This window comes from Alnus glutinosa, chromosome 9 (genome assembly GCF_958979055.1).
Source record: "Alnus glutinosa chromosome 9, dhAlnGlut1.1, whole genome shotgun sequence".
NCBI lineage: Eukaryota > Viridiplantae > Streptophyta > Magnoliopsida > Fagales > Betulaceae > Alnus > Alnus glutinosa.
In genome coordinates, this window is record NC_084894.1 from 18,799,028 (window position 1) to 18,871,116 (window position 72,089).

Below are 72,089 nucleotides of genomic sequence, written 5' to 3' on the forward strand. Positions count from 1 at the left end.
GCAAACTTAAAAGAAACTTAAGGTATTGATCTTGTCCAATCCTCAACCAATGAGATGCTTAAAGTCTATATGGATCTTCCTAACATGCATGATATGAGCGCGTAATGGGCGTCAACCATTGCGACGACCTCGACATGAAAATACTTTAGTTAAGACGTAATCATAAAGCACCTAATTTTACATTAAACAACTCCACGTAAAGATTTAAACTACAATTGAAAAACGTTTACTCTACCAAAGGTGTGGAGTGATTAATGCTCCCTAGCTTACTACTCTATAACACATCCTAATAAGCATACACAATATATGAAAACCCTAATTAGGCCACAATGATAAGGTATCTAGTTTCACACTGATCGCATCACGTAAAAGTTACACTATAATTGAAAAACGGTTTAAACTACCAAATGTGTGAAACGACTGGTATTCCCTAGTATACCCTATAAGGTGACTCTAATAGGTAAACATAAATCATGTCAAATTAGAACCATTGCAAAAGATATCGTTCTTGTTTCTAAGAACGTTGGTTTTACTCAAGAAATCTAAGAAAACTCATAGACAAGTTTATCTCTTTTTCATGAGTAATTAGATTGGAATCTTGAAAACAAAACCTTTTACCATGGATTTTGAGATCCTCTAGCCCTTAACAATCATCAAACATCTCAAGAAAATCTTAAGAACCTCAAGAACACTTCATGGTTTTTGGATAGGATTTTGATCAAACCCTAAGAAATAATTTAGCTAGACATAATTGAATTTAATCTAAGCATGAAAATTAATGAAAACAGTTAAGAAATGAAGAACAACAACTATATTTAACTTCTAAAATTCGGATACAAGAAAAGGAAGAAAAAGAAAAGCAAACTAAGCTAGAAAATTGAAGAGCAAGGAAGAAAATACAAAGGGAACAAGCTCTCTGGATTTCGGTCCAGAGAGTAGCATCAAAGAAACTAAAAAGCAAGAAAATTAAGTTTATAAACCTGAGCAAATCCGAAATCCCCAAAAGATGCATGTCTAAACCTAAATCCCTCTTCTCATATATATAGAGAATTGGATTTACAAAAGACCATCAAGAGTTAATTCTAGCCAAGTATTCAGAGCTGGTCGGCGTCCATTTATGTCCACAAAATCCAACTTATAATTTGAATTACATAAAGAATTCAAAAGATCTTGAAATATCTAAACTTCTGGAAGACGGAGAAATTGATCAATCGATTATAAAGTCGATCGATCGCTGTCGGGCTTGTCCTGGTTCGATCGATCGAGTTTCGCTCGATCGACTTTTCTTCGACTGATGAACTTCGACCGATCGATTATAAAGTCGATCGATCGAATTGCCTTGGTCAATTCTTCAACTAACAGGAACAATCTCGAACTCTGGAAATGACTAAAATACCTTTGATGTATTTTCAGGTCTAATTCATGTGTTTTGAATTAGATTTCAACTAAGACCTGAAAATAAGACATAAAACAAAACTATAACAGAATGTTATATATACAATACGAACTAGGTCTAACAAATATAAATTAAGGGGTCTTGAATCGAACAATTCAAGACTTATCACACCCCCAAACTTACATAATGCTAGTCCCTAGCATTACAACTAGAAATTAAAATACAAACAACTAATCTACATCCTCTTTTGTGGGAAACGTGATTGCATTTAGCACATGCAACAAGCCTTTTAAACCCCTAGGCTACCCTAGTGGACGAGTGAAGTCTCGTGAAGGTTTAGCAGAAATGCTACCTAAAAACATTATCTTTACAAAATATACATGTTACCTAATAAAAAGAAGTATCATTACAACAATGGTTCATAATTCATGAACAACTTTAAACTAATAAACTCCATCTTCACTTAGTTTAGAAAATCACAGTCTACTCACTTACAAATGGCCAACTAAAATCTGACATGTTAGAAATGATGCAGTTTGATATTAACATACGATTAGGGAGCTTTCAATATATAACCTACATACATGCTCCAATGTCTCAAAATTCTTTATATTTCTCACTAGATGGAATGACTAAGGTATAGACATACTTTAATATTATTTACATTATTTATTATAGTTGTGCAATGCTCAACTCCTTTAAGCTTCTAAATAACTTATGTACCAAGTGTTAGGCCAGTGACTCCCAAACCAGATGGCTTTAGAGCACTAGATGTAGAACATCCCTAAGGGCTTAATAACTCAAGTAAAAAAGAAATACGAAGTCAAACTAATCATTATTTATAACTTACATCTTTTGACACGAACACTCAATGCTTAATGAGGCAAGAGGTCCGGTTATTCAATGAAGTTTTTTTTTTTTTTTTTTTTTACTATGCCCACGTCATCCATCTAACAAGTAATCTTGGTTTTCCGAGACACTAAAAACAAACATGCAAGGTATTAACTTAAGTACATACCCCACAACAATATGCCAATGTATGTCATGATTTTTCAAATTTTTACATGTGAATCTCATAGCCAAAAGTAATTAAGAAGACTTAAACTCTCTAATTGTGTGATCATGTGTTCAAAATTTTAAAATTGTCAATGAAAAGAAAATCACAATTATAAATCAACTAATTTCTACAAAACAACATAGATATTCACAAAGAATTTTGAAAAATTTTGAAAATTTTTTGTACAAAATTCAGACTAAGTGTAAAAGTGTACTTCTATACCCCCAAATTTAAAATAACACATTGTCCCCAATGTGTATAAAATGAAAGCATGGTTAAGGGATAAAGAAAACCTGAATGGGGAGGTATGGCTAAAAGCATACCCCAAAACTTAGAGGTAGGAATACTTAACTTGAAAAATAAAACTAAAAAAGAAAGTGAAAGATTAAAAATAACAACAGAATGAAATATAAACAGTGGAACAGAGTTACTTGGGGTGCCTCCCAAGAGCGCTAAGTTTAACGTCTTCAGCCAGACCCATCAAAACTCACTACTAATGAATGGATTTGTGTCTGGCAGTGGTTGGGCAAAATTTATCGTTTCGTGCCAATTCCAATTAGGATCCTTGAGACTTAGTGGATATGGCACTTCAGGTTTAAAATGTGCCTCAAGGAATTTTGTGGTGGAGTGTGCTGCTTCGATAAACACTCCCTTACCCTTGGCAAGTTTTGTCTTTTCTAATTGCCCTATTGGTTCGGTCTTTGTCTCTCCCACCTTTGGATCAATGTCTACCCCTCCACTCCTAGGACTTGCAACAGGTGGACTAGGACACTTCCCTATCTCTCTCTCATTAAAGGACTTAGCTAGTTGTCCAAGTTGGACTTCTAGCTTTGCTATAGACTGAGAATGGGAATTCAGAATCTAAGTCTGAGACTCAAATTTACTGAGACTAGTCAACACCTTTTCCTCAAATGTAGAATTACTAGGAGGTGGAAGGGCTGATTGCTATTGTGGGTTGGGAGGACGACTATTAGGTGGCGGCTGATAAAATTGATTGTTGGACTGCTGATATGCTTGGTTTTGCAGTCCATTGTATTGTGGAATGTTATGCAGCCACATATTACTATTGTTTCTCAAGGCCGGGTTATAAGAATTATTCAAATGACCACTAACCGGTCTAGAGTAAACTGTGTTCATCAGCTCAATAGGAGGCTCAGAAGACTGTCCAACAATAGGACAATTTCTGGCCTGATGTGATGGGTCAAAGCAAAATGAACATGCATCGTGTGGTGTGTGTATATGAGATGCAGTCGCAGGAACAAAACCAAATGCTAACAATTGATTTAACTTTCTTGATAAGGCATCCACTTTGGCATTCAAGTCCAAAGGTTGGGATACCTCATAAAGTGTTTGGCTCTGAGCGTTTGTCCTACGACCGGATGATGAATGGTGTAAAGAATTTTCAGAAAGATTTTCAAAAAGTGTCCATGCATCATCCTCACTCTTCAACATAAAAGTACCCCCACATGAGGCATCTACCATCTGTCTATAAGGCTCAGTTAAGCCATCATAGAAGCATTGTACTAATTGCCACTTGGGAACAGCATGATGTGGACACTTTCGTAAAAGGTCCTTCATCCTCTCCCAAGTCTCATGAAATGGTTCTCCCTCTATTTGTGAAAAACAAGTTATGGCTTTCCGTAAATGATTGGTCTTCCCTATGGTAAAGTACTTCTTAAGGAACTCGTGTTGCATCTGAGCCCAAGAAGTAATGGAGTTAGTCTCTAAGGAAGTCAACCAATACTTAGCCTTTTCTTTTAGGGAGAATGAAAACAAACGCATCCTTAAAGCATCCTCTGTAAAATTCTGCAACCTTATGGTGGTGCAGATTTCAATGAATTCATCTAAATGCTTATAAGAATCCTCGGTACTAAGTCCGTAAAATAATGGAAGCATTTGAATGAATCCGGACTTAATTTCAAAATGAGCTGCTGTCATGTTCGGCAACTGAAGGCTTGAAGTAGGTGTGTATGTCGAGGGAACATAGTGATCCCTCAACAGCACAGGCTTTGTTTCTTCAGCCATTGGTGAATTAGAATGGGCTCTTAGACGTGAGTTCCGTTTGGATCTACTTCGTCTAGAAATCCGCTCTAAGTTTGGGTCCTATGGAAAAATAGGCAATGATAATGAATGACGACCAAACAAGCACAAACAAAATTTAATCTATATATACAAGGTACAGAAAAGAAATAAAATGAAAAAGGAAGAAAACTAACCAATTCTACAGTGAGACAATGCAGCAACAGGTGGAGTGCTACTGCAAGAAAAGTATTCGATCGATCGAAAATTCGATCGATCACTTTCAAAGTAGATCGATCGATTCTCTGCAGAAAAGTAAAATGCAAGAAAAATGTAGAAAATAAATCTAAAACAAAATTAAAGTCTAAATATGAACAGGATAGTAAGAAATTAAATGTAGGTTCGGTCCAGAGTCAGCAGAAAAACAGTGCTGCTCAAAACAAAAATCGATCGATCTAATTTTATGTCGATCAATCAAAAATTTAGGTCACAGAAAGTCGATCGATCTAATTTTCAGCAGAAACAAAATTCTGCAGAAAATAGACAGAACCGAATTAAAACACCAAAAAAACTAAAAACAGTTTTTATATAAAAACAAAAACAGCTTATGGATAGAATTTACAATATGTACTAAATCAAACTAAATACAATCCTAAATATCCCATAAACAACCGTTAATCCCCGGCAACGGCGCCAAAAATTGGTAGCTCACTCGGCTACGTGCATTTTAAATTTATATGTTTTACTACTCGTAATAGTACGAATCAATTGTACTATCGTAAGGGTAATCGAACCACAGAGATTATTGATTGTTTTGCGTAATGGAATACTAAAGAGCGTATTTAACTTAAAAAAACAAAAGTAAAGTTGTAGAATTGAAGCTACAACAATAAAATGAAGGAATGAAAGCGGAAATTGAAAGCAAACTTAAATGAAACTTAGGGTATTGATCTTGTCCAATCCTCAACCAATGAGATGCTTAAAGTCTATATGGATCTTCCTAACATGCATGATATAAGCGCGTTATGGGCGTCAACCATTACGATGACCTCGACATGAAAATACTTTAGTTAAGAGGTAATCATAAAGCACCTAGTTTTACATTAAACAACTCCACGTAAAGATTTAAACTACAATTGAAAAACGCTTACTCTACCAAAGGTGTGGAGTGATTAATGCTCCCTAGCTTACTACTCTATAACATATCCTAATAAGCATACACAATATATGAAAACCCTAATTAGGCCACAATGATAAGGTATCTAGTTTCACACCGATCGCATCACATAAAAGTTACACTATAATTGAAAAACGGTTTAAACTACCAAAGGTGTGAAACGACCGGTATTCCCTAGTATACCCTATAAGGTGACTTTAATAGGTAAACATAAATCATGTCAAATCAGAACCATTGCAAAAGACATCATTCTTGTTTCCAAGAACGTTGGTTTTACTCAAGAAATCTAAGAAAACTCATAGACAAGTTTATCTCTTTTTCATGAGTAATTAGATTGGAATCTTGAAAACAAAACCTTTTAGCATGGGTTTTTAGATCCTCTAGCCCTTAACAATCATCAAACATCTCAAGAAAATCCTAAGAACCTCAAGAACACTTCATGGTTTTTGGATAGGATTTTGATCAAACTCTAAGAACTAATTTAGCTAGACATAATTGAATTTAATCTAAGCATGAAAATTAATGAAAACAGTAAAGGAAATGAAGAACAACAACTATATTTAACTTCTAAAATTCGGATACAAGAAAAGGAAGAAAAAGAAAAGCAAACTAAGCTAGAAAATTGAAGAACAAGGAAGAAAATACAAAAGGGAACAAGCTCTCTGGATTTCGGTCCAGAGAGTAGCATCAAAGAAACTAAAAAGCAAGAAAATTAAGTTGATACACCTGAGCAAATCTGAAATCCCCAAAAGATGCATGTCTAAACCTAAATCCCTCATCTCATATATATAAAGAATTGGATTTACAAAAGACCATCAAGAGTTAATTCTAGCCAAGTATTTAGAGCTGGTTGGCGTCCATTTATGTCCACAAAATCCAACTTATGATTTGAATTACATAAAGAATTCAAAAGATCTTGAAATATCTGAACTTCTGGAAGACGGAGAAATCGATCGATCGATTATAAAGTCGATCGATCGAATTGCCTTGGTCAATTCTTCAACTAACAGGAACAACCTCGAACTCTGAAAATGACTAAAATACCCTTGATGTATTTTTAGGTCTAATTCATGTGTTTTGAATTAGATTTCAACTAGGACATGAAAATAAGACATAAAACAAAACTACAACAAAACATTATATATACAATACGAACTAGGTCTAACAAATGTAAATTAAGGGGTCTTGAATCAAACAATTCAAGACTTATCACCAACCCCTAAGATAGACTTCAGTTTTAGCACAACAATAGCACTTGCAACGACTTGAGAGAGACCAACTCAGCACAACAACTCTAAAATATAACTCTCTAAGCTCTACTGAATTCAATACTGAGTTCTTGCTGTTCTCAAGCCTAGGAACCTCTATTTATAGGCTGCAGGTTCAATTGAGCGTTTGGCTTGATAAAACCTAGGCGCCGTCCGGATGGTAGTCATAGGGCATCCGGAAGGACAACCGTGCGATCGGCTTTCCAAAATTTCGCTTAAATTCTTTCCTGATTTGAGCCTCGTCCAGACGGTGTTGCCCTGTCGTCTAGACAATCGCACTTCAGCTGCACGCAATTTCCATATTGAGGCTTCACGAGTCTGGACCAAGGGAATGGTCGTCCGGACAGTTGATTTGATGTACACAATTTCCATATAAATAGCTCGCGCGTCCGGACCATGAAGACTAGAGTCTAGACGTCTAGATTTTGAATACGAGACTTACCTTATGGATGAACGTGTCCGGACGGGAATCCACATCGTCCAGATGGTTGCAGCGATCTTCCCATATCTATGTTTTGGAAGCAAATCCCATAGCTGGTCGAACATTAAGTGTCGTCCGGACGTGCTGCTGAAACGTTCAAACGGATTCAAGCTGGAGCAGTTCGAAGCTTCTCGACACAGAAGATGGTCTGGACAGAAAGTTCTCATTGTCTAGACTGATGATGCTTTGGACAGTTGGGCGTCCGGACGGTATATCACGTTGTCTGGATGGATGTTACTTGACTGATGAGCGTCCGGACGGAATACCACGTCGTCCGGACGGATGCAAGGGATCTAACTGTACTGTCTTGAAATCCGCATAGAATCTTCTAGAAACATATCTCTGAAGAAGACTTATAAAAACTAACTGAACCCTGATTAAAAGCATCATTGTTTATGTTACTGACTGATAAGTGTCCAGGCGTTTCACTAGGCCGTTCGGACGATAAACTCGGGATCCAACTTTTGCTGAGCTGTAGACTTTGCAGAGTCTTCTTGGAGTCCAGGCATTCCTTCTTGATGCTTGTGACACTAATCTTGTCATAATGAGGCCCTTTCCATATCAGAGATATAAACTCTAAATATTTGAAGACTCTAAACTGATACGGCATCCCTATGAAATCAGCAACATTACATAGAAGTGATTTTGTCCACCAGAATACAGCCAACACAAAAACTAACACAATTTATAATACGTGTGGCAGTAAGAACACACTCACCCTAGAAAAATAAAAGGTATGTTGTAACACTCGGAGTAATTATTTAAGTATCAATTAACTTCTCAATACGCCTCCCCATCTAATTCCCCCAAAGAATAAGACCAAGGGATCTAAGACTCTCATCGATAGATTAAAACGGAAGACTTATCACTTACAACAATAAGACCAGAGTGTGCTAAAAGCACATAACATAGCATATCATAACTTAAACATAGTCATAAATGTTATGGTCTAAGACCGATCATCGAGTCAAATAGATAAATATTACAAAGCAAGTTTAAATCGATATCATTATCTTAAGTCATCAAAATAAATACAAGTTACTAAATCCATGTCTTGTAGCCTACTCAATAAAAGGTACAATACCATGCGTACACGAACCCGAGGAAAGTAAACATTTCCTCTTAATCATGGGTCTGCATGTACTTTACGAGGTCGATCGTTCAAGACTCGAGTCTCATCGATCGATCGTTCGACTAATCCCAAATTCTTGAAAAATTCTGAGTCCTATATTGAACCCATCTCCAGAGGCCTAAAGTTAATTAAAGTACACTCAATACTTAATTAAACAAATTTTTATTTTGAGGTGTTATAGGTGTTTAGAGTTTGATTTTTGGCCTTCAATTACCGCATAACCACTGGCTCTAGCAGGACGGTTGCAGTTACTTAAAAGTGATAACCTCCTAAAACGATTGTGGTTAAGAACAAATAGCTGCAACCGCTTGTACACCATTACATTATTAGGGCATTCATTTTGATTCCATCAGCTTCACATCACTAATTGATTTTTTTTTAATTACTATTTTATTATTTAAAGAAGAAACCAATATCGCTTCCTATCATATAATTGATAATACTAGCTGTAACGCCTTGCCCCAAATACAAGGGCAAATTGAGAAATTTTCTCAATTAATTATGAGATGCTACTTCTACATCCTTAAAATGATTAAAGCTGCGGAAATACCTGTAATAATTTTTGCCTTTAATTGATAATAAACATATCAATTATCAAATAAACTAATCGAAACTTCTATATCATTACTCAAAATCAATACATTTTAAAATGATATAACATTGTACAAATCACTACAACATAACAAGAGATTGACTTAGATTAAGACAATGCCTCCCCATATAGCAACTAGAAGGAATCCCTTCAACGACCTCTAAGCTTGCAAGAAATTTATAACACACGACGCACAAACCTACAACAAAAGCAACATATATGCGATCGTGGAACCCCATAATAACATAGGCAGATTAAGGAGTCCACGGTCTAACCAGATTTTCTTTCTTTCTACCATTCGTTTACAATAACAACTACCTTTGATATAATACTTCATTTTAAAACCTTTTGCAGATGATGAGGTAAACACTTGCATTTTATAAACACGAGAAATCATACTACATAGCTATGAGTATCTATATATACGTTCTAAATCTCCCGCTTGGAAGAATATACATATAGACCCATCTACATCATATATATATATATATATATCATATAACTCAGTTATACTCATATACAAGCACTCCACAACCTTTGGAGAACACAAGCATACATGCACATTCAAGCATAGAAACAAATGACATCTTAACTCAGCTATACTCGTTTACAAGCACTTTATAAATTCGGAGAATACAACCATACAGACCCATCTAAGCATGAGACCATATAAATCATCATATGCAAACCAGTTGTAACGGTATACATATACTCTGTCCCATTTAGACTCATATTCATACTAATAAATCTAGCATGAAATTCCACATAAAACATATCATAGCACATCATAATATAAAACTATGACATGCATGCTTGCTTATACATCAATCTTATACTTCTGTTCTTTCTTGGAACTTGTTCCCAACGGATTTTAGGATATCCTTTAACATACATACATATCATCATGAGGGAATTGTCCCTAGCCAATGAGAGCTTGCAACTCACTCCTTTCGAGGACTTATCCTTCATAACATCATTAAGTTAACAGTATTGAGGGCTTGCCCCAAGGACTTGTCCCTTAGTGCAATGCTTGGGACTTTTCCCAATACATTAATCTCTTATGTACTTTTCCACATTCATGTTCATGATCATGCTATTAAACTATCATACTTTTTCTTTCATGTTCATGCATTGTAATGTCTGAGGTGTTAATTAGGTGTTTAAAATGTAAATTAGATTAATTAAATGATTAACTAGGTAAAATGTGATGAAAACACCAAGAAAACACTTAGAAAAAAAATGCAAAAATGAGTTTCAGGAACTCGGGTCCGGATGGGCAAAGAACTGAGTCCAAACAGGTAGAGCAGGGAACAAAAATATGTTCCTTGGAAGTTGTGTCCAGACAGCAGCTCCAGGGAGCTCCAGTACGATTTCTTGCACGCGTGTCCGGACAGCCTCTTTACCTGTCCGGACAACTCACGATATAAACCGAAAATGAACTCTTGTTCAGTTCATTTTCGCACACCTCTCGCCCCTCCTCAACATTTTCTTTAGGGTTTTGCTACAAAACTCATATTTCTTGAAGATTCAAACCTCTAAACTCAAATCCAACTCCGAAAACGTGATCTATGCAAAGAGATCTACGATTTCACCTATTGATTTGAGGTAAAATTTGAAATCTCTAATTTCTCTAGTTTTGGGTTAAATCTTGAGAGATTGAGCTTGATCTTATATTTTTCTATAGGTTTTGCACATATAGGAGCATTGTGAACGATCCCCAAGCTCCGGGTTGCATTTTGGTGAATTTTAGGTAAAGTTTCCAAAACCCTAACTTTTTGGTTATTGTTTAAATTGTAATTTTAAGCATCTAACCCTAAGATTATCTTATGGGTTAGTGTTATTTGTTATTGAGTTGTTAAATAGAACCCTAGAAATTCTTTGGGTATTCCATGGGTCTATCCCTTAAGCGATTCAAGAGCTACTTTAGAATGTAGAGTTTGAAATGCTAATATGTTGTGCAATGTGTTGATACAGAGATACATTGCAAGTCGTTGACTAGGAATCGATAGTTAAACCCAATATCCGAGTAGCCAAAGTGAGTATCCTAATTACTGAGAAAAGTTACAATGCTTTATGTATTTTAAAGTAATGCAAAATGATATGTTGTTTTGATTCGAGCTGACAATATGTTGATAATTTGTGTTTGAGTGATTTTAATACTTTCAACTATATTGTGCTTAGATACTCATATTTTCCAAAGGTTTGGAAATGCCCGTATCTGAGTATAGTTGGGTTGTGATATACTTAGATGTGCTTAGATACTTGTATTTTCCCAAAGGTTGGAAATCCTCGTATCTCTGTATAGCTAGGTGATGCCATTGTTTTCCTACTTCGACGTACTTGTATGCTAGTATTTCCCAAAGGCTGGAAAGCTTGTATGCATGTATTACTGAGGCACCTAGTATGTATAAAAGATAATATGTGTAGATGGGCTTGTATATATGTACTTCTAAGCGGTAGATTGGAACGCGTAAATACATTCACAGCTACGTAGTATGATGTTTTCATGTTTATGAAATATCAGTATTTGCATTATCAACTACGAAATGTTTTAAAGGGAAGGATTTTCTTGTGACGATCATTTTTTTTTTTTTTTGTAACAAACAAAATGGATCATTATAGTGACATGACTATTTGTCACTATTAGTTTGTGATTTGCTACATTTTGTTAGACAAAATCACTTCTTTGTAATGATGCTTTTTATCAGGGATTCAGTTATTTTCAGTGTCTTCTTTTCAGAGTTATGTTTCTAAAAGATTCTGCACATATTCCAAGTCAGAATAATCGGATCCCTTGCATTCGTCTGAACGACGTGATATTCCGTCCGGACGCTCAACTATCAAAGCATCATCCGTCTGGATGATGCTTTGAACTTTCCGTCCGGACCTTCCTCTATGTTGAGAAGCTTCGAACTGTTCCAGGTTGCATCCATTCGAACGTCTCAGCAACACAGTCGGACGCCTTTCAGTGTTCGACAAGTTAAGGGTTTTCTCTTCAAAACACAGATATGGAAAGACTGCTGCAACCGTCCGGGCAGTGTAGTGTTCCCGTTCGGATGCCATCCTTGATAAGGCAAGTCGTATAGAAGAAGTTCAACCATCCGTACGTCAGACACCATAGTCCAGACGCTCAGGCCTTAATATGGAAATTGCGTATAGCTGAAGTGCAACCGTCCGGACGCGGCCCTATTCAGGAAAGAATATCAAGTTAATTTGGAAAGTCGGTTGCACAGTTGTCCGTTCAAACTCCCTCAGCTACTGTCCGAACGCAACCTAGGAAAATCGCATCACACGCGATTTAGGTTTTTGTAGCCTATAAATAGAGGTCCCTAGGCATGAATTTTGTAAGAATTCGGTATTCAATTCCGTAGAGCTTAGAGAAAATATTTTAGGAGTTATTGTGCTAATCCGCTCACTCTCAAGCCGTTGCCAAATGTTGTTGTTGTCCTTAAACTGAAGTCTATCTTAGGGGTTGGCCTTAAGGTAAAGGATTCCATTGAAGACCCCTTCAAGTAGGTGACTTGGTTGGGAAGCGTTCGTGTTGGGTAACACGTTAGAGTTCAAGGTACGACCACTGCATTAGGGTATGTAAATGCTACAGCTTTGTAACTAGCTTTGTCTTCTGAATAGTGGGTATCTTGGGTTTGACTACCCTAGAGTGGTTTTTCTCTTAATTGAGTTTCCACTTCGTCAACAAAATATTTGTCTCCTTAATTTCCGCATTTTGATATTTGTTGCATTCTATTGCACACACTTGGTAAATTAGAGTTCATCTTTAATTTTCAGTCACAAAGCCAACATATGGTACACATCCTATAATATGTACCTGATATTTAGAGTCAACATCTATGCAGCAGAAAACAAAATATGTGCATCAGAAATCAAATCTTATAAAACCATCAACTATTAAAAACAACAATCCATTACCATAGTCTATTTGCCTAAGGCTTATCAAAATATTAATTACATCACAAAATATTAATTACATCACAAGTAGAAAACATGTTTCATCTTGCCTAGCTATACAAGATACAAACATTTCAAAACATTTGGGAAATAGAAGTATCTAAGTACATCCATGCATATCACAACACTATACTCAAATGCGGGCATTTTCAAACCTTTGGGAAATACAAGTATCTAGGCACAATTAAGCTTAGTACCCTTAAAAAATCATATGCAGTCTAGCCATAAACAAATACATATGCTTTGTTCCATTCAAATTCATAGGCATATAAATACGTCTAGCATGAAAACTCATTCAAATCATCAATGCAATCTAGCTGTAACTGTAAACATATGTGTTGTTCCATTCAACCTCATAGGCATGCTGATATATCTAGCTATGAAAACATCTTAAAACATCACATAAAACATCATGCATGCTCATGTACATCATTCTTGTCACTTTGGTTTCACCTTGGTGCCAAAAGGGATGCAGCCCAGTGGTCTTTCACATCGTAGTGCCAAATGGGATGCAACCCCGTGGTCTTTCATATACTCATGCTATCATGCTCAAATCATCTTACGTTTACTTTCATGTTCATGCTTTCAACACATATCTCCTTCATAAATCATAAACATTTCATTGGGTCTTGTTCTCAACACAAATTATATAAATCATGTCTCATTCTCATCATACTTTAAAACTCATCAAAACATTCATCAATTCATACTTTCATACTCATAACTTTAAAAAATATAAACATTATCAAAACATACTTCAATCCATACTTCAAAACTCATCATGATATCTCAACATACTTGAAAGTATTAAATCACTCAGACACATATTATCAACATATTGTCAATTCGAATCAAAACAACATATCATTTAACATTACTATAAAATACATAAAACGTAGTATCATTTTCTCAGTGAGTAGAATACTCACTTTAGCTGTGCGGATATTAGGCTCAAACGACTTGCAATGTATTACTCTATCAACACATTGCATGACATATTAACTACAACACAATAATTCTAACTCTAAATTTCCAAATAGCTCTTAAATTGTTCAAGGGCTAAACCCATTGAATTTCTAAGGCTCCATTTGACAACCCAACAACAAATAACACTAACCCATAAGATAATCTTAGGGTTGGATGCTTAAAACTACAATTTAAACAATAACCCAAAAGTTAAGGTTTTGGAGATTTTACCCGAAATCTTCACCCAACGAAACCCAACACTTGAAGACCACTTAGGAGGGTCCAAAACACTGAAAACCTAAGGAATAATGAAAGATTAAACACAATCTCTCAAGAATCAACTCAAAACTACATAGATTATAAATTTCAGATTTACCTCAAATAGAACGGTGAAGTTCTAACGTTTCTGGAGTTGAATTTGAGTTTGGAGGCTTGGATCTTCAAAGATCTAATGTTTTGTGGTAAAAACCTTAAGTTGAATGGGAGGGGGCATGAGAGAGTGGGAGAGATCTGGAAAATGGACCCAAAAATTGTTATTCGGTGTATTTAATCGCAGGCTATCCGACATGTAAGTGCATGTCCAGAGACGCGACCTCTGATTCACATTTTGGGCTTTCTAGAACAGCTGTCCGGACAATTTAGTGTCCTGTCCGGACAGCACCCACAATTTAATGAATTTTCACTTCTTCATACACCCGTTCGGACCTGGAAGTGGCCCATCCGGACCCGACTACAAGAAACTCAATTTTCGTGTGTTTTCTAATTGTTTTCTTGGTGTTTTCTTCACACTTTACCTAATTAATCATTTGTTAAATCTGCCAAGCTCCAAATGTTGATTTCAAAATTTGAAGAAATTAAGATGTTGAAAGATGAGACATTCAATGAGTTTTACACCAGGATCAGCGACTTGAGAAACTCGATGGTGAGTCTTGGGAAGAAAGTCTCTGATGTAAAACTCATCAAAAAGATTCTAAGGTATTTTACTGAACGTTTCAGAATCAAGGTAACAACCATTGAAGAAAGCAAGGACCTGAAGTCGATGAAGATTGAAGAGTTGGTAGGATCTCTTCAAACTAATGAGTATTCCCAGCCCCCAGTCAGAAAGGCGAAGGCAATTGCCCTCAAGGCATCTAAGAAGAAAAGCAGAGTATCCCCTAATGAAGACTCCAACAATGAAGAAGAGGATGCAGTTGCTATGCTAGCCAAGAACTTCGGTAGACTAATGAAGAACGACCAATTCATTAGTATCCCTTAATGAAGAACAACCAATTCAAGAAGAAGTTTATCGAAAGACTAAGGAAAGTTCCCAAGGAAGCTGTGCAAGAGGAAGCTGAGAAGAAGGATCCTAGGGGTCCTCGATGCTTTGAGTGCTCCAGCTTTGGGCACATGCAGGCAGATTGCGGGAATCTCAAGCAGGCCAAGGGGAAGGCCTACAACGATACTCTCAGCGAATCTGAAGAAGAGGAGACCCCAAACAAGGATCAGAAGTTTCTGGCATTCGTAGCACCTCATGAAGAATTTGAGGGGTCACAGTTATACTACTCAGAGAGCAGTAATGAAGACGGGGAAGAACTAAAAAAAGGCTTACAAAGTCCTCTATGAAAAGTTCTTGAAGCTGAGGGAGACGCGCCAACAACATGTGGAGGAGCTGAACAGGCTAAAGACTGATAGAAGCACAATGCTCATCAAGATCACAGATCTAGAAGAAAAGCTGTTGGAGGCACAATTGCAGATAGAGAAGCTGACAGATGAGAAACTGACCCACATGCCATCAGTCCAGAAAAGCCCAACAGACAAGATCAGACTCAGGTATGTAGCCTCTACTTTATATCCCTTCTACTTCCAAGATTGTGTTTGTCAAGCCCACAGTCCCCGAGCCTCCACCTACCAGTATGGATAAGGGAAAGGATGTCATTGGTGGAGATGTTTCGGCTGTTGCAGTGCCCACTCAAAAGCCTCCTACCATGAGAGGGCCTCCCATATGCCACCACTATGGCTTGAGTGGTCACATCCGACCTACGTGTTCACTTCTCGAAGCTCAGAGATCGAAGGTCAAGAAGAAGCCGCCAAGACAAGCTACATCCAGCACTAGACCTCCGACGGGGCATCAGACTCCACAACATCAGCGGCAACAGTAGCGATTTGTTCCTGCCAACCGGAGTGGCAAACCAAAGAAGAACAAATCAAGGCATTACAAGAAGAAGCCGCAGAAGCTCGACAGTGACCAATCTTATGAGGGGTTGCCTATTTTGATGCGGAGCTTGTTGAGATGGATGGACAACCAGATAAAGGCCCGCCAACAACCACCACGGGTAAGGCAGGTATGGGTCAGAAAGAATGAGGACATTCACCCCTTGAAGGAGAGTGGACTCACCTAGTTGGTGAGGTCACACATACCTAGGATTTTGGTTCCTAATCCTAGAGCATATCAAGTTTGCTTGCATTGCATTTTTTTTTCTCCATGTCATATCTTTACATGTGTTTTGCATTCTAAGAACCATATTTGTTTTATTCCCATATTTTCTCTTGTTTGCCTTGAGAAAAATTTCTGCAGGTAGTTTATGGGGATGACAGAAAAAGCACTTCGGGCGGCTGTTTTCCTGTTTTGATAATTCAAAACCTCTCTCCCTGAGGACGGGTTTGATCTTACCTCACATGCTAGGACTAGATATTGTTTCTTTTCCTTATAGCATGTCTTTGTTGTTTTTCTTTTCTTTTCTTTTTTCTCAACAAAAAAAAAAAAAAAATTGAGGGAGAAGATGTAGAATTTTATATTTTATGTTTTTCTTTTGATAACTTTTCAGATATCATATGTATTTTTGCCTGGTATCTCAGTTCATTATACATTGATTAAATATGCTTATATATGATTGAAAGTTTATGCCTAATATCTACTAAGTTTTTCTGCTGCATCTAAATACTTGATAGTCTATTCATCTCATGCGATGGATTTGTCCACTATCCAAAGCTCCCCTAAGGTATATTTTTTTTTTCTCTCTGATTTTTAACTTCTGGAAACTCTTATGAGAGAGATTTTTTTTTGCGAAGATGGTCAAATTGACCAACTCGTTAGTTGAACATAGAACCTATAAATTATGGCATACTTTCTAGGTTGTAGCACCAAGTAAAGATCTACTGCTTATTGTACTGTTAAATCTGTTCTTAAACTTATCCATATAGAAATAGTCAGTGACCAAATCATTGTGGAAATAAATGGTCACTAATAGACTAAGTTAAAAAAAAAGTGATGCATTTTAAAGGAAGTGTATCAGATGAGGGTAGCTAGGCCCTAGTAAGATAAGGTTTGACTTTTGACTAATCTAACATAGAATATTTCTCTCATTTAGAAAATTCAGTTGTTTTAAATCATATCAACAAACATCATGAGTTGAGTAAGCTATTTAAAATTTCTATCTGCAGGGAAATTTACGCTCATTGTTTACTTGACTCTCAATTATATGTTTGCATATTTTTGATTTGCTATTTGACTATGTAATCATTTTTTGATACATGCGTGTTTGAAGCTAACATTAGGGAAAAATTATTTTTTTTTGCATTTTTCTCTAAATTCAACTTTTCTGTATAAAGCATCTGGACGGACTTGGCTTGAAGTCTGGACACGTGTGGCACTACCGATTGCTAATCTAGTAGTGTGTCGTCCAGAAAAGTTAGTATCACGTCCGGACACGAGCCCCACAGTTATAAAACCATCGCTTTCTTGCAAAGCCGCCGCACGGTTAGTTTTTCAAAAACGATGTTTTTGTCCTTTTTTTTCGTTTTTCTCTTGATTTCTTGTGAGATTTCGGCAACTTTTGTCATTTTTTGCATATTTCATCTCATACTAGGTATTTGTACTGTTCCCTTTGATTCTTTTAAAGTTTTGATGCTTTTTAGAATATAGGATTAATTGCTCTGGATTATTGTTGAGATATTGTGCATGAAAATTTATTCTGCTGCCTGCTGGGGTTGGATTTGAAATATCTATGATATTTGGACTATTATTTTACCTATGTTAAAAAATTTGGCATCCAAATTACAATTGTCATAATGCCAAAATTTTTGTAGAACTAACAAGATCTAATTGGTTTTTAGTATTATTTTTGAAAATATTTTTTTAATATTTTCAGGATCATGTCGGCTAGTAGCTCCCAGCTTTAAGTCCGCCAGAGGACTGAGGCAGTTCTTGAGGCTACCAGAGCCAGGGTGGAAAACAAGCAAGTGATTATTGAGAGAAACGTCGTTAGAGCCGACATTATGGTTGCTCCATTCGATTTCATCGATCAGTTGATCCGAGAGAACCACTGGGACTATCTTTACAACTGCTCCGACATCATATATCCCAGACTGGTCTGGGATTTTTATGGATTCATGGAGGTAGTCTAGGATGAGCAAAGTGGTCTCACGTTGCAGACCACAGTTAGAGGAGTGACCTGCAAGATCGATGCTGCTCTCATCGGCTCCTTCATTAGGATTGATCCAGTGCCACTTGAGGGTGTCCCATTCCCAGATTCCATGGATCCCCCTTCCATGGAAGAACTACTCGAGTTATTTGATCCTCACCACCGAGCTCAGGACAGAGTCCCTCAGTCGATTAGGATTGGCTTATTCTCCTCTTCGCATCGTCTTCTCGTAAAGATTGTGCAATACAATCTATGGCGTATAGCTCGACGAAGTGAGCTAGTCCTCAAGAGAGTGAGATTCTTGTATGCCCTGATCCGGCAGATACCATTCTGCCTCTGCAAGTACATTGTACTTACCACGCTCGAGATGCAAGACAAGCATTAGACAAGTCTTCCATTTGCGTCCTTAGTCACGAAGATCTACATGCATTTTGTACATGACATTACAGACATGGAGCCAAAGGAGAGAACCAAGGATACCCTTTGAAAGCATAGTGTGATGAAATCCAATGCACAGCTGCGCATTGACGATCAATAGGAAGTAGGGTCTCCTCTAGTTCAAGATGATTCTACTGCAACTTCCTCCTCCCAGATCGCTCCACTTTCTCTAGCGTCTAATGCTCTGTTATCCAGCATTCTAGACACTATGCTTTCTATTCAACAGAAGGTCAACACTATCAGTGTCCGAGTTGAGTAAAACTTGATAGGGGTATACAAATGGTCATAACCGGAGGTTATTGGCTAAAACTACTAACCGCCTAGCGGTTATTTCAATTTACCAATCGCAACTACTAATCGCCTAGGCAGAGGCGGTTATTTTTATAACCACCGGTTAGCGGTTATTGTCTTAATAACTGGTGGTTTTAAAACCACTTTTCAATTTAGGTTTTGGGCTTGTTTTGGACTGATTTTGGGCCTATTTTGGCCGGTTTTGACCCATTTTGGGCCGGTTTTGTGCATAATTTTTGGACATTTTGCCTTTTGGTACAAAATTAACAAATCTAAATACAAATCTAAAATATTTATAAAAAAAAAAATACAAACCCAAGATACAAACAAATAACCACATAACCAAATCCAAAACCAAAAAATTACAAATCCAAATAAGTAAATAACCACATACTCCAAAACATTACAAAATACAAATCCAAATAACCAATTACTCCAAAACCATTATTCAAAAAAAAAATACTACAAAACCAAACAAATCCAAATAACCAAATACTCCAAAACATTACAAATCCAAATAACTAAATACTTCCAAAACCAAACAAATCCAAATAATCAAATACTCCAAAACATTACAAATCCAAATAACTAAATACTTCCAAATCCAAATCCAAAACCAAAACATCACAAATCAAAATACAAATATCCAAATAACCAAAACCAAAACATTACAATAACCCTTCATTACATACATCCTTCTAGATAAAGTCCAAGGATGCTTCAATCCTTGATTGAGCGCCATCTACAAAAGAAGAAGGTTTAGTTAATTGAAAAGTAAACAATTAATAGATCATTCTCAAAGTCTTAATCAGATCATTCTCCAGTAAACAACAACCCAAAAGAAAATGATTCTGACCTAAATAGTAAACAACCCCCCAAAATGAAAAACTGAAACCCTAAAATGAAGAAATAATATCTTCCAACATCCATTAAACACTAAACAAAGAACAATCAGAACATTATATAGTATATACCAGTAGCCACACACAAAGTTTAAAATCAACCCAAAATGAAAAATCAAAACCCTAAAATAAACAAAAATAGCACACATCAAAATCGCACACAGTGACACACCCTAAAAAAGCCGAGACAAAAGCCGTAGATAAAGCAAAATCGCACACAGTACACACCTTTAAAAAGACGAGACAAAAGCGAGAGAAAGGCAATTGACAAGTTCAGTGTCACAAATATCAAATAAAGGCAATTTTCAGACGTCAATGAAGATTCTGATGCGCTTACAACTTAGCAAAGGCGATTTCCATTGTGGCCGCTGAGACGACCAGACGAAGCGTCTAGATGCCCACCAGTGTTCAAAGAAGCGTCCGAACACCTCAGCAGACACCAATCATAGGGAATACATGTTCACACAGATGTCCAAACAGCAACTCCCGAGAACACTTGTACGCATAGGTGTCCAAACAGCAAACTGAAGGCTACGAATAATGAAGATAGCATGGAACCGTCCGGACGCTAGGGCAAGGCCGTCAAGACGTGATGACTGAAGATTAATGAATAAACGCGTGAGACCACATAAAAAGAAGTTGGTTACTGCTTGTCATCCGAACACCCAATGTCTTGGTCCGGATGCCGCCCAGAGAACTCTAAATCATAATTGTATTAGGTCTACTAAAGCCTATATATTGAGTTCTCTAGGCATGTATTCTTTAAGAATTCAGTACTGAATTCCATTATGCTAAGAGATATTGTTTAGGCAGAGACTGTTAGATTTGCTAGCTCTCTTAAAGTTTTATTTGTGTGATTTGATCAACCCATTGAAGTCTAGCTTAGGGAGGAGTCCATTGAAGACGCCTTCAGACAGGAGGTCTGGTTGGGAAGCGTTCACGTATAGATACGTGTTAGAGTTAGAGGTACGACTACTGCATTGGGTTATATGAGTACTACTGCCTTGTAACTAGCTTTGTCTTCTAAATAGTAGATTTCCTGGGTTTGGCTGCCCCAGAGTGGTTTTTCTCTTTGTTGGTAAAGAGTTTTCACTACTTCATCAAAATATCTGTCTCATTTACTTTTCTGCATTTTTATTTTGATGAATTGTTGATCACACACACACACATATAAACTAGGAGTCACATATTATATGTTTCATCTAATATTCCTAAAAAAAAAAAAAAAAAAAAAAAAAAAAAAAAACTAATCCTAAAGATATTATTGATAAAGTCAGAATACTCATAAGCTATTTGAAATTTAGAAAATAATGTATTTAATATTGTTAAATAAAGTGTTTGACTTAAATAGGTTTGTATGCATATGTTTCTGAGCATGAGATTAGGATGTGCACATATACGCACAGCTAAGATATTATGTTTAAAAAGGATTTCCATAACTGCAGTGTTTACTTCATCAGTTATAAGTATTTTTTATTGTAAACTCATGCAGAAAATGGAAAGTCGGCTCACTGTTAATAGTTGTTATTGTAAACTCATGCAGAAAATGGAAAGTCGGCTCACTGTGAATAGTTAGTGATTTCTATACTTGCTGAGACCGTTGACTCATATATCCGTCTATGTAATCGTTGTATCCCATAATCTCATAGATCATGTTGTTGATGCAAGTGATGAGGACTACGATGAGGATCCTGTCTCCGCATACTTGAGCTTCTACGAATGAGGCCTTGAGACGCTGGTTATTTTCGGTTAAACTATTATGATAGTCTATCTTTTGTGTACATCATTATTATTATATTGATTCACTCATGGTGTATATTGGCTTGTGTCAGTTGTAACACTTTTGTATAGCCATTCTTTTGTATGTAGCTGTGATACAATGTTAAACCTTTAAAAATATAGATGTTTATATCAGCTTTGTTTGTTACGTATTGTTATGATAAATTTAGATGTTTTCGCTGCATGTATTATCTCTGTTGTGATATGCTCATGTTATGAGAAGTTATTCAGTATGCACATTGATAAGTGTTAAATGTTACACATTCAAGACCCGTAATTCACATATGTTAATCTATTAGTTTTATTATAATTTGATGTTTTGTATTGTTTTTGTGTTTTCTTGTATTTGACAGGTTTTGGAAGAAAATCCATCAAATTCCAAGATTAGAATGAAGTCGGCAAACTCACTTTTGGAAAGATTCAACTCCAAATCAATTTTGAATTTAAGAAAAGAGAAGTCGACAAAATTTGTTATTTTTTTTAAAGAATCCAGAATGATCACATCTTTGTTTCTTAATCATAACTTTCTACTCAAGTATCAAATTACGGTGACATTAGCAACGTTGGAAAGCTAATAAAGAAAGAAACAAATATTTTAAAATAGGTTTTTCCTAATTCGGACGTTTACTATGTCAAAATTTCCGCGCAATAAAAGACAACAAATCTAGATGAATTTGGAATCTTCTTCCTTTTTAGATTGGATTTTCAGTCTCCTACTTGGACTAGTAGACTGACTTCCTAATTCCCTAACATTACTATAGCTTCTAGGATTCTCCTAATCACAATAAATAAGCCTCTAAACATTGAAGAAAGACACACTGCTACCTAGAGCAAATTCAGAAAAATACTTTTTGAAGGCTTGAAGAGTTGAAGAGAAATAATCGTGGCTGGAGGCCATCTCAACAGCGTCATAAGCGGCTAAAACCCTTCGTAGGGTATTGATATAGCCTTATCCAAGCACAATGGTTTGATTGTATTTTAATTTAGAGAATTTCAGTTTTTGCATGGTTGTATAATTATGAGAATTGCTACAATTTGATATTGCTCTTAATCTTTTAATGCAGTTGTTCTTCAATTCATAATCAATATTGGTAAAAGTCTTCTTGTTTCTTTGAAAGCCTTTTATCTTTATTGAACTCAAATCATTCTTATTTTCTGTAATTATGAGAATGATGATTATACAACGGGTTTAATTAACATATGATCAAGGGGATTAGATAGGTCATGCCTAGTGAAGACGGATCGTACGATACCCTAGTTTAGTGTAATTTAGGTTGATGATTCGTGCCAACCAAGGATGAGTTATACTATTCCATTGATCGTATATATCCTATTAAAGACAGGTTGTACTACATCTTAGAGGTTATGTGAACGGTCCGTGCTAGCCGAAGATGGATTATATTTATTCTTTAATAATGTAATTTCTTGTTTATTTATAACATGCTGAATTTATCTGATTAAATATGATTAACCATTGATGTGCAGATAGCGGTGAAGTCAATACTCTACTCTCTATTTCTCTTATATTTCAATTATCTTTTACGTTTATTTTATGCACTTTAGTAAAAATCAAAATCAATAAATCTTTTCTTTAAGTTATTTTTAATCTTCATAAACTTGATAACAATACCCCTAAAGTCCTTGAGGTTCGACACCCTCTCTATAGCCTTATTTACAAGGATTCATTCTATTATGAGTGGTAAATTATTATTGATATATTTTTGCTTTAAGAAGACCACATCAATTTTTGGCGCCATTGCCGGGGATTGTTACGGCTACGTCGTTAAGTTTTTAGGATTAAACCTAATTTGATTCATAGCTTAGGACATTGTATATAGTACTTTTTACATTTTTGTTTTAGTGTTTTTCTGTTTCAGGTGCTACACTACACTACCAGATTGGGCTCGAGCGCATTCCGGTTGGGCTCTAGGGCATCATTGCTGCACAAAAGCGCTCGAGCGCATATTCATTGAGCTCGAGCGCAGCTTCCCAGATTAGTAGTACTGAAGCTACTACAGTGCAAAGAGTGGTACACCTGAAATATTTGTAATTTTTTTTATTTCCTATATATGTTTGTGTTACTTAGTTATGATTGGTTGTTGTTCTTCATCAATTCTATCTTTGTGACCTTGACTTTGATGCATGGCTTTGGACCCCTATGAAGGTTATCAAACTCACTTTGGGTTTGATCACTTTGATTTAGAGCCAATGGTTTTCTCTAGACTAGCGACTAATCCTTACTCTGATTATTATGACCCGTGATGGAGAAACCATCATAATTTTTCTTAGCAAGATCAATCAACAGGAACTTCAATCCCACAGTGTCACGAACTACATAATCAAGCATATCTGCAATTTAACAATCAAGCGTTCTATCCACCAACTAACTTCCATCCTCCCCACCGGCAATGGCAATCATCTCAAATTGTGCTAACTTTGAGGAAAACTAGCAGCTCTACCAACCTTCTTCCACATACCAGTCTCCACAGTAGTAGTCTCAGGCTACACCATCTCCTCAGTCAGATTCTGACGTTCAAGCTTAGATGTTGAAAATTTTGAGCGAGATCAATCAAAAAGTGGATTCTCTCAATCAGATGATGAACTCTCACTCTCAATCCATAGCCAAGCTAGAATTCCAAGTGGAGCAAATAACTAATCAGATAGAAGAAGATGAGCTTCGGAGTCAATCAGAGGCCAATCCTAAAGAACAATACATGATTGATGAAGATGCTTCAAGCAGTTCTCATTATGAACTTATTCAAACAACATCCCACTAAGGAGATAATTGACATTGAGATGGAGGAAATGAAGAATGAGCTAGTTCAGACTTTTGAACCCCTGGAAGATCTAATTCCATACCCAGCTCCTTTTGAGATGGAATATGTGACCAACGATCCATTTCTTCAAGATCTCGCAGAGTCTATTGGGAAAGTGGGCGTAAAGCTCAACATTTTCCATGCGGCCCAGTCATCGTAGTTTGAGAATGAGTGTTTCTTCCTTGACTTACTGAGACAATTTGTTGAAAACTTACTTCTTGGAATTCTCCCTAAGCATTGTTTTGCACTCCCATTCATTGATCAATCTATTGGGTGTAAATTTTGAAGGATCGGGCTGAATACGTTAAACATAGCGCTTATGCAAGGCATCTGACTTTATTTTCGTCTTTTTCTTTTCATTTATTTTTATTTAAATTTTTTATTTTTAGTTTTTCTTATTGACACTTCTCCTGTTGTTTTTCATGATGCTTATTTTTATTCCATAGTTTTAGTAGTGCTTTGTTTTTCAGAACAGGCGTTCTTGCGTCAAAGTTTGGGGGAGTACTTTCGCCCCACCTTTTTCTTTCCATCCGGTATTGTATCTCTCTCTCTATACATTGGGGATAATGTCTCATTTAAGTTTGGGGGTAGGGAAAAAAAAAATTTGTCCCATTGTACATATTGCAAATGTCTGATCATGTTATTTCTAAAAGTTTGGTTGAACTTTAACTGTGATTTGTACTTCATTGGCGAGCTTTAAAATTTTGAACACATGATCATTTCATTAGGGAATCTAAATCTTGGCATTTACCTTTGGCACATGAGAATTCACATGTTTCACTTTGAATCTACCACAAGCACATTAGCACATGGTTGTGAGGTATGATATGAGAAATCAATAGTGTTTGTTTTAAATATCTTGGAATAATTGAATAAATAACCTTGGCATAAAATAAAAAAATAAAAAAGAATTGAATTTTTCACTGAGTAACTGGACCTCTTACCTCATTAAGCATTGAGTGTTCACGTCAAAAGGTGTAAAATCTAGATTGCTTGATAAAATGGCTAACTTTAGATTGGTAGCCTTTTTTACTCGAGTTAGTAAGTCTTTAAGGTGTTTTACAATTAGTGCCCTGAAACCATCTGGTTTGGGAGTCATTGGCCTAACACTCGATACATAGGTCAATTAGAAAGCTTAAAAGAGCTAAGCATTGCACAACCTTATAAAAAGAAGAAAAAAAAATGAATAATATCTCCATGCCTTGGTTGTTTTATCTAATGAGGATCCCAGTAAATTTTGAGGTATTAAATCATGCACATTTGAATTAATTTGAAGCTTTATAATTGTGTGTTAGTTCACTTTACACCAATTTGGATTTTGATGCCTCAATCAGCCATTGTAAATTTTTAGACTTTGGAATTCTTAAGCGTTTTGAAGATAGTCTTTATTTTGTTAAGCTTGCTAATGAATGATACTCATTGTTTTTATGACACTTCAATCTTATGAACAACATGAACTTGCATAATATTTGTGGGTATCATTTCTGGCAAACCCTCACGAGACTTCACTCGTCCACTAGGGAGTCCTACGGGTTTAAAAGGCTTGTTGCATACGCTAAATGGAATTGTATATCCCACGAAAGAAGGATTTATCTTGTTTTTATTTTCAGTTTTGTATTGCTAAGAGACTAGTAATATGTAAGTTTGGGGGTGTGATAAGTGTTGAATGTTATACATTCAAGCCCCTTAATTCACATATGTGAATCCCGTAGTTTTGTTATAGTTTGATGTTTTGTATTGTTTTTATATTTTCTTGTATTTTACAGATTTTAGAAGAAAATTCATCAAATTCCAAGATTAGAACGAAGTCGACAAACTAACTTTTGGAAATGTTCAACTCCAAATCAATTTTAAATTTAAGAAAAAAGAAGTAGGCAAAATTTGTTATTTTTGGAAAGATTCTAAAATGGGCATGTCTCTGTATTTTAATCATAACTTTCTACTCAAGTATTGGATTGTGGAGAAATTAGTAGCATTGGAAAGCTAAAATGGGCATGTCTCTGTATTTTCTAATTTGGACATTTACTATGCCAAAATCGCTCCGCAATAAAGGACCGTAAACGTGGACAAATTTAGAATCTTTTTCCTTCTTGGATTGGATTTTTCAGTCTCCTACTTGGACTAGGAGACTGACTTCCAAATTTTTTGAGATTACTAGGGCTTCTAGGATTCTCTTAATCCCTACAAATAGACCTCTAAACATTGAAGAAAGACACACTGCTATCTATAGAAAATTCAGAAAAATACTTCTTGAAGGCTTGAAGAGTTTAAGAGAAGTAATTATGGTAGGAGGCCATCTTAGCAGCGTCATAAGCGGCTAAAACCCTTCGTAGGGTATTAATGTAGCCATATCCAAGCACAATGGTTTGATTGTATTTTAATTTAGAGATTTTAGTTTTTCCATGTTGGTTGTATAATTATAAGAATTGCTACAATTTTATATTGCTCTTAATCTTTTAATGCAATTGTTCTTCAATTCATAATCAATATTGGTAAAATTCTTCTCTTGTCTAAGAAAGCTTTTTACCTTTATTGAACTCAAATCATTCTTATTTTCTATGATTATGAGAATGATGATTATACAACGAGTTTAATTGACATATGATCAAGAGGATTAGATAGGTCATGCTTAGGGAAAGATTGATCGTACTACACCCTAGTTTAGTGTAATTTAGATAGACGATCCGTGCCAACCAAAGATGAGTTATACTATTCCGTTGATTATATGTATCTTATTAAAGATGTAACTAATCCATACATAGGAAAGATGATTCGTTCCGCATCTTAGTGGTTAGGTGGACGGTCTGTGCCAACCAAAGATGGATTATACTTATTCTTAAATAAGGTAATTTCTTGTTTATTTATAATATGCATAAAATGAATTTCTTTGATTAAATGTGATTAACCATTGATGTGCAGATAGCGGTGAAGTCAATACTCTACTTTCTATTTCTCTTATATTTCAATTATCTTTTACGTTTATTTGATGAACTTTAGTCAAAATCAAAATCAACAAATCTTTTCTTTAAATTATTTTTAATCTTCATAAACTTGATAACAATACATTTGCAGTCCTTGAGGTATGACACCCTCTCTATAGCCTTATTCTACAATGATTCGTTCTATTGCGAGTGATAAATTATTATTGAAAAAATTTTGCTTTAAAAATGCCACATCACATAGGTTCTTGTGATGATTGGCTTAAAAAAATGTATTGAACCTGGTTGTCACACCAATCACATAAGACACAAAGATTTAAGTAATTCGATTTAACAAGTCTACATCCACAGGCGTAGACAATCCATGGGACATTAACTATCAAAAGATAGAGTAGAAAGAGTAGTAGGGAGAAAACCACTCAAACCCCTAAAGTCTCAATACACTTAAATCTTACTCTAGCACAAAAGAGAATTAAAGACAAAAGAGAAAGCTTCTTTTAATTCTCTAAATGACATGTGGCATAACAAACACTATGAGAATTCAAAGTGAGACACACTATCTTCTTGTTGTTCTTTCTTCTCCAAAATGACCGAATGGCTCTCATTATAAAAGTGGTTTAGTCAAAAACTTCTCTAAGAGGCTAAAGGAGAGACAAAAACGTTATGGAAAGAGAGCCACAAAAACAACTCTAGAATGGGGCCTACACTTGACTTGAAAATTCAAGTCACTACATGACAAATCTCCGCGTTGACTTGAATTTCGTCAACTCCCAAATGCAAATCTCCCCATGACATCTCCTCTAACACCCCTAAGTGTACTTACAAGCCACAAACACCAACCAAGTCCAAGCAATGCTTAAACTTTAGAACTGGAACTGGTTTAATGTGATATCAGCATGTGCCACAACTTTGAGAACAAAATTATATCTGACATCAATGTACTTGGTCCTCTCATGATACATTTGATTTCTGGTCAAATGTATTGTGCTATGACTATCACAAACCCATATCACTGACCAACCCTCTCAGCCAAATTACTTCTTTTACTGCCTCTGTTGCCATATATTACTTGTTATTTGGTCAACCGTTCTCCATCAACAGCTATTGATTGTAAAACTCCTTATAAGGCATGGTCTAATGCTCCTACTGATTATTCGAATTGCAAAACTATTGGTTGTCATGCTTATTGTCATGAAAATGAGAGTAAGCTTAAGGCTCGTTAAAAGAAATGTATATTTCTTAGCTATGCTAATGGGCTGAAAGCATATAAATTGTGGTGGCTCTTGGAGTATGTATGACACTCTTGGATTTGCAAAGGACTCACACAAGAGGGAGAGTTGGGCCAATGTAAAAGAGACTCACAAGTGAGGGGGAGATTTATTGTGAGTGCACTTGCAAGTGATGTATCCCACATTATAAAATATAAAGAAAGTAAGTAGTTAATATACCGAAGTGGACCCAAGCCCATTAGCTTAAGCTTTTGGGTTAAAGTGGTGTCCAAATATGTACATTAAAGTACTCTTGGTGAACTCCCTAAGTGTATCTCTCTTGAAAGAACTAGACGATTGAGTTCTACCCCAAAAACAACCGATAGGTAAAAGAACAATATTAAACCATCACAAGCATATAAGCAAAATCAGCACATTCACAATACAAACAATTTGTTTACGAAGTAGAAAACCTTTGAACACATCAAAGGCAAAACCACTCCGGGGCAGCCATAATCCAGGAAATCACCCTTATAAAAGGATATAGATTACAGACACGAGAAACACTTACACCCTAGTAATGTTCTGGACTCTATAAGATCAATAAGCTCACCACTAATCTCCTAACTCACCAATCTTCTACTTATGCATTTCCTTATCGACTCCTTCGGCAAACTTCTTAGTGTATAAAGATTGTTTGTGGTTGTGGTTTGGAATAACAACTTCCCAAGTGGTAAAGGTTCAAGCTTTAGCATAGCACATCACTTAGGGACATCAACGATAAAGGAGAAACTACTTTTAGAGGGTATCTAAGGTTAAAGAAAGGATCAAAACTTCTTCACCAAAGGACGTTCCTTCTCTCTTGAGGACTAGAGGAAAAGATACGAGAAATGGTAGAGGAATTGTATTTTAAGCAGATGAAAAATTTTCCTCACCATCATGAAGGAAGGAGTACGGCCCACCTCTCAGAGATCGATAACGCATTGTTGGAGACGTCGTCATGACGATTTCATGATGGAAATCCTCTGATCAATTTTTCAAACTCAACTTCTTCATGATGAGAAATGGCCAATTCATTACGAAACTACTCAGAAGCGTTTCTTCAAATCAAATCTGTCATGACGGCTTCATGATGTCTTCATGACGAAACCTCACGCTGAGCACAAGGTTTCTCGAATCAACTTCATCATGACGGATACATGACAGCTTCATGACGGAACCTTGCAAAAAGGGTGTGAATATACATATAAGCACATCCCCATTCCCATACCCAAGTGATGTGGGGCGTCACATTCACCCCCTCTCGGGCCCAGCTTCCCCGCTAGCTACTCTCATGGGATCACCAAATTCTTAGCGTCCTAGCAAGTGCCCGTTGGCGATCCTCATGGGTTTATGCACGCTCCTCCCATCTCAGGTTATGCAAAGGCTTTGATACCATTTGTAACGACCAACTTCCAATGAAACAATATTGTCCGCGTTTGGCTCCCCCGAACCAAACTTTCGAAAAGGTCACCCATCCTGGTACTACTCTTGCATGAGTACACTTGACTGCCGAATTTTGATAGGTTCATCACCATCACGACTTTAAAATACGTTGTGTCAAGAATGATGCGAATATACATATAAGTGCATCCCTATTCTAATACCCAAGTGATGTGGGACGTCACAGCCTCCTGACAGCTTCATGACGAAAAAGATCAGAAACCTCAAAAACGAACTTTTTCCACACCAAACCCTTGTGTTATGAAAAGAACCAATGAGACTAGTTTTGTCACACAAATAAGGTCAATTTCTAAGACGTAACATATCCCTAACAATTGCTATCAGAGCTTTGGTTAGCTTTCGTTGGTGATATAAGTGTCTTGGATTTATGCGTTTGGTTTGACTTTGGTATAAAGAGTGTGGTGGCTTTTGCCTTACGTGTGACATTCTTGAATTTGTAAAGGACTCACACATGAGGGGAAGTTGGGTCAATGTGGAAAAGACTCACAAGTGATGGGAAGATTTATTGATTGTTAGGGAGATAAACACCTATAGAGTTCACCAAGAGTACATTAATGTACATATTTGGACACCACTCTAGCCCAAAAGCCAAAGCTAATGGGCTTGAGTCCACTTAAGTATATTAACTACTATTTTTTTTTTCTCAATGTGGGACACAATAGTATACGTGACACTCTTGGATTTGTAAAGGACACACACTCTTGGGTCCACTTAAGTATATTAAAAAATATCAAACTAAAGCAGAACCGAGTTTCTTTTTATATTTTTTTTTTCTTTTTTTCTGTCATCACTACTAATCTTTTGCTTCTTAGTTCTATCATTAATTATTTCATTGATATTTTAGATGTTATACTTACTAGCAGACGCTGTTAATTTTAGTTTGTCCTTGTTCCGATTAATGCGTGTTGTTGACTTTAGTACACAACTCATTAAATCCTACTTACAATTGTTTATTTTACAAGAAAGATAAAATATATAGATTAGTTATTATCTATTGATAATAATATATTAACAAATCTCCAACATAAAAATTTAATTAGTAAATTTACATCTCAAAAAATTAGAAGAATGATTTTTTTTAATATTTAGTATCAAAGTTATTATATGAATATTTTAAAATTAAAGGGCTCATTTTAAGTTTTTGCCATAGGCTTCAATTTGTATTGAGCCGCTCGATCTTGACTTCAATGGTTACTTTTTATTGTTTATTGTTTTTCTTCCTCCTTCTCCCAAAACATTTTTTATTTCTCTTCTTCACAGAGACATTTTCTTTACGTTTTCTCTTCTTCACCTCGATCTGTAAATGTTTTCTCTTCTTCACCATTCGCTTTTGGGGTAAATGTCTTTGGAATAGTTTTTATGATATGTGTAAATACTATTATATAAAGTTATAGGATATCAATGGAATATATGACGGTCGAAAAATATAACCATTAATTAGAAAAAGATGAATATTTGAAAATATGATTGTTGAAAATAATATAATAATAAAATAATATTTAAAAGCAAGTAGAGAAGAGAATAAATAATATGTTGGAATGTGAATAGGAAAAATAGTAGTTAAAGTAGAGAATTATACTTTTTTCATGAGGTATTTTGGCTATTAATGGAGGTATGTGCTCTTAAAAGACAAACCCACCTAGGATTTGATGTCTTCAACTCACACATAAGACGACACTAAAAATTGATTCGAACAAGGTTAATCATTAATTATGTTTATGTTCTAGTAGGTATAGATGAAATTCAAAACTAAAGCCACTCGTCTAATTACAAACAAATCTAAACCTGGGTTTCATCGGTTTGTTTTGATCGAAGATGCTTATAAAGCTTTCCTTTACGACAGTTGTTTAGATAATATTTCTCTCTTAATTCCAATGTCATTGGCCGGAGAGGTTCCACGAGCAAGAATGAAACTGGAGTTTGGGTGGTTTACAAAATGACATCATATAAAATCAAACATAATCCAAATGTACGTGTAACGTAAGAAAGGTTAGAGCAAAAGATCCACTAAAAACCGAATATCAAAAGAAAAGGCGAAAAATATTCAACGTTTGAGCAAGGGACGATAGGACACGCACGCATGCTTTGATCTACATGGAACTTAGCTTAGACACAACAATGACATAGGGTTGTCATAGCTAATTGAACCATATTTGTTCCTCAACTCCTATTTTGAGGTGCCTCTCCAGCACGCGCGGTATGGTACGTGGATTGTTGTAATGGATTGTGTTATTTTTTAGCCTTTATTTTGGTTATTGTAATTTTCTTTTGCTTTGGTTTGCTATTGTAATTTTAGTTTCACTCATCTATAAATAAATAAACCATATCTGTTAAAAGTTTGTTTATTCTATCTTTTCTATTTTCTGCTATCAAAATAAATACATCAACAAACAACTCAAAATACCAAAACACTCTTCATAAATCTGAATTTTCTTTTAGTGTAGGAATATTTTGACAAAACAAGCGTTTAAATTTTGCACAAATAAGAGTTTAACTTTTTACTTTTTTTTAAAAAAAAAAAAAAATTAGGGTGGCCACAGCCACGGCCACGCAGTAACCATAGCTTTTGCATATATGGTTGGGGTGGTCGCACGACGGCCACCCCAACAAGGACGAAACTACATATAGTCCAAGGGGTTTTCAATTTTTTTTATTCATTTATATATATTTATATATGATTTTATGGAGTAATGCTACTCTTTAAACTCATTTCACACTGGCTGATGTGACGTGTTTTAAGTGCATTTCCTTTTATTTTATTTTAAAAAAAACAAATGTCTGACATGGGCAGCCAGTTAAAACACGTTACGTCGACTAGTGTGAAGAGTAGCATTACTCATTTTTAGGCTAAAAAATTAAGCTTGGTCCATATCAAAATTAAATTCGATCCCTCATTCATATTTTGACCCCTCCGAATGAAAAATTCTAGTTTCGTCCTTTTACCTTGATGTGGTTAGGCTAGCCGTGCGGCTATCTCAATCTTGTCAGGGTTGCCACGTGGCCATCCTGGCCTCTTTTTTGAAATTTTTTTAACAAGTAAGACTATCTATTAGGACTTTTAAAAATAAGCCAAGTGTAGTCTACAAAAAATATTTTCTCAAATATAATCCAACATAAAACATTTTTAAAAACAGTTTTCAGCTTGAAAGGAATAGAAGACATTAATAGAAAAGGTTAGTTGAAATTAATTTTGGATGGTACGAGTGGAATTCTGAACCTGGAAAGACCTCCAGGCTAGTTTCTAACCTGGAGGATGATCCTAGGGGCCCAGAAACCCTAAGGATCGATTGTCCTTTTTTTAGGATCGATCATCATGTGTCTGAATACGATTTTAGAATTTTCTGAAGCCTTGTTGCGGTGATACAGTCTATATATTCATCCTAAACCTTCTCTCAACCTATTTGTATGAGTTCCAAGGAACCGAGCGGCTGCAAGAGCACCATGGTGAAGAGAGACTCATCGTTTCCTTAGTTTAAGAGCGTATTTGGGAGTCTCTAAGCCTCGTAAGGTTAGTGAGATAATTAGTTATTGGGTAGCCCAGTCTAGCATTCATTCGTAAATCTTGTGGTCAAATTGAGGCAGCTCGACCTCGAAATCTAATTCATGTGTCGATACATTCTTTGTCGTTGTATTGTTTCACTTTGTAGGTCGGAACTTTATTACTAGGTGTATTTTGATTGCTTGAGCATTGGTTGATTGTTGTTGATGTTGTCTAAGATGTTTAGAGACCGTAACAAGTTGGTTAAAGTTTTTTTTTTATTATTATTGTTTTAGACCATAAATGTCAAGTTGATTGAAACCTTAGAAATTCCAGAGACCTTAGGATTCATCTCAGGTTTGGTAGAGTCATTTTGTTGGAGAGTGTTCTTGATGTGTTGGGAAATGTTTCTGTCAATCCAGGATTGATCTTCCTCAGCCCAGGATCAATCGCAGGCTTTCAGACTCGATTTTGACCAGGCTAGGATCCTCCCCTGGCAAGATCGATCCTTCCCTAGCAGGATTGATCTCAGCTCTTCTAGGATCGATCACAGCACCCTATTTTGTCAATTTTTAGGTCCTAGGTCGATTTTTTTTTTTTTTTTTGGTCTGAGTGAGTTGTCTAACACTAGCATTTTTACAAAGAATGATATTAGAGAGTTTGAGGTCAATTTTGATGACTTTTCCTACGAATTAGGTGAGTGAATCTCACATAGATAGTATTATCTGTTTGGCATGATTTTTGCATACTATGTTAATATAAATGAAAGCATGGATTACTTTTACTTGCACGAACTATACTTTTTGAACGTGTAAACTCTTTCCTTTGTGCATATGAGCTAATTGAGTTGATGAGATACGATGGATTCATGTAAGTGCTTATCATGCATGGATATTAAAAAACAAAAGTTCACATAAGTTGCATCGTACGACATAACCACATCATGGGCTACTCTTATAGGGGCAAGGCCCTATGTGTATTCTATGTCTTTGCCATTGGATCAGAAAGGCTAGTTGAGTGGCCAGCGGAACCATGTACTCATGGTGGTACTAGAATATGGCATTGTTAGCCGCGTCGGCCACCCGTGGTCAGATCCAGTCGGGCCATTTTATGTTGACCGTTAATTTGTGCACACTAGAGTACTGGTGTTGTACCAAAGATTTTTTCGAGAATGTGCAAATCCTATCGGGAAGGGGTAAGGGTCTGAATAAGCCATATGGAGTTGAGCTACGACGATATGATCAAGATTACTCTTGTACTTATAGCATATTGCATTACATACTTCTTATTGATATCAACTGCCTTACACAATGATATGATTTTAACTTGAGAAAACCATTTAATAAAACTATGAGTTCACAAGATGATAATTGTCTTTCATATGATTTTACCTCATTAAGTCGTATACTTACACTTGATTTTCCTTTCCAACTGTGAAACAAAATTTTGTTTTGTAGTTAGTCAGCAGTTAAACGGTGAGCCCTATGAGACGATATGTACTTGTGGAGGATATAGTCAGGATCATCTTTTGAAAATTGAAATTTGACTTCAAATATAAAGTGTGTGCATAAGTGTCAACAAAAATTAAAGCACAGCGGAAAGTAAAATGACACAGATATTTTTGTTGACGAAGTGGAAACTCAGTTAAGAGAAAAACCACTCCGGGGCAGTCAAACCCAGGAATTCCACTATTCAGAAGACAAAGCTAGATACAAGATAGTAACACTCACATGTACCAATGCAGTGGTCGTACCTTGATCTCTGACGTGTAACCCAACACGAACGCTTCCCAACCAGGTTCACCTACCTGAAGGGGTCTTCAATGGAACTCCTTACCTTAGAGCCGACCTCTAAGATAGACTTCGGCTTACAACACAACACACTTGAAAAACGGCTTCAGAGGAGATATCTCGTCTCTGAGCTCTAATAGAATTCACACCGAATTCTTGCAGCTCTAAGTGCCCAGAGGCCCCTATTTATAGGCTGGGGGTCAGAATGGGCGTCAGGCAAAATAAGCCTGTGAGCCGTCCGGACGGTGGACCATGACCGTCCGGACGAACAACTGTGCGACAGGATTTTCCGAAATTTTCTCAGAGAAATCTTTCCTGTATAAGAACATCGTCCGGACGGGATGGCTCGATCGTACGAACGGACACACATCCGCTGCAAGTAATTTCCATAACAGGCTTCGCGCGTCCGAACCAAGGGGCAGGAGCATCTGGACGGCTAAACTTCAACACGCAATTTCCATATCTGATAGGCGTGCGTCCGGACCATAAGGGGGAGACGTCCTGACGGTTGAAGTCGAATCGTCAGTTACCATATACGATGCACCAGCGTCCGGACCACAGCTGTCAGATGTCCGGATGGTTCATTTTGAACTGCGATTCTTGCCTTACGGAGATACGCATCCGGACAGGATACCACATCCTCTGGACGGTTAATTGATCTTCCCTTTCTTGAACTTTGAAAGAATCAGTGAACCGTTCGAGAACTAATAGGCGTCCGGACGTGCTGCTAAAACGTCCGGATGGAGCAAGCTGGCACAGAAGCTTCTTGATACGATGTAGATGTCGGGATGAAAGAAACACGTCGTCCGAACAGATGATGCTTGTCTATCTGACGTCTAGACGGAAAGACACGTCGTCCGGACGGATGGAACAGTAGACAGATGGACGTCCAGACGGGATGACACATCGTCCGGACGGCTGACAGGGAACTTTGAAATTCTTCTGACTTCACTCTAAACAGTGGAATCCCTATTTACAGCATCCTTACATATAAGTGATTTTGTCCAAACACAGAATGAGGCCAAAATACTAACAAACTCCCCCTTTGGCCATTCTGGGACAAAAATCACTTGACCGGTTTGGAAATACATTCCCGGTCCAAAATAAAAATTACTCCCCCTTTTTGTGACAAAGGGACAAAGGGTAAACAGAGTAATAAAAACTAACTGTCATAAAAATTACTCCCCTTAACGGTTTTAGAAGGACCCGGGAAACCGAGTAATAAAAGTTTCAATAGCTTATCAAAAACAAAGACTGAACAAAAATGCTGACGAAACCTTCTGAAGAGAGAGAAATCAGCAAAGTTAGGGCCTTCACATGGAAAGTAGCACACGCAAGTATTTCTATCTGAAAAACTAGTCATAGAGCAAGTCAATATTATGAGAGCATGGAGGTGATAGACAAGTATAACACAAACAACAGTTATCCTGCCAAAATAATGAAGATAGCCTGCTCAACTCATGTAAAGCGTGTGTGTGTGAAGACTCTTATCCATAAGGTTTGCTTTTTACAAAAATGACAAGAAACCACCAGATTTTCTAGACAAGAGAGAAAATCAGAGACAGATAAGCCAAAAGTCAAACCTTATAACTTGCTAGGACCTAGACACCCTCATCTGATACACTCCCCCTAAGTGACAGCACATATTTAGTTTTACTTGAACCATGAAGGTCAAGGTAAAATTTTACTTGCTCATAGAGGGCAAGGTAGATGTAAGCACATAAGCAGAGATTAAACAATTTAAAGCACAAAACTTTTTATGAATTACTGCTTGTGACTAATGATACGGTAGTCTGTAAGGAGTGCCAGAATTTATAGGTGCTAGGTTCAACTAGCCTGTGGTCAATTTGGCCATCCAAACAAAAACCTCTTCTCTTATCCAAAAATTCTAGGAGCAAAGAGTCAGAGAAGAAAAAATACGCACCTTCGGGGAGTCTAGAATAGTGTATGAGGTCATCACATGAGGCAAGGTACTATCAAACAGAACAATGAGCAGGAAAAACTGTTGCACATGTCAGACTAATGTTCTCACCCACATGTAAGCATAATATATCAATGCTCAACAAACTAATAAAGCAGAGAGAATACATGAAATAGCTGACATACCTTGTGAAAGACTTAACTTGCTATGAAAACTCCCCCCTTCCCTTTTTTTTTTTTTTTTTTTTTTTTTTTTTTTTTTTTTTTTTTTAATACAACATCATGCTAAGGTACAATCAAACCTATGTGCGCTCAATGATGCCACTACAGAAAAACAGTTGCTCGACCTGTTTTTTCTGTCTTCCCCAAAAATGAACACCTGCAAAGTTTTCTCAAGAAAACACAAGGGGGCACAACAAATTGGTTCCTAGATAACTAGCACATAAATATGACAAGGGAAATATGCTAGCAATCAAACCTGATGCCTTAGGATTAGGAACCAAATCCTAGGCATGAACACCCGAATCCGCTAGGTGTGCCTATTCCCCCTCCTGGGGTAACCGTCCTACTCAACCCAAGTTTCCCTTCTAGTGGGTGGTGGCTGACAAGACTGCATCATCCACTCCATCATGTTTTGCATCCAAACAGGAGGCTCACCGATGTATTGCTCTTGAGGCCTTCTCAAATGCTTGGGTTTGCTCTTGGAAGTGCCACTCTGATTGGCTGGTACAAACCGTTGTTGAGACCGCTGATGCTGAGGAACATGAGACCAAGGGGCTTGGAATTGATGTCTCGGTGCTTGTCCCCATGGTGCCTGATGCCAAGGAGTCTGATGCTGAGCTGTAGGTACAGTGCCATAATGAGCTTGTCTTGGCACTTCTTTCTTGGCTTTGGCCCTTTGTGCTTTCAAGAGGGAGCACTGAGGCCGTACATGCCCACTGAGACCGCAGTGATGGCAAATAAGAGGTCTTTTGATGGAATGAGGCTGCTGGGTGCCTGGAACATCATCATTGACCTTTTCCTTCTGTTTTTCTTCAATAACTAGAGGAAGCTCTGGGACTGTAGGAGGCACAAACACAGTTTTCGAGGAAGAAGGAATATCATAAGAGAGAGCTACATACCCGAGACCAGTCTTGTCATGTGGGCTCTTCTGGATGGACAGCATACGAGCCAACTTCTCATCAGTGACTCTCTCTAGCTGGAGCTGTGTCTCAATTACTTTTTCCTCAAGCTCCTGTATCTTGAGCAGTAGTGAGCTCTTCTTAGTATGCAGACTGTTCAGATCATTAATTTGCTGCTTTCGGCCTTCCCTCAGCTTCTCAAACTCTTTCTAGAGAGTTTTGTATGCTTCCTTGAGCTCTACCTCATTCTCACTATGCTCAGAGTAGTATGAGTCTTCTTCTTCAACATATGGGGCCACAAAGGCCAGAAATTTATCAGACTCAGGAGCATCTTCTTCGGACTCATCACTGAGAGTCACATTGTAAGCCTTCCCTTTGCCCTTCTTGAGATTCCCACAATCGGCCCGGATATGCCCATAGCCTGAGCATTCAAAACATCGGGGTCCTCTGGGATCTTTCTCATCCTCTGGCTCAGCTTCTCTGAGAGGTTTCTTGGCTTTTTCAAAAAACTTCTTCTTGAATCGATCATCTTTCATTAGTCTTCTGAAATTTTTGGCAAGCATTGCCACAGCCTTTTCTTCATCCTCAGATTCTTCTTCAGAGGAGGCTTCTACCTTCTTCTTGGAAGCCTTAAGAGCAATGGTCTTTAATTTCTTGACCGGGGGTAGAGACAGCTTGTATGTTTGAAGAGATCCAACCAGCTCTTCAATCTTCATTTCTTCAAGATCCTTGCTTTCCTCAATAGTCATTACCTTAATCCTGAAACGCTCGGGCAAAGATCTGAGAATTTGTCGGATGAGTTTTACATCCGAGATAGGTTTCCCAAGACTCACCATGGAGTTCCTTAGGTCACTTATTTTTGGAGTAAAACTCTCCAAATGTCTCTTCCTCCAACATCTTAATTTCTTCAAATTTTGAAATCAACATCTGAAGTTTGGCAGATTTTACAAGTTTTGTGCCTTCATATGTTGTTTCCAAAATTTACCATGCTGCTTTGGCTAATTCGCAATTTGAAATTTTGGCGAATTCAGATGGAGAAAGTACTTGGCATAGAGCATGGAGGGCTTTGTCATTTGAAAGACGAGCGTTCTTTTGAGGGACTAGTTCAGGTGTTGTATCCTCTGGTTTAGTCCAACCAGTCTCAACAATACCCCAACAGTCAATAGATTTCAAAAAGAAACGCATACGTGTCTTCCAATAGCCATAGTTCGAGCCATCAAAGGCAGGAACAGAATTAAGAGTTTAAGACATAAAAAAGATAGAAGTCAAATATAAAAACACTCAAGAAATTAATCTTCTTAGAGTGTACCAAGCTCTGATACCAATTGAAAATTGAAATTTGACTTCAAATATAAAGTGTGTGCATAAGTGTCAACAAAAATTAAAGCACAGCGGAAAGAAAAATGACACAGATATTTTTGTTGACGAAGTGGAAACTCAGTTATGAGAAAAACTACTCCGGGGCAGTCAAACCCAGGAATTCCACTATTCAGAAGACAAAGCTAGATACAAGATAGTAACACTCACATGTACCGATGCAGTGGTCGTACCTTGATCTCTAACGTGTAACCCAACACGAACGCTTCCCAACCAGGTTCACCTACCTGAAGGGGTCTTCAATGGAACTTCTTACCTTAGAGCCGACCTCTAAGATAGAATTTGGTTTACAGCACAGCACACTTGAAAAACGGCTTCAGAGGAGATATCACATCTCTGAGCTCTAATGGAATTCACACCGAATTCTTGCAGCTCTAAGTGCCCAGAGGCCCCTATTTATAGGCTGGGGGTCAGAATGGGCGTCAGGCAAAATAAGCCTGTGAGCCGTCCGGACGATGGACCATGACCGTCCGGATGGACAACTATGCGACAGGATTTTCCAAAATTTTCGCGGAGAAATCTTTCCTGTATAAGAACATCGTTCGGACGGGATGGCTCGATCGTCCGAACGGACGCACGTCCGCTGCAAGTAATTTCCATAACAAGCTTCGCGCATCCAGACCAAGGGACAGGAGCGTCCGGACAGCTAAACTTCAACACGCAATTTCAATATCTGATACGCGTGCGTCCGGACCATAAGGGGGAGACGTCCGGACGGTTGAAGTCGAATCGTCAGTTACCATATACGATGCACCAGCGTCTGGACCACAGCTGTCAGATGTCCGGACGGTTCATTTTGAACTGCGATTCTTGCCTTACGGAGATACGCGTCTGGACGGGATACCACATCGTCTGAACGATTGATTGATCTTCCCTTTCTTGAACTTGGAAAGAATCAGTGAACCGTTCGAGAACTGATAGGCGTCTGGACGTGCTGCTGAAACGTCCGAACGAAGCAAGCTGGCACAGAAGCTTCTCGATACGATGTAGGTGTCCGGACGGAGGAAACACGTCGTCCGGACAGATGATGCTTGTCTGTCTGACGTCCGGACGAAAAGACACGTCGTCCGGACGGATGGAACAGTAGACAGATGGACGTCCGGACGGGATGACACATCGTCCGGACGGCTGACAGGGAACTTTGAAATTCTTCTGACTTCACTCTGAACAGTGGAATCCCTGTTTGCAGCATCCTTACATATAAGTGATTTTGTCCAAACACAGAATGAGGCCAAAATACTAACATCTTTGAAGAGCATGTGGGATAACAATGATGATACGCATAGCAAGATGATCGAGATCCTTTCATTTCATTTATCTTACTAAGACTTGACCTTGATATTTGGCATTTATGTGGAATTTTGATGTTTTTGGAGTTTCTTTACTTATGATGATTTGAGTGTTAGGAATTGGTTTGCAAAAATATGTTTGTGCAACGGAAAATAAAAAATTCTCAAGCCAAGATCAAACTTTATTAAGAACATGTGAAGAACTATGCTATTTAAAATTAAATCACAAAATAAAAATACTTACTTGAAGATCACGACCACTCCTTGGCTTTGGGGAACAACTTATCTTCTTACTCCTCAATGACAAACGTGTGATCTCAGGTGTAACGCCCTGCTTTTACAAAAAGCGTAAGTGAAAATTTTTTGAATTTCCACAAGACATTACTAACTTATCAGAGGTAATTATTGGCAACGGAATAAATGTAATATAAATTGGGAATAGGTTGACACCTCAGAGCTGCTACTGAAATACCTCAAAATATATAATAAGCCAGTCAGCATAATTATACAAACAATAATACCAGTCATGCCTCACAGGGCTAGATAATTATACAAGCCAAATATCTACATATAACTAGAGAATTATAAGTACTGTCTTAAGTTAGGCTAATGAACTACAACAGGGTAGTCCCAAAAGGTAGGCTATCCAGCCTTACAAAAACTGAACTAGGAACCATCTATGTGTCGGGATAGTCCTGATAATCCTCTTCTTCTTCATAGCCTGAACCATTATAAATACCATACAAAGAGAAGAAAACAACATAAACACTAAAGTGAGTCCGCTGTTTCCAATAATAATATGAGTGCTGATTTATTTAATTAATGCAACACAATGCAATGGCCATATAATCACATGTATATACAAAATATAATCTATGATCGCGAATCATAGACATAAAGTGAACATAAACGTAATCATAAGGCAATGACAGTTTTAAGTGTAGAGTTTTAGGTATTTCCCTTTTTCCACTACTCTGTTGGCCTTGGCACGGTTAGCGTGTTATTTGAAACCTTGGTTTCCTCACTTAACTTTTAATTGTAATCTTTGGGAGCCTTGGCTCCTGAAAACCTTGGTTTCCCTGGTGACCTTGGTACACCAGTTTTTGTATTTATTATTCTTTTCAGGTACCTCCTCATTCACTGAGAATCTTGGAACTCATGTGAAGCCTCGCATACCCACCGTGGATCTTGATCCAACAGCTTGTTATTAGACAGGTTATTAAAAATAATAAAATATGCAAAATCACATGCGCAAACAAGTAAATAAAACAGTAAACATAATATTAGAGGAAAAGTCAACCAGCTTCGTCCTCAGTAAGTATAGAGATACTTACTAGTTTATGCTCCAAAAGTCTTTCTCTATAACTGCATAATTCCAATCATATAGTAATACTAAATTAGTGAAAAGATGCTACAATATGTTTACTATATTTATCCTTAAAGTATCATTTTAACCGTTGTCCTAATACTTCCATTTTTGGTTCTCTTAATCAAGATATTGAATGCCATCTTAGGTTATTGAATAATGAAACTAAGACATCCTCTTTTACTAGCCATTAACTCCAACTAGTATGTTGATATATAACTCCCATTCATACCCATATGTAGCCAAAATAATACTTTCTACACACACACACATTAGCCATATACCCATATACACTTACTTACTAAGTTTATACTTTAATATTCTCATTCATGCAGGGAATTCCAGCATACAACACACACACACATTCACTTCACACATTCCTTTTCATTAATCAAAACTCCTATATTTCAGCAACTCATTCCCACACAAAAGTATTAAAGCAAAGCTACTATCTTGCTTGTTTAAAGCTTCATGAGTGTAATTCTTTTAAGAGGAGAAACTACCCATGATCCTAGGGAACACATACTGAATTTTAGAGAGTAGAAAGGAAGATTTACTTACCAAAATTCGCACCCAATAGGTTGGATAGAAGGAAGGGGTCTAACTCTAAAACAAAGTGTTTGAAATGAGTTGGAAGTTGCTGGTTTTTGAGCTAGAATCAGAGAGAGATTTCAGATGCTGATTTCTGGTGTTTTGTTGAGAAACAAAAGGAGATTTAAGGCTTCATTTCTGGCTATAAGTGCTGGCTTTCACAGAAGAATTAGAGAGATTTTCCATGGGAGATTCAGCACCAAAACAGTGAAGGGAAGAGGAGCTTACGTGAGTGGTATGGGGAGAGCTTAGGCTGGTTTTTGATGTCCCATGCATGCTATATATAATAACTTCGAATGGCTGAGATCAATCCAGCACAAATTCTTCCAATGGTCGGATCTTTGACAGCAAGAGAGAGAAATATCCATGCAAGATCATCTAATATCCAAGATTAGATTTTCTTCCATATCTAGTGTCATGATTAAATTGTACCACCATATCTAGTTCAATTTCAACCAAACTAAGCTAACTTAGGCTAACTAAATAAGTTTCAATCATTTGGAGCCGTCCATAAGCAATGGGTTCAAAATCAAAGGTAGAAAATCACTTCTCTGCTGTTTACCCGTAAGCTGCGTCGCACTGGATAAAATCGCTCGATCGAAACTTATTCTATCGATCGACATCATCCTATAATCACTCGATCAACCAGAAAGTCGCTCGATCGATTTCAACTTTACTGATCTATTTCTTTACATGCATAAATACATAATTTTTATTAGACTATATAGCAATTCTTAAGCCTTGTACTCATGCACATATCTTAATAACTTAGGTAGGGTGTCTTTCCCGGGTATTACATCAGGGATTATGAGACTTTTAGATCTTCTCACAAATGACTAATAATAACCGAGATTGTGGGCTCCCAACTTACTCTTCAAAACTTAAACTTATTTTCAAAAGTTAACTTAAGAATATCAATTCTTAGTAAAAACTAAAGAACTATAGTGATTCGATATTTTGCAAGAGCTACAGACTTATCTATTTATAGGCTTTGAATACTAAGAGAGGTGGGTGATATAAGCAATGTATGACAAGTAGAAGAAAACGTAGTCTATTTAGGGTGGGAATTCTTCCCTACCCTTATGCGTTTACATGTCCCCTTGGGCTTCTGGGTTTTATCCCAAGCCCAATCTTCCATACATGCTTCTTCTGTACTGTTTCTCTCTAGCACATGTTTTAATAAATAAAACAAGCATTGAATTAATTGGCAATATCTTTTGCTTTAATTCTGCTACGAAAGATTTCATGGATTAATCAAAAGTCAATATTAAGTAAGTGTAAGGGATTAATTGATTGGATAAAAAATAAATACTAGAGTTCAACTACATTTTTTAAGTGGAATTATATGTAATTAAATAGGAGCCTAGTGACAGTTACAGAAATAACTAGGTCACAGGCCTATTAAGCTAGTTTTATTTTTCCTTTTGGGTCCCTCACTAAGATGATATAATTTAACCAGTTCAGGCTTTTTATTTATTGGGTCCATTATTCTCGTACTTGTGAAAAACTTATCACATGTACATGATATTTCGGTATCTTATACCAAAATGATCCGACGAGAGACTGAAAATAATCCAATCCATAAAATCTATCTCAAGAAGAAATTTATTATCCTTTTTAATAAAGGACTTCGATTCCTTCTTGAGAAAAGCTTTCTCACAATATTATATGTGATCACCCAACGTATCGAGGATGTTGACCATAATAAAGGTCTCACTCATAAATGCATCAAAGTGATCTACACTTCACATCTGTGTACACAATCCCCTCAGGATTTAGAATCAATATCATAAGAAGTCTTGGCAGTTACAGTCTCTACCATTGACAATATTTTTGTGGAAAAACAACTCCCATGATCCGTTCAGTGCATAACACCTACACATCAACCCAAAGCCTCTAACTTTGTCTGATAAAGGTAAATCATCAAGATTCAGATCTTTGAGTTGATGCAAAAACAACTTTTTGTGAGTTTTAGGTGTATACATAGGCAAAGCCGTGTGCAATAAAAGAAGCAATTATGGCTTGGGGAGGGATTTTTAACAGTCTTTTCAAATGGAATGTCCAATTCCTTTATTGACTGTGAACTACTCAAAATTTAAAACTACAAGGTTTATAGACTAAAACCTTGTGTGATAACCCCATTACTCATACCATAGACCATATTCAATGTAATCCATTGGCATTTAAGAGCACTAGCAGTAAGCACCCAACAATTTTTCCTAAATTTATGGAACCAAACTACTTTTTACTTCCCTATAAAAATACACATTATAATAGATTCTTTTAACCTTTCCTTATATCATTAAAATATTACTTTTACTTTTTCTTTTGGTTTTTTATTCATTTATTTTCTACTGTCATCGTCTTTCCAGCCATTGAGGATGACACACCATAAAAGCAAACACCATGGGTCTTTCACAGCCATTGATTATACAGGCAAAGATCCAGCAAAAGCATATGCCATTGACACAACAACCAGTACTATGGGTTTCACCATGGGTTTGAACCTGTTGCTCCTCTGCGTTAAGAAATGAAACTCATCCCCTATTTCCCAATTTCTTGCTCAACAAGTTGAAGTCCTCCCTCCCCTTTTGTTGTGCATGACAAGAATGAGAGAGAGTGAGATGAGAGAGCGAGAGAGAAATGTTGTGGAGAGAGAGAGAGAGAGAGGTAAGAAAGAGGTAACCCAAAGAGAGAACGATGGAGGAAAAAAGAGAATGGGATTTCCGTGTGAGAAAAGAGAACCAATGTGAGGGGGTGAGGCGACGATGCTTGAACCGGTGAGGAGGGGAGGTGCTTGAATGAAGAAGAAAATGAGATAGGGATTGCAATTTGCTTGTATTGAGAGGTGTGAGAGGAGAGAGAACAAATTTTTTAGGATTATAATAATCCATTGGGTTGCTCTGTAGCTACCCAATGGTTTAGGGAACTTTTGGGAAATCTGTTGTACGTGTCTTTTGGTAGTTTTTCTGATATTTTCCTTATATTTGAAGAAGGGAACCATAAATATGGTATCTGCCGCTAGTGCTCTAACATGCACAATATACATAATCATTCTTAAGCATGTAAAAGATCATATGCCATATGCTCAAAAAATATATCAGTGAATAACATCATTTTATTCATTACAAACTTGAATCTCAATCGTACATTGAGATTTAGGACATAATCTCCAACATTGAGGTTATTTTGAAAATTGTAATACTTTAGTACTTAAGTTTATTTAAATGTGGAAAGGTAGTTTTGCTTTGGATATTTAATGTTTTATGGGATTATTTTAGGTACACTATATTGTATTAAGTTTCAACTATTTTCGATATTTATTTTATACAGAGTTAACTAGTTAGATAGATCCCTTGGGACTTATTTACTATGTAAATAGATCTTAAGAGGCGCATCGAGTTAACTACGGGTTCAATTCTCCGAGGCGTTACAAGTAGGTGGTCGAAAAACATGGCCGACATGGGCCGAAAAACAAGCTGGGCCCACTTGGTCAGTTATATAATCGGTAACTCGAATCTGCCTCGCGCATGTCACCCGTGGACTAAGCCCACTTGGGCTGGTTATCATATCTGGTAACCCGGATCTGACTCGCACATGAATTGAGCCAACTTGGGCCGGTTATTGAATTCAGAGACCCGGATCTGACTCGCACATGAATTGAGCCAACTTGGGCCGGTTATCGAATTCAGAGACCCGGATCTGACTCACGCATGTAGCGCGTGCACAAAACAGGTAAGGCACATCGCTAGTGCTTGAAAACATGTGGAACATGTTGGGAGCGAGTGAAAGAGCGTGAGGTGTGTGGATCGAAGGATAAGAACTTCTAGAGGCGCATACATGCACAAGAGGGGATATTGACAATGCATGACAATGAGTGTCATTTATGGACTGGCTGGAAAGAACTTTAGGTAGCGCGTGAGAAGTCCTTATTGGCTAATTTTTGTGTCTTTGTGTAGATCATGTTTGAAGCTTTTGATCCATTTCCTAATCGTTTTTAAAGAACACTTGGAAAGCTAAGATATGACAAAGGCAGTGGTTGAATAGCTTTGAAGGATTCGGGCAGGAAGTTTGAACAAGTCATTGTCGTGAAGAACACCGAAAAAATTGAAAGAGAACGTTGGGGTCTACAGGAAAGTGACTCTGATACCATGTAGAAATTTATGGAATAATAAAATATTGAGAGGAAAAGCGGAAGCAAAAAGAGATAATAGACACTAGGAATTTTGAGGTGGTTCAGTGTTAAACACTTACATCCACCACATCTAATTCCCAAATGGCTACATCTTGCTTTTATTCACTTTATTCTTCTTTACAGTACAAATCTCCCAATTTATAAGAAAACTGTGTTAGGTGAGAGAATACAAGTATGGTAATAGATTTGATTACAATTGAACCTAAATAGAAAATATTTTAGTATCAACCTAATTAAATCAAATGATTAAATTTACTATTTCCTATCAGCTTACCCTTTTGGGTTAAGTGGTGATTTAATATGGTATGAGAGCAAATGTCCTGAATTTAAACTTTGTCTCTGTCATTCACATCTCATTTCAATTAAATATCTCACATGTTTGACATTCCTTATTAAGAAAAAGTTTGGATCCCACACGTAAGTGGGAGTGTTAGAATATTAATTAAATGATTAAATTCATCATTTCTTATCAGCTTAGACTTTTAAGATAAATGATAATTAAACAAAGTTCGTAAAATCGACTTTAAATTGGCCGGTAGGAATTAAAACTTTGTTGGACTAAGTTTTGATATATTTATGTACTTTGATTCGTGACTGAAGTATTGACATGCTTAAGTTTATTGAGTTTATATTTATCAATTGTTATGTGAATTACACTTGGATGAGATTGAGGGACAGAGCTAGAAATTTTTGCCGAAATGGGCCAAAGCATGAATGAGAAATATATTAAGATAGGAGGAAAAAGTATGAATAAAAAAATATATTAAGATTGAAGATTAAATTAAGGGTTAATTATAATAAAGCCCCCAAGCTACTAGTCGTTTTTAAAGTATTCCTTGAACTACCAAATGCATTATTCGGGCCCCACAAACTACCAAAGAGTACCAAAAAGACCCATTTTGTTGAAATATTCCTATAATACCCTTGCCATGTGTCATATTTTCAGTTAACAAATAATAAAATTAAAAAATTAAAGAAAAATTAAAAATATTCAAAAAAAAAAAGGGGGGGTTAAAAAAACAAAATATGAAGGGGTGAGTTTGGCCACTCCCAAGGGCCACCCCCTTGGCCGAAATAGGGGTTGTCGGCCACCCCCATTTAGCCCAAAGTCACCCCCTTCATTTTTTATTTTTTATTTTTTTTTTATTTTTATTTTTTTAATATTTTAAATTTTTCTTTAATTTTTTAATTTTATTATTTTTAATTGAAAATATGACACATGGCAAGGATATTATAGAAATATTTTGACAAAATGGGTCTTTTTGGTAGTTTGTGGGGCCCGAGTGATGCATTTGGTAGTTCAATGGACTACTTTAAAAACGACTGGTAGTTTGAGGGGCTTTTTTATAATTAAACCTTAAATTAATATATTAAAAAAATAAAATTAATATCCATTTAGTATTAACAAAAATAGACAAAAGAATAATTGTTTCTTTTTGTGTTTCAATTTTCAACTCAATCACCTATCAAAATGAAACTCAACATTCTGTCATGGCTGTGTCACTTCAGGTTTTACATTGCTGCCATGGCTGTGTTAAAAACTCTTTTACGTTGCTCTTCGAGGCTATTGATCATACTTAATTTTTTTATTAATGACAAATTTAAGTTGTTGCTCCTAATAGATTTTGGTTGCTCAAAGTTACTTTCTTTCTTTTTTTAATGCCAGATTTGGGTTGTTGCTCATAATAAATTTGGGTTATTTAAGGTTTGAGTATAAAATGGTTTTTGTTATAAAAAAAGTCCAGGGCAAAGCTTTTTATTTGTGGGCAGGGGCCAAGTTTAATTATTTTAGCTCAAATATATAGATTTAACTATTTACATATTATAGTAAATAAAATTTTTAAAAGAGGAGGAAGGCCATGGTCAATACTGTCATCCTGACCATCCCTTCCCTCCTCCATGGAAGAGATTAATCTATCAATTAATGAATGTCGTCTGACTATGACGTCCATATATTATCTGTACGTTGACTGACTATAGGTATAAAAATACGTACTTTGTATCTTACCAAGCAATTCATATGTTTATAGATTTTTTTATTCCTTTTTTCAAAATTTAAAGGTCCAATGTTTTGTTATTAGCCTTTTTAGTCTTTATTATCAGCCAGGGACGGAGCCAGACATTTTAATGGGAGGGGGCCAAATAATTTTTTTCTTAAGTAGGGGTTAAAGTATATATATAAAAGCAAATTTTAAGTAAATTAAACATATATAACCCAGTTTTGATATTTTTATTATTTCATTCAAATTAAAAATCAATTAGCAAAAGTGAAAAGAGTTTTTGGAAAAAAAATACAGAAAACCACTGTCCAAAGATTCAAAAAATAAAAAATAAAAAATAAAATTAAAAAATGTCTCGGTTATTTTTTTCACACATTCTTAGGAAATCGAGTTTGGCCAAGCTTGTGACTCCTTAAATCCACACCTATCTTCTTCCAATGCACTACTTTACTAAACCATTTTCGTTTACTTTGAACAAAGCATCTACAACTTTGTAAAGATCTTTCCATTGTTACCTTATCAAGCATGTCCATTGTTACTCATGAAATATTAAAGGAAAAAATTTTGACAATAAATCTATCATTCCAAATGAAATGAAACCAGTTGAAAAGATGATAAAAGGGAAGAGGCTAAGGGGCGAAAAAAATTTCTTGCTAGGGGCCAACAGGCCAAAAACCTTAATTGGATTCATTTAAAAAAAAAAATACCTTCATTTAATTTTTTTTTTTTTTTTTACCTTAGTTTTTTTTTTCTTAAGAGTTGGGGGGGGGGGCCATGGCCCCCACCGGCCCCCCCCTCTCTCCGTCATTGTTATCAGCTCTACAATCTCACACCCCCTGGAATCAAAATATCAAATCCTGAGTCTACCACTCAATCTAATGAGTTAAACTTGTGCTAGTGTTAGTCAATTATGGCTGCATTGAACTGCACGATTACCTACTTGGGATCCAAATCCGATATAATGAGAGCTACACATTGCACATGTGAGAGGACATTCGAGTCCCATCCTACTCGTGCCGGTAAGAGTTCGAATACTTATTTGAATTGTTCGAACACCTGCCTGAACAGCTCTCATTACAATGGATATATATATATAAGAAGAAAACGTTCAGCAGAAAATCAAATCCAATGTCTGAAATACAAATAAGTCAAAGGTTCAAAATCACTTCAACCCCACATTTTTGTGATTGGTTCTCCGCTTTGTTTGTTTCAACATAAAATGTTTTTTGTTAGAAAATAATTTCAGTGAAATAATTTTTCAGAAAAATGACCTCAGCTGAAAACATTTTTCGGTGAAGGCGACAACGAATGAACTATGAGAGAAAATGCGTGCGAGAAGGAGATCGAGTATTGTGTGTCGAGAATGAGGTTTTTCTGTTCAATTGAAAATATTTTGCAGAAATTAAAAAAGAGAAACAATTTTACGCAACTTAAATGAGATTTTCCTGGTCAACTGATAATGTTTTCACTTCGAATAAGATTTTTTATCGTACAAATACCAAAAAATAAGAAAAACCTTTTCAAAAAAGGTTTTACACCGAAACAAAGCCTCCTATTTCTGAAACCTTTTATTTAGCTGGCCTTTTGTTCTTGGAAATATATTTGAGTTTTATACTAACAAATTTTTGGAACTAAACCAGCTACAGCCCAGTCCTGAAAGTGACATGAAAGTTAATTAAGTATATATGGCATATTCTCTCAAAGTAATTTATAGGCGCAGTCTCGGACCCTATACTCTATTTGAAATAAAAGTAATGATTCATCACTATCCAAAGATACAACTTTTCACCACTATGCCTATGTGGCAAGGTGGTTCCCCACTACTTTTTGAATTTTTTTATTTTTTAAAAATAAATTAAGGTGAGGGACCACCTTATCACAGAAGCAAAATGGTGAAAAATAGTATATTTAGGTGGTGTTAAATCATTACTCTATTTGAAATTAAATCTGACGTGGATCCTCGTTTTGCCATTAAAGGAAGTAAATATTGTGAAGTATGGGTGCCCAAGTCACAGGTGGGCACAGTTGGATCTCTATGCCAACTTTCTGAAAGTAATCCAATTGTTGCCTCTTGTTGTCACAGTTGGATGATTGGGTACTATGTCGAGTCCGACTGAAAGGTAACGTCTCAAAGAACACATATGAAGATGGGGACAGCTGTAGCATGGAACAGCCTAGCTACTCGCCAAAGATCCAGGAGGAGGTGCAGCTTACATCCACAGACTATAATGCTGACATGATCATGGACTACCCATTTAAAGACTGCCAACTGTTGCCTTTAATACTTGCAGGTGCTCTACCTCCCATTGAGGCCATTTCAAGCGTAAGCTTTGGAGGGAGCAACAAAGGGAACCATTTTACTTCAGTCTATGGAGATTGTTCCAATAATGTGAAATCTCCTACAACATTTTCTTCTTTGGAGAGTTATTTCAGGAAATTTAGTGAGGAAAATGAGTATGAGTATTTCCCATCCACCGAGAAGCTACAGGACAACAAGGAAATCAAGGATCTACAACCTAGCAAGACACTGGCCAATTATGATATGGACTGCTACAGCCAAAACCACTCTCAATATGACAACTTCAACCCTAAGCCCTCAGAACCCATCGGTGTGTTTCAAGAGCTTATTGAATTACCCTTCACAGAGAAGTACTTTGAGTCATGAAACTATTTTTCCCATAAGGCAAAAGGTCAGGTCACAGGTTTTACAGAATAAGATGTAGAGAATGTGTGTGAACAAATTAGTCTCCAGGGGCAAGGGCCAATAACAAGAACAAAATAAGCAACATGATGCGTACTTTGTATTTAATTCTGTGCTATAGAGCATGGTATGTTATGTATCTATATATTTGTGTGTTTCCTAAAATACAACAGTGGTACTATGAATAATCTCATGGCTAGGCATAAAATTTTATGCAGGACTACGAAAACAAATCTTTAAAACTAAGAAACCTGTTAGTTGTCTGTAGTCTAATACAAAATTGAATTCGAGTGTGTTTCAGCTAGTAATTAGTTGTTTCTATCTTACATTAGGTTCATCTTCCTTTAATAATGAGGCCTATTCTACACAGAGATGGCAGGGTTATCTGACTAAACTGCCATTTAAATAGAATAAAGGCCATAACGACTTGTTGATCCTATGAAAGCCCGGGCCCTGGAAAGGGAGATCTAGATATAGTCTTACAATCAGCACTTTTCCATAAACTTAACTACTACTAATAATTAAGGGGACGTACACTTGCCTCTCAAATAACAGGTAGGATGGTTTTCTAGTGATGAGCTCATTTTTAACTTCGGTCAATAATTAAGGGCTCATGCACTTGCCACTCAAATGACAGGTTGGAAAGTTTTCTAGTGATGAGGTCATTTTAACTATCGGCATAGCTCTTTCCAGAATATCAACATGGATTTCCCTCACAACATTGAACTAACGTCCTGAATCTCAACGATTAACACATAGGGCGTACAGATAATCTAATGGGACACCTTTGGACTGGAATGAGAGACCTAATTGGTACCAGAATCAAGATAAATGGAAATTGAAACTCAATAAGTTGTATTGTGCCATAACTAAAAGAAATAAAGTTTTCTAGTGGAAGAAGAAAAAGATTTAAAACATATTACAGCGACATATCTTGATCATTATCTATAAGCTTGAAACTCTTGTGAGCGTTAACAAATGTTCCTCACCAAAAGTTAGACCGGTCCTTAGACAGCAGCAAATTAAAGAAAAGATGAATAAATGAAGTTAAAAAGATACACGAAAGTCCTCCAATAATGAATATACACTGAAAGCCTTCAAATATGAAAGATATAGTACCAGATTGATTTATGGTCCGATAAGCTCTAGAAGAAACCTTTGAAATCAGTTCAGCTCAAGATACTGAAACAAACAAAGAAAATTTTGATAAATAAATTTTCAGGGTAGAAAACACTGAATGAATACAGAATCAGCAGATGTATTAGCAATTTATGAGATGATTTACTAAGCCAAAGGTAATATTCTAAACAATTTAGATACTCTTGAAATCTATAAGGCAATGAAGAAGGGTGTATTCACCCTAAGCTCTCCCCAACCCCAACAGCATTTAGTTGAACATATACATAAGATCTGTGCTGAATGACAACATTATAGCATATTCAATGGAATATATAATCCTATAAAGCAAGGAATAGCTTATGACTTTTAGCATGAAATGTGCTCTTTATTGCTCCTTCCTTAATTTAAGTGATGAATAGGAGCTTCCACTATCAATGTTTGCAACAATGGCACAAGATATGAATCTACAAATTTATCAAATGAGCCAAATTACTTGAGAGTAGGTAATTTATTAACAATTAATGAATGAGGATGATAAAAGGATAGTGTTTTAACTATTCCATTAGCCATACATATGCCTACAAATGGCAGAAAAACTGTTGCTCTAAATGTGGAAAGGTCATCACAGATACCATGAGACCACCAAATAACACATAACACACACTACATACTTTTGTATAGATATAGGGCAAATGCTTACTCTATAAAAATTGACCTGAAAACAGGACCCTAGTGGCCTGTATTGGCTAACACAGGGGTCAACAATAAATTAGCTTTTATATTACACACACACACACACACAGAGCCGGGATGCAACGAACAGTTCAACTATGACTTCCAGAAAAGTTTGGTTCTCCCACTATCCTCCTCCGAACAAAACTAAGAAATTGTTCTCATGTGTTGGCCATTCAAAAGATGACAATGCCTTGTATTTAACTACATTTTCAAATGCAGTTGTTAACCAAGTGGTCTTTCTTCACTGGCATTTAAATATATTAATTTTAAACTTAACAAAATCCTCACGCATACTAGTTTTTCCCAGCTACACAAACCATTGTTTGACAGCTGTATCATTCTCTCTCTCTCTCTTCCTCTCTAGCAGTTTCATAGAGCTAAGTTTGCAGTCAGTCATTGGCAACTACATCTCTTTAAACAGCCCAAGAACAGCTTTCTCCTTGGTTTCGCCTTGTTTTTAGGTCAACAAACAAATGGAAAAAGGAGCTCATACATATGCCCACATACCTTTATCAAAGCGCTGGGATGACCTTGGCACAGCCTTCAAGTTATAATGCCATAAATATACATATATAAATTTGCATTGTTTATATAGATATATCCATATGCCATTATCAAAGTGCTGGGATGACCTTGGCAAAGCCTTCCAGTTATAGTGCAATATATATATATATATAGTTTTTTTTTTTTGAAGAGATATATATATATAGTTCACAACACTTGTAAATGCTGTTGTCCTTTTTGTGAAAAACAAAAAGCAAATGGATCGGTAAGTGAACACATTAAAACTTACTATGGTTTTGTCAAAAATGTTTTGTTTGTTAATGTGTTTTGCGAGTGTTTTTTGTTTTTGGTTAGAAAAAATATTCCTATATGACATAAAAGTGAACAATTGTGTTAGGAGTGTTTTAAGTTTGGATTGTTTGTTAATGTTTTTGTTTTGAGAAGAGAAAACAAAAGACATAAAACAAAAATTTTAACAAACGAAGCCAGATTCCGGCACACTTCACACTATGGAACGAAGTCATAGGGATGAGAGCCAAACACCTCACTTCTCATATTCCCCCCCATCAGGATTCTAATATTAAATCCCTTTGCTGATAGGGTTTCTGGATGCTGACCCATAACATGAATAAACATTGCTCACACATCATAACCATTACTGTATTTGTGAACATGTGATTGATTGGAATCAGATAAACGAATTCAACAAAAACTCTTACATAATTTTACTCAGGAGATGGTAAATATAAGACCTTTTGCCTAGGATGAATCAAAATTATTAAAAAACCGATAGCATAATCATATACTGCACTCTCAAAATAGGTCTTTAAACATACACATGCACAGATAATATATATAAATATATATACATAAATGAGAGAGAGAGAGAGAGAGAGAGAGAGAGAGAGAGATGGTAATTACACTTACTTATATAAGTAGGAAGCAATACCAAGAATTATACACAGCAGAATGATGTCGATGCAGAAGTTTCGACTGGACCTCAACTAGAACAAGACCAAAAGTTCTGCTTATCACAACCACACCAATCTCACCAGATAAAAATAGTGCATTGTATCTTAGCCAATTTTCAGACAAATTACCTGTGTCAGTGTTTTCTTGAGCCTGACATTAGCATTTCTGATATCAGATGTCGCGATGTCCGCCTATAAAACCACCAAAATACCACTAATTAATTGCAATTATCAAACATTTTTATCTTTTTTATCTTCATGCTCTGATTGGAAAGACAAGGGTCACGCTGAAGTGATAAATTTCTCACCTTTGTTTCAATCTCATCAATTAGTGGAACTTGCCTATCCAATTCCTGAACATATGGAAACAATTGATTAATCTCTCATTTATTCTGACAGCCCCAACAAACCAAAGTGCATGCACAATGACCAACCTCATTCATATCATGAGCCAAATTTTTCAGGGTATCCAATCCTTCTGATATGATACCAAGACCTTGGTCCTGCACAATTTACAAGCTTAATGAAATGAGAGTGCAGCGCTATAAACGACACCAAAAGCAGTAGCCTGATCAAACCATCTGCCTTCAGCGTTTTAATCATTGGATATAGACATAAAGACATTAATCAGGAATCTTACATGCCTGTTTCATTTTCCGCATTTCATATTCTTGTCTCAATTGACTTGATTCTTCAGTTTGATGGAAAAACTCACTGTCAAAGTGTCCATCTGAGGTTCGTAGTGAAACAAGCAAGCATTAACAATCAATTGAAATGCTCACACTCATTTAAATTTTGTCTCAAGAAGGAATAACAGAAGCACTGCTTCACCTGATGAGTCAAACTTGATATTCTTATGGGATGCTGAAGCTGTCCATCCTCCAGTCTGTTTGGCTGCAGTTGTGATACCATCTGGAATTACTTGAATCCTCTCAGCCAGTGCAAGAACCAGATCATCACGGATGACTAGTTCTTCTTTCGAAAGCCCTTTAACCTGTTTTATTAGATAGCAGTGGGAATACAACATTAACTTGTTTGCATAATTATTCTGAAGGATGTCACAATTGGCCAAGATGCAAATCAATATGAAAAGAAATGAAACTTTACAATCATTTGGAAATAGTCAGTGATGATAACCGGCCACCAACTGAACAGTTCAGATTCAAGAACTATACGAGCATCAGTGTGAGACTCAAATGTCATGCCCATGACAGCTATTCCAATCCTCTTGGAATGATCTTCAATCCAAGGCGCTTTTTTATTATTTTTAACTTATTTATATATCCTTTGGTTCACGGATCTTTACTCAATGGTTTACGTGTTTTACTAGGGGTAATATTTGGTGACCATTTCATCTATACTACTCTTCCTCTGTGTTCTGCTCTGGTGTTTCACAAGCTGGTTTTCTCAAGAACTTGCCCCAAAAAAAGATATAAAAAAAAAAATTGTCCTCACAGATGTTGCCCTCAAAATGATTATTAAGACCTAACTTCATGAAAACCATCAACTATGTAGCTTTAGGCACAGTCGTTAGGTTTGTAACATCTGGTTGTAACAGCAATCCCACATCAGTAAAAAAAGGAATGGTCAACAGAAAGGGCAACTGGCACTAGCAGTAGCATAATATAAGGTGGCAAGTGTCACATCAGAGCAGACTACAATCATCATAAATAAGAATGGGCTGTTATCTATAGTTAGTCCATGCTGTGTATCACAAAAGCAGGGACATTTCTGGTTGTAAGCTGTACAAAAATATTTTATGATGCATATGGGTTTAGGGAGATGTTTGACATGTTTTCCAGGATATAATATGGACAATTTGATATTCTGAGTGCCTCCAAGGAAGCAAACACAAAGAAGCTCCAAGGGTTGGTTGTAGTAAATCCAGGGATGAAGAACTGAAAAAATATTACAAACAAAAATGGTAGACGTCTCATTAAGCTCCAAAACAAAAGCTATAACAAGTAGAGATCAATGCATGCCTAGTGATTAGAGAAGCCAATGCAGCTTGATGAGGTAAGAACTCCCACAACGATCGTAAAGTTCAAAAGATGTCTTCCTATTTGCTAAGATAACCAAATCTAATGCTTCTTAAGCTTCTCCCTCCTCTCCTTTTTCATATGGAAGTTGTCCTTCCTCAATGGTCTAGGAGACATGTTAAATGGAAATATAAGGCAGAGACTTAGGAATGGCATCCAATAAAATTTTGATTATAGGACCAAGGTTATAATTTGTCTCATTTCAGCCTCCACCTCTAAACCTTCGTATAATTCTTCGTCCTTTATGTTCAATTTTGGTGGAGTCCAAATAGTTTCTAGTTCACTTCCTCCTAGATTCTCTTATAGTACTATGATTTTTCAGTTGATGGATAAAGATATGACCTTGATTACATAGTTTTCGCAGTTGGCATGAACTTCATTCCAAAAAAAAAAATTGTGTCAAAATAAATAGAATTTTAAACATAATAGGAACCAAAATAAGATAGGATGAAAACCATAAATATGAATAGATGTCATTCTCTACTTGCATCAAAATTTCACTACAAGACATGTTAATGTAACGTATCACAATACCTAAATTTAAAAGTGGGCGTATATTTTTATAGCATATATTAAAGAAAAAAAACCAATGAAAATTCACCTTCTTCAGAGCCAATTTTCGTAGCTTAGGAACTTCGTCCATCAATCGAGCCTTGGTCCGACGAACCTCGGCGTTCATCGCAGCCGCAGATGCCCTGCTCTTCTCCGCAGAAGCCATCTCAGATTTCTGCATATTCAATTGAATTTTCAAAAAAGAAAAAGGAGACGTTTTCAACTTGAACTTTTTTTTCTTTAATTTTCCCAATCTTCCCGAGAACCAAACAGAGCCAAAGATTCAAAATTGAAAAGGAGACTGAGGGAGGAGGATCGAACATGAACAGCAGCTTCAATCTCGGACTCGACGAAGTTGTAGAGGCGAGCGTAGGCATCGTCGCCGTAGGCGTTCAGCTCGCGCTGCTTCTCGACGTCGTACTTGTCGTACTTCTTGCAAACCTCGTCAACGCGGAAGAGAATGTCTATCACGCTCATATTTTTTACCCTTTCGCGTTCTTCCGAGAGAAAGCAAGAGAAAATTGTTCAGGAAAACGAGAGGAGAAAGAAGCCGTTGGGACCGGAAAAGGTCGTTGATTTTGGGACCCGACCACTGGTATTCCTGGCATTGTGTCTCTGGCCTTTTGGACGCCGCTGTGGCCGAACGAGGCGTGGAGCGTAGAGAGCGGTTTCGGGAAGGAAGAGAGAGAGAGAGAGAGAGAGAGAGAGAGAGAGATAACAGCGTGGAAACAAAATGATGGGTTTTTTTGGCGGGTGCAGCTTCATCCCCTCCAACTTTCTACACGAATTTCTTACAAACAGGAAATTTCTGTCCGCTTTCTAACGGTTCTTTCTTTTTGTAAATTTCCTTTTCTGGTTGCTTTTTTTTTTTAATTAAGATTGGACAACAAAATACCAAATAGCATATTTATTTTAGTTTTAGCAAAGGTTTTTCTTTTTTTTTTTTCGTTTTAAGGACGGTTTAATATAGAATTGATATATGTGAGTTATCACTAAATGAAAAGGCTCATTGGTTTTTAAAAGTTACAAATTTGATCATGGTAGATAGGGGTGTTCAGGTGGACAACTACAAATCGCTTCGTATTTGCTATTCTTCGCCTGTCCACATGGGTTACGGCTAGATTTATAGTCTTTAACCATATCCGATATCCAATGACGGAGAGAGGGGGGGGCCGGTGGGGGCCATGGCCCCCCCCCCCAACTCTTAAGAAAAAAAAAACTAAGGTAAAAAAAAAAAAAAAAATTAAATGAAGGTATTTTTTTTTTTAAATGAATCCAATTAAGGTTTTTGGCCTGTTGGCCCCTAGCAAGAAATTTTTTTCGCCCCTTAGCCTCTTCCCTTTTATCATCTTTTCAACTGGTTTCATTTCATTTGGAATGATAGATTTATTGTCAAAATTTTTTCCTTTAATATTTCATGAGTAACAATGGACATGCTTGATAAGGTAACAATGGAAAGATCTTTACAAAGTTGTAGATGCTTTGTTCAAAGTAAACGAAAATGGTTTAGTAAAGTAGTGCATTGGAAGAAGATAGGTGTGGATTTAAGGAGTCACAAGCTTGGCCAAACTCGATTTCCTAAGAATGTGTGAAAAAAATAACCGAGACATTTTTTAATTTTATTTTTTATTTTTTATTTTTTGAATCTTTGGACAGTGGTTTTCTGTATTTTTTTTCCAAAAACTCTTTTCACTTTTGCTAATTGATTTTTAATTTGAATGAAATAATAAAAATATCAAAACTGGGTTATATATGTTTAATTTACTTAAAATTTGCTTTTATATATATACTTTAACCCCTACTTAAGAAAAAAATTATTTGGCCCCCTCCCATTAAAATGTCTGGCTCCGTCCCTGCCGATATCCACACATACGGGCGAATAGTGATGTATAAGAGCGTGCAAAAAACCACACCCCCGTCCTGCCCCGCCACAACTGGTTTCCAATTATAATTTTGCAAGTACGGGTTGGATTTTGGTATACCCGTGCGGGGAGAGGCAGTTTGCAAGTTGGGTTTTTTAAAAAACCCTCGGGGCCCCACCCTACCCCGCAAGAAACAAATAAAAAATAAAAAATAAAAATAAAAAAAAAAAACCTTAAGTTTTAGACTTCTCATTTAACCTTAGCACTACAACCTCTTCTAGACTCTTCATTTTTCTCTTCTCTTCAGCCTCCCCTTGTTCTTCACCCTGCACAGTGCTCACTGCACACAGCCATACCCTCACCGACTACAACATTCAGAAGGAGTCGACCTTGCATCTGGTTCTGAGATTGAGGGGAGGGATGTAGATCTTTGTGAAGCCTCTAACAGGGAAGACCATCACATTGGAGGTGGAGCTCGAATACCATAGACAACGTGAAGGCCAAGATTTAAGATAAGGGATTCCTTCGAACCAGCAGAGGCTCATATTTGTAGGAAAGCAGTTGGAGGATGGGCGTACCCTCACTGATTACAACATTCAAAAGGAGTCCACCCTCCACCTTGTCCTTCGGCTCTGCGGTGATCACCTCTAATTACTTTTCCTTGTCTTTCCTTTCTTGTGGTATTGTGTTTGTGTTTGTGGTGGTCTATTAGTTGCTCAATAGCCGCCTTAGAAAAACCCAACCCGCCCCGTCCCGCATCAATTCGCCTCGCACCAACACTCCCCGTACGGATATAACTCATTTTTTGCAGTTCACGGATGAGATTTTCTAAACCCGATTGTGGGGCGATGGCAAAAATGGCAGAAATTCACCCCACCCCGTTCCGTGCCCAACCCTAGCATTATATAAGTAGACGAAGGGGATACTATCCATCTCCGCCTCCCTATATATATCAAAAATTGTTTTATCTTATTGAAACTTTATTTATGTGTGCTTCACGCATTTAATATTGGCTAATTTGGCTTGGTTTTATAAAATGTCACTAAAACACTATAAATTGACATTGTATATCCACTATGAAGATATTAATATTATTTCAAGGTAATTAAAGCCAATTCATTTGTATTTTTTTTTTCAGAGAAATAATTCAATTCAATTGTATTTTGTAGTTTTTTTCAATTTACTTCTAAATAGGTGTATTTTTTTTATATTAGAATTTAGTTTATAAATACTTATATTGCACGAGGTTTACAATTCAATTTGTATTTTCCTATTATAATTTACAAATGTATTTAGTTCAAAAATTAAATTAAGCCCATCTAAAATAATTTTCAAGTGTATTTATAATTTTCATATTAGGGGGGACATTGACATTTTTCGTCAGTTTAGGGAGAGAGATTGACACAATTGGAAGTTTGGGAAGACATTGACAATGAGATGGTAGTTTGAGGAGATTATGTGTACTTTTCTCCATTATTTTAATATAAAAAAAACTTTATATTTCCTCTTTCATTGCTCTAGCATTTATTTGAAACAATTTTTTAGCATTTAATTTAAATAATATTTAAATAATATAGGAAAAGTATAAAGAAAGATATTGTGGAATGCATTTAAACAATGAAGCAAAAAATGATTTAATTTTTTAAATTGAGAACAAAAAATTTAGAGAAACTGATGCTAGTGATCTAAGGATCCCAACCCATCATTTCTATTTTCTCCAACTGGGGTGGATCGCGGGGTACTTGCCTCATTGAAAAATGCTTAGTTACAAGTAAAAAAAAAAAAAAAAAAATTGCCTTCTCTCTTATTTAGTTGTTTTTTACTGTAGTTTTGCTTGTTTATCTAAATCTGCTAGCACAAAAATTGCCCCATCAGACTTTTGCACCCATAAGAAAGGACTTTTTCTTCTACCGGGGCATAAGAGAAAGAAACAAACCTCACATTCAATTGGTCAAAATAGCTGCCTAAGCATTCCTAACAACTTCATCAAAATAAGCTTGAGATAATTTAATGAAAACAAAACAAACAAACAAACAAAAAATCCACTCCCAACGGCCACACTACCATAACCAAAAAAAATTTGGTATGTGTAGTAAATACTGTTCACTCACAAAATCATTAAAAAACTGTAAAAATATGGTCATTTCTCTCTTAATTTTTTCTTTCTTACGCACAACTCTGTTTTGTTCTATAATGTTTTAGGCTAAAAGCTTTTTTTTTTTTTTTCTCTTAAACTACAATATTTTCACACTTTAGACATACATTGCTGTACAAATTTGTTGTTCATATATTCCAACAAGTTTTGTGGAATTGAAGGGGCATGTTTGGGTAGCATTTTATTTTTTATTAATTTTTAAAAACATGTTTGGGTAGGCTTTTTGATTCGAATTCTACTCAAGTTTTATTAAACCTTTCTTCAATTTTGTCTCAAGTTTTCTAAACCATCTAAACATAATTTTTTGAAGAAAAAAAAAAATTCTCAGTATTCACAATTTTAAATATAGTAAAGAATAATAGAATATAATACAAATTTTTAAAAATATAACCATTGGAATAAGACAAATATTCAAAAATATAACCGTTAGGAAAATACAAATATTCAAAAAAATATTGAATAGAGAAAGAATAAAGAAATCTGAAAAAATAAATAAATAAATAAAATTATTTAAATGGAATAGTGATAGTGAATAGTTAAAATGGCGAGGCTGCTGAGGTACATCAAAAAAGTAGATCACCAGAATATAGAAAAGTAGTTTTTAACTATTTTGACTAGTAAAATTTGGTGAGGTCCTTAGGAATGCTCTAAGTTCCAAAACATTGGCATAGCTAGTCCTCCGTTTTCTTCGTTCTCTCTCTTCTCAAACTTCTCTGTTTTTTCTTCAAACTTAGCCATCGCTGGGGAACTGGATCATCTCCAGTTGAAATTATAAAAATACCCTCCTATATAACTAACTGACTCCTCTCCAATTGAGTTTCCTGTTACCATCACTGGGAGGAGGGAAGAGAGGTTTCTCTAGCTATTTTAACCTCTCACGAGGCTCTATCTGTCGTCTTGTACTACTTATCTAGCCAAAAATCACAACCCCGGTATCAAGGCTCCACCACTGCGCCGATTTCTTTCTCCACCACAAGCTTCACCTCCTCCATCATATTGGTAGCCGATTTTGTCAAGGGTTTGAGATTGGATTTCTGTAAATCTAGACTTACTTTCCTCCGACAAACCCTGCATCCAACACGCCACTTCACTGCATCCACCAAACGATGCTCATATCGACATCCACGCGTCAGTGCGTGGATCTCACGTGCCAGTCAACTGCCATGGGCCTTCGTCCTCGACCCCTCCTGCTGCCGAAGCTATTGTTTTCCTGAATTTTTGTTGTTTTTATGTTCATGTGACTTTATGTTGCTTGGGTTCTTGGACCGAAATTTAGAAACAGCTGGAGTGATCTTTCCTCTTTGGATCCTATTGTTTTTACAGTGTTTTTTTCTTCAACAACCTCTTTTTCAGTGGTTATTGTAATTGTTACCTGCAGAATTTTGCATAGGGTTAAAGCTACTCGTTTTTTCTATTTTAAACGTTTAAACCGCTTTTTTTGGCCTTTAGTGAGAGGACTTGAACATTTTATGACTCATTTCTACTTTTAGCTTGTATTTCCTGCACTATGATTTTCTTGTTGGTTTTGATTTTGGGGAGTCCACCCATTTTCAGTATTTTAATCCTTGTAACCCTTTCCTTATTTGTTTAGAAAAAAAAGAAGAAGAAGTCAAAATAGCTAAAAGAAAAAGAGAAATGCTAAAAGTACTAAATCTTTTACCAAGAGATAATTATCAAGATGATGTGGAGTTTATTTATTGGTATCCTACCATTTCTTTTTATTAGTTGTTTTGATTATCTCAATGATTAAGCTCCATATCATCTTAATACCAATTTCTTAATAAACGATTTGGTACCCGTAACATTTCTCAAAGAAAAAAGCTCCACAGAATTTGATGAGTTGCTACAGTGCTCAGTTTTAGTGATAAGCATTGTAGCTCAACAATCATAATTTATATTAATAAAAAAAAAAAAAAAATCAATTTGATTATCTCTCTTTTTTAGAAATAGTGAAAAATAAATAAATAAATAAATAATATTTTAATTGTAATAGTAAAAGTCGATAAATAAAATATTAAGCCGAATGTGAGTGCTTTAAAAAAGTTTGTAGCTAAAATAAAAAAATATATTGTGTAGCTAAATATTTGTCATGGAAGATGTGAATGCTCTGAGAATTAACATTAGCTCAACGGCCAGGGCAAAGCTGCCAACAAACTATAAACTCGATTCAACTTGTACAATCTCCAATAATATCAAATAACCTTATTCTTATTATTTTAAATTTATAATCAAAACATCTTAAGGATTTAAAAAGAGGAAAATACTCCTCTTCGTGTGAGATAAAACTTAGATCTTTATGGATATAGTTTTGATGCCCAAGGGTGTACGTGTGTTTGTATATATATATATATATATATATATTAATTATAACATGATATATATATATCTATAGACTCGAGATGTAATTTTTTTTAATCTTCCATATAAGGTCATAGGAGAAAATGAAAATAGTCAATTTCATAATAGCAAAAATTATATATGATTTTTGCAGCTATAAAGTTGGTTAAGTTAATTTATAAATAAAAAAAATCAGTTAATGTAATCAACACAAGCAATATAATGTTAACAACGATTTAAGTAATAGTGATTAGCTCGGATTTACAAAAGGCTGTAAATAAAGGAAAATATTTACTTTATACCAAGAACAAATAAGTTAATTAAACAACTTTAAAACAAGTTTGAATTTGTTCAAAAAATAAGAAACCAAGTTTTAACATATAATGTTGCTCATGTCAAACTTCAATGGCAACTTATCCTAGTCCAGCAGCTCCATCTATTCCTCCTCCACTACAGACTGTCCGGTTTCAACCTCCTTTAGCCGTTCCTAGCCTCGGATCCGCCCCCTTTTTTAAATTTTCAGATTGGGTTTTTTCAAAACCAAATTTGTCAACTTCAAGAAGCTCCTCCTTTTGACGCATCTCTCCGCTTACAGCCGCCATCAACCGCATCGCCTCGCCTCCGGCCAACACATGTCCCACACGTGCCGACGTGTAGGTACCTATACACCGCGTGTGACGTCTTTCACTGCCTTCTACTGCTCTCACCGATCTCCTGTGGTGGTTCCCCTCCTCCCAATACCAATTGTCGGTGCGTAGGCTTCACGTGATGGCCCTCCACCGTGTCCACGCCGCCGCCCCCCTCCGCCAAACCATCCGCCTATGTTGCTATTATGTGCTTTTTTGTTCTATTTCTTTTCTTTGTGCTCTTGCTTTCAGCTTAACTCAAACCGGTTGGACTGCAAGGTCTTTGTCTGTGTTAGAGATCCTGTTTCCGTTGTTCTTTTCATCTTTGATTTATTCGGTTTCTTTGGAAATTTGTCTACATCCAAGTTTGTAGGGGTTTTCATACTCTTGATAGTTTTACCAATCATAGTAGGTTGCAGTTTTCATTGGCTGCATTTCTAAGTAACTTTCACCTTCCTGGTTTCCTTCATGTGCACAAAGGTGCTAAGAGTCTGTCTAAATTGGGTTTTTCACTTGTTCAGCTTGTATTTATTTTTACTTTTTTCTGTTCTTTTCTCTTGTCGTTTGTAATTTGTTTACGGTATACTTTTTTTTAAAAAAAATCTGACACTGAGTGATTGACATTACAACATCACGAGAAGATGGAAGCTTTAAGATATCCCTCGTCTCTCTCATAAGCTAGGTAGTAAAAAATCCTAGTACCACTGGCTGTATGAGTGACCTAATTTCTAGTTGGCTACACTTCCCTGCACTCTAGAACACATAATAAACAAAACAAAACAAAAAAAAACAAAAAAACACATGCATTCATTTGATAAAACAGTCGAGTTGTCAAATGCAAACTGCAGGCTTTCAAGTCATCATGCATTATTGGAAAACTTAAAACAGTAATTGGCGTGGGAATATTATTCTGCAATATGAAGGACAGAAGTCTTGTAGCTTACTGCATGCAATCTGCAGGCTTTCAAGTTTTCATGCATGACCGAAAAGCTATAATAGCTATGGAAAAAAAAGCCAACTATCTACTTTAACTACTGTTTATCTTATATTCTCTCCATCAAATTTACTATTCAACTCTTTATTTTCATTTAAATATTATTTCTCAATTTTTTTTTTTTATTTTATTTTCCTCCTTTTCCTCCTTTTTCCCTTCTTTCTCAGTTTCTCCATAGACTTCTTCCTTCACCCGGCTCTTCTTTTCCCTTCTTTCTTGTTTTCCTTTCCTCTCTTCCATTCAAAGGACACACAGAGAGAGATGAAGCGAAAGCACAAAGAGAGGGATTGAGTGAGAGGGGAAAACGAGAGAGAGACTGTGAGATGAGGGAGATCAATCTCGGCGATTGAAGGCCGACTCAGAAACTCCACACATCGAAGAACGGTTCCTCCATTTTACCGAAAATCAGCGACGAAATGAGGCCCGATCTACACGGACCATCGACGAGATCTCTGAGAAATTTTCTGGTGATTTCATTGAGAAATTTTCAGTTGGTAATTTCATTGAGATTCTACTTTTAATTATTGTTGATTTATGATGATTTTGGTTGGTTGTTCTTGGCCGGTTGCGGTGATGATTTTGGTTGATTTCGGGAATGCGTTTTGGTTGTTTGCGGTGATGAAGGAGAGAAAACACCGGTTGGTTGCGATGATGATTTTGGGGATGGAGGAAAGAAGGGTAGCGGTGGGTTTCGTTGGGCAGCAGAACCGGGAGGGACGAAGAGGGAGAGTGGGAGATTGAGAAAATATTTGATGAGGGATGGAGAGTGACAAAGAGGGACGGAGAGGGACGAAGAGCAATCGGAGAGGGAGAGAGAGGGAGAGAGAAAAAATTAATAAAAAAAAGTCTAAACACATGAACAGTGAATAGCCAATGTTGGTTATTTACTGTTCATGTGTTTAAAAAAATGGTTAAAGTAACCATTCTGTTGGAGAAGAAAAAAGAGCTAAAAAAGTTAAAGTTGACCATTGTGGCTAAAATAGCCACTCTGTTGGAGATGGCCTTATTGGACAACTTAAAACAGTAAATGGAGTAGGAATAGTATTCTGCAATATGAAGGACAAAAGTCATGAAGCTTACTGCTTATATATATAGATTTTTGTAAAAACTGTTCAATCCAGTTTTCTTAATCATCCTTCGAGGTTCCAAATACCAACGGTTTACTGACGGCTCTAGAAAAACCTGCTAACAAGTTCAAGGGAATTCACCTCAAATTTTTATCGATTGATTGTACACTAATCATTCAAGTAAATTGGGGGCTATTAGAGGGTCCAAATACAAATGGTGACCGGTGGCCCATGTAAAAACCTGCTAACAAGCTCAAGGCACTCACCTCAAATTTCCATAGATTGATTTGTACACTAATCATCAAAGGGAATTGGGGGCTACTGAAAGGCATAAATACCAACGGTTACCGACGGGCCCTAAAAAACCCAAGGGCTGGTAATTGCTGTATCCAAGCACCAAAAAGAATATATATATATATGTGCTAAAAAACCCAAGGGCTGGTAATTGCTGTATCCAAGCACCATGTGTGTGTGTGTGTGTGTAATTGCTGTATCCAAGCACCATGTGTGTGTTGTGTGTGTGTGTGTGTGTGTGGTCAACTTGTTCATACAAGAAAGAAACTGCATATTCAGTTGTCTAAAATAATTAACAAACTTGTTTATACAAGTTTAGTTTATTATTCTCATGATACACTCAATAACTTGATAATATGATCATAATTATTAGATATTTTCCATATCGTGTTAGAGTTCAATAAGGAACATATCTCCATTTATTTTATAGTCAAATAAAGAATAGATAATCTAGAATCTTTCCTTGCTAGAGTCGTCATAGTCTTAGAAGTCGAGACCTAATTAGTCTCTTATGTAATCAGTAGTCTATTGTTTCTTTATTTAAAAGGAAACTATCAATAAGAAAAAGAGGAGTTGATTATTGTTTTAGTATACAATTTTCTGTGTTTTGGAGGTTAATGCTCCCTCGAAGTAGCCATTGAAGATCACGGCTCTTTCGAAGTAGTTGATTTATCATTTCCTATATTTTGTTATTAGTGGGTTCGCATCACTTGATGGTGTTAGTACTCTGAAATCTCTACCAAAATCTGAAATGTCCTATTATTAGCTCTCTAGGAATATGGTGAAATGTCCTATTAAGGAAATCATCAAGAACCATTTCTTGATCAGGTCAATAGCTACCTTTGAGCCAAAACCTGAAGCACTAAACACAATCCTTACAAAGATTGTGCATAACCTCTCTTCAAGACACAAGCACCAAGACACTGAGAAAAACCAAAAGCGTTTATAACTAAAGCTTGTGCAATAATATCAATTTTCCCAATTTCTTACAAATTCTCTGTATGATCTAAAAATAGGTCAAAATGTTAAATAAAAAATTCAAAAGCGAAATTAGCAAACTCATCCAAGAGAATAAATCATCAGAGAACACCAAAAAAAAAAAGGCGCACATATCAAATGCTAAAAGGATTTAATCCAAGAAATTTTGAGCAAATAAGAGCAGATGATTGAAAACCAAGCAAGATCAAAACTCACTCGTTTCCTTCAAAGTAAAATCCGAAGAATCCGAAATCAATAAAATGGAAACCCTGTGATTTATGATCAACAAGCCTGCGAAAATGTACAGAGTAAAAGAAGAAACGTAGCATTCAGTTACCGAGTCAGGAACGCAAGATCACTCATCACTACGCCTCCGGCACAACAATCAAAGCTCGAAATCCGAACACAGAGCTAAGCTCCATCGCCGGATCGGCGATAGAGCTTGCCGAAGACGTGGAGCGCGGTGACGAAGCCGATGAAGCAGACGCTCATGACAAGCACGACAGTCGGTGTGATCTTCAATCCCGGGGCGTCGTCTGTGTAAAACCTCAGCATGTTTCCACCGGCACCGGAGCCGCCGCTGATCGCGCCAGAGCCGGTGGAGCCGGACGTGCCGCCGATTCTACGGCGGCGCATACCAGCCGTCGCAGCCGCGGAGCCGCGCGGAGGAGCCATAACGCCGGGTCTGGAGGTGGCCGAGGACGAGGACTGGGACTGAGATGAGCCTCTCACCATTGTTGCAATGTTGCACTCCGAGCAGAACGAGAAGAAGATGCGTTTGCGTGTGTGCGAGCGTGTGAGAGAGAGAGAGAGAGGGAGTGAGAGATGGTTGAAAAATGAGTGAGAAGATCGAGGATAAGGGTGAAATAAATTGGAAGTAGGTGGGTTATTTAATAGGCTTTAATGAGGGAGGTGGTTACGCACTCACACATTCCCAGCAGCTTCTTAATTAGTGTCTTTAAATATTGAGAACAAAATTATTATTTTTGCTTACCTTTTTTTTTTTTTTTTTTTAAACAAATTCCTTCATATTATAAAACTATCAGCAATAACTAGGATCAAAACATAGGGACAATAAGTTTCCTAATTACAATATCATAGATCTAGGGAGGAATTTCTTCCATCCAGATTGAGTCTACAATATGGGTGACAGCCGCTCGGGCTAATCCGTGAGCTGCAGAATTGGCCTCACATTTGACATGAACTATGTTCGCCGACCTAAAAGACTGCAAACCTGATTTTATACCGTCCAAAATATGGTCATATCTGCTCATGTTGGCCAAATTTGTCAAACATTCTTTAACAACCTGCAGGGAGTCTCCTTCAAAACAAATATCAAAAAAACCCAACTCCTTACAAAAAAGGATTGCTTGAGAGCTGTCTATGCTTCAGCCATTGTGGGATCAATTGGAAGAAAGAAAGTGGTACTGCGGGTAGCCAAAACATATCCCTCACAATCTCGAACAATAATGCCCACTCCAACTTGTCTCTCTTGTGCCTTCACAGCCGCATCCCAGTTTACTTTTAAAAAACCACTAGGTAGTGGCTTCCAAATAGGTTCTTGCAGTACAATACCCCCATTTTCTTTGTCATTAAACCTGTGAAACTCCTCCACACTCACCTTTGCTTCCTTGAATAATTGAACAGGATGAGCAAAAAAACCCCCATAAACTACAGAATTCCTCCGCAACCAGATTTTACGAGTTAGCACAGCCCCCAATTCTATCTCCTCACTATCACATCTGTCCATTAACTCCTCAACTAAGTTCAGAAAACTGAGTTGATTAGTAGATAATTTTTGTAATTTTGCCGGTCCACAACCCCAAGCATCTTGAGCCCCTGGACAGGCCCACAGAGCATGGAGAACTGTTTCCTCATCCCTTTCACAGATTGGGCATGTTGTATGGTCCACCACTCTTCTCTTGAACAAGTTGTCCTTAGTTGGGAGAATATTATTACAAGCTTTCCAGATGAATATTTTAACAGAGTTCTGAACAGCTAAAGACCAAATCGTCTTCCAAAATTTTTCCATAGAGCTGGTTCCTGAACTTTCCCCTCTACTTTGTCCTTGTTTCTCAACTGCCAAATAGTACACACTCCTAACTGTGAACTTACCATTTTTAGTACCTCTCCAAATTAATTGATCCTTTGGCTGAAGAGGACTTAAGGGAATGGTGGAAATAATCTTAGCTTCATCCTCCTGAAAAACTGCTCGGTTGAGTGTCAAATTCCAACTCTTGGTAATTGGATCAATGAGTTCAACAACCCGAGCTTATTCCACCATAAATCTCCTTGGAGTTTTAACTGCAAAAGTTGTTGGAATTGGAAGCCATTTTTCCCCCAAATATTAATATCTCTACCATTTCCCACCCGCCATACAAGCCCATTTTTAATCACCGGTTGGGCTGAGGATATACTCCTCCATGCAAATGAAGGTTTCCTCCCCAAAGGAGCCTTCGTTACCGAATACCGGGGATGATATTTGGCTTACTTAAATAAAAACACTTTACAGTAAATTTTCTATATCTTTTTCTATAATATCAAAATATTATTTTTAATTTTTTTTTTATTTCTTTTTTTTCTGTCTCTTCGTTGTCTCCGTCTCCCGCAAGATGTATTTTCCATTGAGTTGCTATGAAAGCCTTCGATCCAAAGCCAAATGGGTCGATGAGAGAAGATGAGCAGCAAATCCGCCATTTGTCAACGTTGTAGCATCACATAAAGAGAGAGAGAGAGAGAGAGAACCTCCATTTGCCAAGAAAATCTAAAATAAATGGTCATGACAAAAACCTCTCCAATCTCTTCCTGGCAAATCTCTCTGCCGCACATATGGATGGGATCTGAGAATTCATACCACCAAGGTCTTCCGCTTTGAGATTATCCAACGGGGAATTTCGGTTTTGGTCCTCCATGATCACACAGATAGTGAAGCATGTTTTTCTTCTGGTTTTGTAGATTTTTCTACGGCGGAGAGCCAAGGAGATGAAGAGGCGTGAGGGTTTTTGGAGGAGGGAATGCTGGAAGAGACGGAAGGGTTTGGGGGTTGCGACGGCGGAGAGTCCAACTGCCATGGCAGCACAGTGACAGGAGAAAGAAGAAAAAAAAAAGAATAAAGAAGAAGAAAGGAGTGAGAGGAGAGAGAATGTAAGTGTTTTTTTAAGATTATAATAATACATTGAAAATACTACAGTATTTCCCTATGCATTGGGAAGTACTATAGCATTATCAGAGAATAAAAAAATATAGGGAAGTTGCTGTGAGCAGCTTTTTATGATTTTCTTGAAATTTTTCTTAAAATTTAGTGAACAGGACCCTCATAAGGAAGCTGCTGTAAATGATCACGCTGAAAACAATTAGCAGCGGGAAAGATCAACGGGTTATACGGTAAAAAAAAATGTTCTAAAATTTCGTGTAAAGCTGCTATTCCAACTTTTATTAGCTTGAGGTCTTCAAGGAAGTTTGCGGGTAATGTTAATAGGTTATATACTATATTTTTATTTTATTTTTATTTTTATTTTATATTTTTAATGTGACACGGTTAATTAATGGTTAATTTTTTTTAAAAAAAAATAATAATAATATTAATCTAAAGGCTGATTAGTCGTATTATATCACAAAGTAAGTTAAAAGAGTAGTATATAACATTTTGCTTTTGAGTTACATTACTTTGAATTGATTTTCTTAAGAGAAACTATATA

At 36.6% G+C, this 72,089-nt stretch overlaps 3 protein-coding genes and 1 pseudogene across 3 annotated transcripts; 2 read left to right on the forward strand and 2 right to left on the reverse strand.

Moving 5' to 3' along the window:
- The first annotated feature begins 3,993 nt into the window (after positions 1-3,993).
- Positions 3,994-4,091, forward strand: LOC133878716 (small nucleolar RNA R71; annotated as a pseudogene).
- Positions 4,092-24,585: 20,494 nt separating this feature from the next.
- Positions 24,586-52,122, forward strand: LOC133876813 (uncharacterized). Its single transcript, XM_062315059.1, has 2 exons — positions 24,586-24,801; positions 51,541-52,122. Exons 1-2 carry the CDS (start codon positions 24,586-24,588, stop codon positions 52,120-52,122), a joined length of 798 nt encoding a protein of 265 aa, XP_062171043.1.
- A 935-nt stretch (positions 52,123-53,057) lies between these two features.
- LOC133878322 (syntaxin-71-like) lies at positions 53,058-58,865 on the reverse strand. The gene is made up of 9 exons (XM_062316852.1): positions 58,400-58,865; positions 58,128-58,253; positions 56,319-56,481; positions 56,132-56,217; positions 55,922-55,990; positions 55,796-55,840; positions 55,617-55,679; positions 55,444-55,520; positions 53,058-53,340 (listed from the first exon to the last, which is right to left on the reverse strand). The coding sequence occupies exons 1-9, from the start codon at positions 58,553-58,555 to the stop codon at positions 53,328-53,330; spliced, it is 798 nt and encodes a 265-aa protein (XP_062172836.1). The 5' UTR covers positions 58,556-58,865; the 3' UTR covers positions 53,058-53,327.
- Positions 58,866-68,576: 9,711 nt separating this feature from the next.
- LOC133877762 (protein transport protein Sec61 subunit beta) lies at positions 68,577-69,263 on the reverse strand. Its single transcript, XM_062316165.1, has one exon. The coding sequence runs from the start codon at positions 69,124-69,126 to the stop codon at positions 68,803-68,805; it is 324 nt and encodes a 107-aa protein (XP_062172149.1). The 5' UTR covers positions 69,127-69,263; the 3' UTR covers positions 68,577-68,802.
- Positions 69,264-72,089: the final 2,826 nt, after the last annotated feature.

What these genes read in the sequence shown, in the direction of transcription:
- LOC133876813 (XM_062315059.1), top strand. Translation starts at nt 24,586, where the DNA reads ATGAAGATGCTTCAAGCAGTTCTCATTATGAACTTATTCAAACAACAT. An exon ending in AGTCTATTGGGAAAGTGGGC is followed by an intron (nt 24,802 to 51,540) that starts GTAAAGCTCAAC and finishes TTGTTGTCACAG; the next exon opens with TTGGATGATTGGGTACTATG.
- LOC133878322 (XM_062316852.1), bottom strand. Translation starts at nt 58,555, where the DNA reads ATGAGCGTGATAGACATTCTCTTCCGCGTTGACGAGGTTTGCAAGAAG. An exon ending in GAAAATTGGCTCTGAAGAAG is followed by an intron (nt 56,482 to 58,127) that starts GTGAATTTTCAT and finishes CTAATAAAACAG; the next exon opens with GTTAAAGGGCTTTCGAAAGA. An exon ending in TGGCTCATGATATGAATGAG is followed by an intron (nt 55,841 to 55,921) that starts GTTGGTCATTGT and finishes CCATATGTTCAG; the next exon opens with GAATTGGATAGGCAAGTTCC.
- LOC133877762 (XM_062316165.1), bottom strand. Translation starts at nt 69,126, where the DNA reads ATGGTGAGAGGCTCATCTCAGTCCCAGTCCTCGTCCTCGGCCACCTCC.